Consider the following 71618-nt stretch of genomic DNA (forward strand, 5'->3'; position numbering starts at 1 on the left):
AACATTTAAAACTAACAAAACACATTAAGTTTATTGCGCAAATATACTCAATTAAAACTCAATCCACAGAAACAGCATTCATCAATTAAAAAAACTAAATTTAGGTGTAAAAACGTGAGATATAACTGATAAGGGAGCCGCAACGATTTTGGCTTAAGGAATCTATTTCAGACTATAATATTTAACAAATGCATCCTATTTAGTGACTTTTTAGGATTTAACATAATGCAACTCAATGTTAACTAAGTAAGATTACAGATGATTTGACCAAAATGTCTGTTTAGCAGTTCAAAGACTAATTAAATTTGCTTTGGTTTTTGACTCTTTGTATATCAGTGTACTGTATTATATCTGCAGGATATACAAATGTTTGGTTGCCTGCTGTAAATCTTATTGAAAGCATTGGCCAGAAAATGTTATATCATTATACATTTTTTTAAAATCCAAAACAAAAGTTGCAAAGGACTCTTTTGCCATGTTTTGAATACTATATCATTCATTTAAATATTTAAGGCGAGACTCAGCAGGTGAATAGGGAAACTTTTTAAATTTAGAGATATTAATTTGAAACTTTTGCCGTAGATTACTGTCATAAATATAAAAAACAAAAGTAAGTTTTGAGTCATTTTGTATTTTCATATAAAAATATGCGTAAAAATGCCCATAATTTCCTATAATTTCGGCGACTAAATCTAAGTAATGGATTTATCCAGGTTTAGATATAGGATTATTTTTTGTTGATATATAAATTATAAAGACTTTTTCAAAGGTGATTTCAGATGTATTGTTAAGTTTGAAAATAAGCGGAATAGGTGGAAAAATCTGCCAACTTTTTTTTTCTTTTATTTAAAAACTCCATAAATCCGGTTAGGAATTAGTTAAATAAATAAAAAAACAATAATCTGACAAAAAATCACTGAATCACTGCAATAAATAAATAAACATAAAAAAAATGTTTTTTGCTTTTCTTGCTTCCAGGTGAAAGCTTAAATGTTAAGAGACAAAAAAAGACAAAGTGGCCCAAAACATGGGAAATGAAAAAGTGTGTTTTTTTCCTGCAGCGTCTCCCCTTAAAGCGTCAACAATCATGCAGACTCTTTATTTCCGTAAGTGGATATATTCCGTCCAATCAGATCTCTCGTTTCTGATTACATCTGGTGTTGCCATGTGCTCGGGGGATGACCTCATCTTCATAGTGTTTATGGGTCACTGAGTGCTGGCCTTTCTTCCTCTGATTGAATTATTGCTGATTCATTTGTTTTATTGAAGGAGAGGCTTCTAATCCCATCACAGACCGGGCAGATCCCTTCGTTATAGAGCCGAGAGAAACGGCCAATCAGAGAGACTTTAAAGCCACACTGGACAAAACACGGGCCAGGCAGGTTCTTCTGACCATCAGGCACTGACAATGCGATGTGCGCAGTGTATTATTTAAAAAAAAACATTTGGAAGTGGAGCTTATATAGTTAAATGTTTGGCATGTCTTATGTTTGGCATTGTAAAGCAGAAACTTCTCTGGTGCTCTGGAGCTGGTGACGTTCCACTCCCTGCCAAGTCACAAGTCAGGTCACTAATAAAAACACCAGTAATGAAATGATGTATTGCCTTTTATAATATGTCCCAGTGCAATTATGGCTTTGAGACCGATTTTATGCCCAACATTCCACCTCAAAAACTCACGTTGCTGCTGTGTTTTGTTATATTCATGCACGTTTGTAATCTTGCATATTCAGCCCATATCCAGCTCTAGAGCTCAACACGGTCACACTCCACACCGGCTGATAATACTGAACAGCACCTCTAAATTTACAAAACAAGATCTAAAGGTATTGTTTGCTCTTGGTGATTTTATGCTGCCTTCATGTGCTCAGGTAAAGATGATCCTTTCCTGCATTGTGTCGTACCAAAGTGAAACATTAGACAATTACAAAACAATACACTATAAACAAATAAACGCACATGAGAAAGAAGTGAGAAAAAAAGAAGTGTGCAATTATGAGACCACGTGAGGCAGCATTAAAAGGGAACCGCGATATGACAACACAATCGCAAATCTCCTGATATCTGAACATAACATTCCTCATTGAAAGCTCAGAACCTCCAGAGTTGCTGATGCTGCACTAGTGCTATACAGTGGGGGAAAAAAGTGTTTGGTCAGTTTCACATAGACATTCTATTGGATTTTGGCCAAATTCTTTTTTTCCCCACTGTAATTAGGACTTGATTGGGGACAGTTCTGGGATTGTGGAAGTAGGTGAGAGGCGTTTTAGCCACGGGATCTGGCAACCTTAAGTGTGAAGGTCACTCTGGTTTGGATAATCGTCTTGAGAACCAAAAAAGGGGAATATAGTAAACATACAGCTTTTATGAGGCTGTATTGAAAAGCTGAGGCGCTCTGATTTAAACAGCTTTTAGCTTTTGTCATTGTGACTACATCAACATTAGTTATCAGTAAAACCAATATTTAAACATTTTTCTTCACATCTTACTCATCAAATTGAATTGAATGTGGAACACTCAATTGTTGATCAATTGTGTATAAATTATGCTTTGACTTTGTAATGTCTTTATAATGAGAATGGACCCCAGGAAGAGCAGTCTTGGTAAAGACTAATGGGGAGCCTCAAATAAATAAATAAATCTATAATCTATTTCTCTTTAAAAAAAAAAAAAAAAAAGGAAAAAAAAGATTACTTTGATAAAAATGTATATTTTGACTTATTTTAATAGTAATGTATTTAAAAAAAAAACATCTTTGTATTAACTTTTTAAATTCAGTCTGGCATATATTACAAATGGTCAAAAGCTAAACCCAATGTAATTCATTTCAAAGGAATATTGAAATATTTTAAAACTTTAGAAAATCTCCTCAATAAAAAGCTGAATACATGCTATAATGAATTTAATTGATTTAAATGAATCTTATTTATACTTGTGTTGATATTTACTATTCGGGTTCTTTTATTATTTTACTGTAATTGTTATCTCGCTTATGATCTCTCTTGTGTATATAATTAACTACACGCTGATCAATTTGTATTGTGTTTGCTTGCTTAATAAAAAAACATAATACATTTTTTTACACTGCCAACTTTGATATTTTTGTATTTTGTTCCCATTATAAATTTGTACTTATTTGTTCTTTGATTGGACATTTTCTTACAATCGTACATTCATGTCTGGGCACACATTGGTAATACTTATGAAAGTCCTTTAGCTGTTATCGATTAATCAAATTGGTTGCTGTCGTCCTAATCACACATCGACTGAAGAACCAAAGCCACATGACCTCTCCCCAAACGAACCCTCTTTAATTAAAAACTGCTAATAGTTACTTGATCATTCGAAGAGGTTTTTTTTTTTTTTAAGACTGGACGTCCCGCAGCTCTTCAGCACTGGGTGATCTTTGGCCCCGCCCCTGGGCTCTGAGGGCCACACACCTGTCCATACAACACCGTCAGGATAAACCCAGATTAAGCTAAAGTTACCATCTCTCTCCCCGCGCCGTCACTCAAAACCTACATGTCCACAGCGCGCCTTACGGGACGCCCCGACCGCAGCCATTACCTGTGGGACATCAAACAGGGGGGATTAACGCGGGATTGTCCTCACTGAGCTAAATGCACAGAATAGTTTATTTATGGACTTGGGCGCCGGCAATTTGTTTTTCTTTTAAAGCCATTTAGTTCAGCCCACCTCCTTGTGCAAAGTGAATACAGTAATCCCTCTAAGATGATAACGGGGAAAGAATACAAGGGTTCAGAAATTGTTTGGAAACAGTTTAGACTTGCACACAAAAAAACACTGTTACTAATCCAAATGTCATTTTAGTATCTGTAGCAAATTATAATTTTGTCTAATATGGCGCTTACGCTGAAAGGTAAATTGTCTTAACATTTCAGTGGTAGATCAATGTTTAAATCACAAGAGCGCTGTGAGAAAATGTTGTACTTTGATATTAAATTTTTTAACAAGATCATACTACAAACGTTCAGTAGTTTCAATTGTTTGAAATAAATACTTTTATTTGGGTCACAGCTGGCCATGATGGATTCAAAGTGGGTCAACTTGTTTAGACACTTAAAGGAATAGGCCACTGTTTTTATATACTGGGATATAACTCTTAGCTTAGACGAGTTGATGAGCATCTATCTGGTCTTTGTGCGTGCGCTAAGTCACGCAAATGTTGTTAGCATTTAGCCTCTCCCAGCATTGGTATAGCTCCAAACTGGGGTGAAGTTATAAGCTAGAAGGTAAGCTTAGAAGGTGTTATTACGCCTTACAATATAGTACCCCTTTTTACCTGCTTAGAAAATTGACATGTTTAATTTTGTGTAACTATAACAGCTTGGTCGCTTCTAACTTCACCCCAGTTTGGCACTATACCTTTGCTGGGAGAGGCTTAATACTAACAACATTTGCGTGACTGAGCGTACGCACAAAGACCAGAAAGGTACATATCAACTCGTCTAAGCTCAGGTAAGAACATATCTCAGTAAACGTTGGCCTACTCCTTTAAAGGCCCAATACCTGATCAAACAATGACAGAGGAAGACACAAAATGAAAACGTTAGTTGTGGTCCAAATGCATTCCTAACTTTCCGAAGCATCCCAATTATTCACATGGATGAGTTTATAGGAATGTTCCACAACTTGCAGGGTCACTTTTCACGGTAATTTTCACAAAGATTATGTGAAAACCATCCTGCAAGTTCACAAAATTGATACAAATGTATTAGAATTAGATGCACATTCTTTTTCCCACAATGAGTTTACAGTATAAGGAGCACAGCACACATTTTTTTCCTTCGCTTGAAAAAACAAAACATCAGGTATAGTACCTTTAAAGGGTTGTCATTTTTACACTCGCTACTGCCACCTCAGGTCTGACGCGTAACTGCGGTTTCTATATTAAAGGAATATTTCAGGATTTTGGACATAGGGTCTCATTTCCTAGTTATCCAGAGTGTTGTTGATTTCTGGAGATATATTATTTTTTTTTCATTCATGCAGTCCTTATATTTGAAGAGTTTAGTGGTGCTAGGCTAGTGCTAGGCTAGCGCATGTCTATGGTAGCTAGTAACCTGCATTAAAAACCTTTTCAAAATCATCGGGTAGTCCTCCAATCATTGCCATATCTGATATTATTCCTTTAAGCTCGCACATGACAGCACTTCGGACCCGAATTAAAAACTTTTTGAGTGACAGTGCAGGATTATAGAGGCAGTTGTGAACAGGTCTGAGCTCATTCTACACATTAGGACATTGCTGGAGCAAGTAGGGGGAGGTACGTACATAATTTTAGCATTTTTAAACACTGTCTTGTCCCTTTAAGGCCGCCCTGTCCATTGACCAATGACAGCAGCAGTGTGCGTTGCAGTTGTCGGGATCAAGGTGATCTCTATTGAGCTACTGCTGCTTTAACAAGAGCTGATCCCATTAACTCTGGGCGTATCAGTAAAGACAACAATGACAAAGCTGTAGCTAAAAGGCCCTTTCTCACAAGTACCTCCTTAGCACAACTCTGTGCAATTTACTACTCTCAAGCCTGAACCTAAACCAAGAGAACTCTGCAAGAGAAGACACGTGAAAAATATTGTTTGGAGTACAACTTAACAGAGCGGCAAACATCAGAGGGAAAAGCCCTTCCAGATGGTTGCAAAAGCAGTTGGAGAAATAACTAAAAACAATATAGTTTCCAGTTTTGAAGATTAAAAGTTGTAAAGCCCTGAGTTTCTAAGCACACGCAGAAGTGGAGCAATTGAACAAAAATATCATTTACTTTGTGATATATAGGCACCAAATCTGGCAGAATTGTCCTCTGAGTTTCAGTCAATCAGGCATAAATTACCTGTCTCTTTTTTTCCATGTTGCCAATAAAATGTTTGTCAGAAAAAGTAAAATCAGACCCAATCATGATGAGGATAATATTTAAACATTATCCTCATCATCTCAGTATATTTTGGACCAAATTTCACAATACAGACACACAGTAAGTCTGTGCCACAGTCTTTTGAATGAAGCAGATCCAAAGATTTAGCCTATTAGGTGTTCGACCAAACAGGGCCAAGAACTGATTATGATATGGTAAATGGTCTCAACTTATATAGCGCTTTTCCACCTACATTAGGCACTCAAAGCGCCTTACAGCAAGGATCCACTCACCCATTCATACTCTCATTCATACACCAATGTACGCAGACACTGGGGGCAATGTGGGTGAAGTGTCTTGCCCAAGGACACAACGACAATGTGCACTTTCAGGAGGTGGGATTCGAACCCCCGACCTTCCGATCATGAGACGACCCGCTCTACCATCTGTGCCACTGTCGCCCCAGATATAGTAATAGACAACTAAAGTTAATAATTAAAAAAGCAAAATGATTATTGCGCCCACATTTACAGTTTAACTTCTCAAACCACACCTGAACCGAGCACATTTTCTCCAGTTTGGCGTCTTGAAAAAAAGCGTCAAAAAAGTGACAAAAACGTGTAGAAAAGCAACAATGAAACAATAAAAAAAACCTGACAAAAACGCAACCAAAGAATGATGAAAAAGTGACGTAAACGACAAAAATGCGTCAAAAAAGCAACGAAAACGCTTAAAAAATGTGATTTAAAAAAAAAGCAGCGACAACACGACAAAAAAGATGCGATCTGTTTTGCAGGTCTTAGCTTTCAAATGAGGGGTTACACTGGCCTATATATAGTCTGTAGAGCTCCCGTCGAGAAGCTTTTGGATTTGGGTAAAGCTGAACTGGAGAAAACGCACTCGGTTAAAGCGGGGGGTAAGAGGCTACGTATCACCAGGGCTGTCACGATAATTACTATTGACTTATCGGTAAATTTATTAGCATTTTTTGTCACATTTTTTAAATTTTGTTCTGTATTTCTTACCCTAAGTAGATTCCATTACAGCTATTTGGCTTTTCTGAAACACAAGATCCATGGCAACATACATGAACAGCGATTGCTCAAACCACAGGCTGTTTCTTCACATTTTTCCCACTGACTCATCTGTCCACACACTTCAGCCATAAGGGGCCCCTCCCAAAACGAGCCTTAACAGGGTTCAAAGGTCAAGGCTCTATAATCCCTGAAACATGAGTGAAATAATCCGGGACGCCTCGATGCTCCTCTGTCGCGCTTTTGTTTTTCGGGAAAATGATCTCGAAACGGGACAGGGGGAGCTGAAGGAACTGCACGTCTGCTAATTTGTCCCATCACAAAGGGTTAATGAACGAGGGAAAATGGAGCCGGGGATTAGGATCGGTGACACGTCAAAAACAAGCAGTGATTGGTGGAAAACATGACAGTTAATATTGTATTATAGCCCAAAAGAGTCAGATTATTATCTTACATTATATAAAAAGCACTGTAAAGCCAGTGTCTTTGAGATGTAGAAGTATAATTCATAAAAGCGTCGACTCTCTGAACTAGTGCTTCCGCAACATTACAAAAGGGGTGCAAACCTGTATCGATCAAGAAACGTTGATTGAGCACTTTACAAGACAAAAGACCATAGTGGCCCAACAGAGGCTCGGATGGTTATATAATTAAGACTGAGGGGTCAAATCCTGCTGTCTCAGTTCCAGATTGTCGTCGTGTTTTTTGTAAGAGGCGGCTGGCGCAGACTGTGATGGCAAGCTGCTATTGTTGCTCAAGGGCAGACGAACACAAGGCTGCCAGAGTGTACTGTGGAGGAAAAAGCAACAATCTAAGGAGCTCGTGCTGGGATGAGAATGGCTCGGATGGTATACAGGTTGTTTGGGAAATACTAAAGCAGTGGAAATGTGAATGGAGACACAGGGTCTGGATATCTTAAGTGGAAGAAGTTTATACCTTAATACAGGCCTGGAGACATTTGAACAGTCAATACAGTATTCAGAGGATTGATCATTCAGAGTCTGGTGATACTTCCACATGAAGAGAGAGAAATAGAGAAATAGCCTCGGTTGCACGTAGGCACCACAGTCTACGTAAAGACAATGTGACACGTCATGCAAGGACGGCGCCAAATGTTCCAACTTTGACAGTATGATATGATGAAGGTCAGTAAATATTTGTGAGGCACATGTGAAGGCTGAATTAACTCTCCATCACAGGTAGTTCAGTAATCGAGAGGTCGGTGGTTTGAATCTCGGCTACAGCATGCAGATTATTGTTGTGTCCTTTCAACCCAATCCACTTCATTTGTATGGCATTTTTACCAACACTAAAGGGCCCTGATCTACCACCTGGCACAACAACAGCATTGCTCAAGTGTGTCAGTGCTTTCGCGTGTAGCCTGAGGAAAAAGAGGTTGGCTGAGGCATGCTGTGATACAAGCAATACTGACTACGACAAGCTCTATTAAATTAAAAAGTGAATAGGACAAAACCCAGATGTAGTGTGTGTGACAGCGGTTGGAAATGGCTCACTTCTGTCAGTCCACCCCACGGGCAGCTGTGGCTACAATCGTAACTTACCACCACCGGACATGGAGTGAACGAATGAAATAATGACCAGTGTGAAGCGCTTTGAGAAACTTTTAAAGCGCATTACAAGTGTGAGCCTTTGTGTTTCTTTCTAGAGATGGTCTCTAGTATTTTGCACAACATGCAAATTATATGACCTCATTATCTTAGAAATAGCCATTGTAATATGAGAAAAACATTAAACGGCCTTCCACAAATGCGCTTCTTCTTTGAAAATGTCTTGAAAATGTCTAAATCACGGGCGCTGTAGCAGTATAATAGCGGAGAAGGTGACTGTGACCATCAAACCAGTGGCTGAATTGAGAGCAGAGTTCTGCTCCATTGGACTTGTACAGAGCAGAGAGCGACGCTTTGAACACGAGACAAAACACTCATCAGGAGTGTCCAAGAATGGGGACATTTGTAGAACGCAGTGACTGGAAATGAATTAAATCGAGTGAGATGAGAAAGACTAAAATTACAAAACCAGAGAGAGAAGAGGCTGCAAATTTATTCATGGAAATTTCACAACTGTGACAACCAACTCATTCAGGAAATAGATTTAGGAATCAGTCAGTGAAAATAACTACGCAAGTTAAGTCGGGGGTCAGAAAATCTCCAAAACTACAGGACAAAGATTCTTACCAGGATAAACTGTTCTCACTCTCTTGATGTACTGTATTGGTTTGAAGTTTGACAGACGGTTTCCTGGACGGACAGATGTGACTGAACTGTGAATGAAGCAAAATCACAGGTTTCCACGGCCCTCCCTGTAATAACACAGAGTGAAGAGGCGTTCAGCTCTAATGGAGGTGCTGATGGAGGGGGTAAACTGGGAGGTCCCACAGCCGGAGTGTCCTTCAAATACACTCCACATTCACAGGCAGCAGGGGGCATCGAGTGGAAAAACTATAGACTTGCTCATTATTTATGGAAGATTTATTGGCCCTTTAAATTGCTGATAAAACCAGCTCAGCTAAAGGCATTTGGACAGTGCAGACTTATACGTACTAGAGCTTTGTAAGCACTTTTATTAGCACTCATAATTTAGCACACAAAAAGAAAACAAGTGATGTCTTATCTCTTAGAATAACAAATTTAAAAATAAAAATGGCAACGCAGTAGTGCAGTGGTTGGCGCTTGTGGTTCACAGCAAGAAGGTTGGTGTTTGATTCCCACCAGAGACCCTGTGTGGAGATCGCATGTTCTCCCCGTAGGTTTCCTCCGGGTATTTCGGTTTCCCCTACCACTAAAACCCTTCAGCCTACTTAAATCAACTTATAAAGTGCTTTTCTACGTTCATCAGGCCCAAAGCGCTTTACAGTAAGGAACCTGTCACCCATTCAGACTCTCATTCATACACCAATGTATGCAGACACTGAAGGCAAGTAAGAAGAGTAAAATGCAGAAAACAAATTTCCCAATGGGGATTGATAAAGTATAACTTTAATCAATTACTGCCGCGAAATACTAGTCAGTATTTGGCTGCAACACTGCATTTGTTAAGATTTTTTTTTACTGATTTCTTTTTTTTCTTTATTCAAAGATTGAGTCACAATGAGCAAGTTTTGCCCTTACAGTCCAACAGATTTCAAATTGTTTCTTTCTAGTCCTAGCCCAGGACACCAATTGAACTGGAACTGGAACCTTCTTTCTGAGAGGCACGAGTACAAACCTTCATGGATCAGTAGAGTTTAGTCTAAAATCTATGCATGTTGTTATCTCTGGCATTTCAGATCTTAAAGGTTTTGAAGTGGTGCATTATATCATTATTTTTTTACCATTTGAAAAGACTGATCACATACATTCAACTTTTTTCTGTAAAAAGAGTAAATTAACCTGCATCAGTATCACAAAGAAACAGAACAAAGACATCTTGCTGAATTTTCTCATATTTATTGATCCATTTTATGTAGAATTACCTACAGCCTCCAGCTTAAAACCCCCTGATTTCTCTCAGGCCTTTGGTTCGTGAGACAATATGGCGTTGTAGCGCAGTAGCTGCAGGTCCACCGGGGGGCAGCGTGGAGGCGGGGGCGGTGGCAGGTCAATGTCGTCACGGTGACCAGTGCTGCCAATGTTGTTGTTGTTGTTGTTGGGGTCGGAGGGCGGGACAAAAAGCCCGCGACGATGGCGATGGTAAAACAGGCCAATGAGGACGAGCAGAGACAGGACGAGGGTGCTGAGCAGGAAGAACAGGATGTACACGGCTTTGGCCTCAGACGACAGCGACTCGGAGCAGCCTGGAGGATGAGGAAAGACAAATTTAAGAATCATATTTGAGAGGCTTCTTCAGTAGACTCCTCTTTACTGTCTGCACACATTTTGTCATATTAATAGGGCTCTCTGTACAGTAATGCTCTGGATATTAAAATCCCTCATCAATTTCTATTCACTTTACATGACAAAATAGAAGTCCCTCCCACTTTAGGTCCTTTAGCCCAGTGGTTCTCAACCTTTTGGAGCCGCGACCCCCATTATAACAGGTAAAGGGGTTTGTGACCCCCCGGCCGGGTCACACCGTGAGAAATAGGAACATTAGATTACATAATTCTTAAAAAACAAAGAAAAAACACAAATAGCTGAAATAAAATTCATGAAACTACAAACAAATAATGGCACTCTGGTACAATAGTAAACATATGCTACAATAAAACATTAGATTATTTGCTAATGAAAATATCTATATATTATCTAAATGATCTGGCGACCCCCCAAATTCATCCTGTGACCCCCATGGGGGTCCCGACCCCCAGGTTGAGAACCACTGCTTTAGCCGACAGGGTTTATACACGTAGAAGGAAGTATACTTCTATAAAAAAAAAATGTAATGCCACAAACAAAACAAACTGTGCATATTGTAAACGTTCCATCAAGCAGAGGAAAGAGGGGGAAACAAACTGATACAATGGGAAACTTTTGAGGAAAAAACTATTGTATAATTTCAGCTGAGTATTTTTCACAAAAGTAAGCAGGAAAAAAAGTCAATAAGTTTAGATTGAATGCCAGTTTGAATCTAATTTAATGCTTTAAGGCCTTAATTATGGCACAAATCATCTAATGACTTAGTACTGTCCCGCGGAAACATTGGCAGATGATGGAAGTAAAAACCCCATTAATTTTTTCCATTGACTTTTTTCAAAGAAAACAAAAAAAATCAGCTATGTGAAACTCATAGCAAAAATAAAACACAATCTTATAAAAAAAAGTTACAGTATAATCAAGAATTTCATATTTTCTTTCTTAAAAAAATCCAAACATGTGCCAACTACTCACCATTGCATGGATATTTTATTTATTTTTTTATTTTTTTATTTTTTTATTTCAGTCATTCATGTGAAATGTTTTCACATTTCAACAACTATACATGCTTTTTTTTTTATACATGATTGAAAAGGAGCACGATGAAGACAACGCTTATGCTAAGTGCCCCTTTCTTCAAATACAAAAAGTAGACAAAAAAAAAAAAAAAAAATGGTCTGATTCGCAGGTATTATACAAAAGCTAGAATAAACAACACAGGTACTACTGTTTTTAAAATTAAAATCTAATATTTTACAATATTTTACAAGTCAATGACAAAAAATTAATGGGATGTTTTACTTCCAGCACTAGCCAAAAAAAACAAAAGTGCGGGACAGTTGAGCTCCATTTTCTCTCGTGAAGTAAAATCTGTTTTGCTCCCGTACTGAATGTGTCTGCAAACATTTCTGGAAAAGGCCACATTAGCCTGCATCGCAAAATGAACTATTTTTGGCTATCAGGAATCCAAAAGGTGCAATCCCTAGTCCCCAATTCCCTGAATGTGAAACATTTTCATCAATTCATCCCCTGAAGATTTGGGATGTTAGGAATGTGCTATGAAAGTTAGAGTTTTGACCAAACATTTACACAGTGCCTTTGATGCCAATATAATTCCTAAATAATGTAAGAAAATATGAGATTTACCGATGTTCTTCATGTCCACACAAACCGTCCCAGTTCCGGATCGAGACTGATCCTCGAAATCCGCGCGACACTGACAGGAGTATGAGCCGAAGTGGTTCACACAGTCTGCGTTTGGGTCACACACCACCAGCTGAGAGTCGCACTCATTTACATCTAAGAAAAAAGCATTGTTGACTATACAGGTTAAGATAATTTAACAAGTAGTCCTGCAGTAAAGTTTAAATCATATCTGCTTGTTTGGGTTGTGAGCAATTGGAGAACATTGTGCAACAATTTGAGAGATTTTAATGATTAGAGTGAGGTCATCTATTTGTTTCCTTTCTTATTTCCCTTTATAAAACTTTGCAGCTGCTGTTGCTTATGAAAAGGCGACGTGATGGTGAAAATTACCTGCGGTGGAAAGAGACATTATGACCGAGTCGTCCTGGTTCTGTCTGAACCCGAGTCTGGATCCGATGAGTCTCTGCATGGAGGAGTGGACCACTTCATGAACGTGATGTCCACTCGTCCTCTGTCCCATCTGCAGCCACAGGATGAACAGCACCCCAGTATTCAACCTGCAATAGACAAAACACTCCATTCATAAAACACTCACTTCAGAGGGTTTTGTAAAAGGTGCTGGTTCTTAAAGTTTTAGCTGCTGCGTCAAATACAGTAAATGTGAAATGACAATTGTATGTAGTGTAACTCTATGAAAGAATGTAAATCCTTAGTTCCATTGGTCTTTATTATAGGCTGTAACATCTCTAATGGCCGTCTTCCTAATGTATTTTCAATAACATAAAAAGAAAAAAACACAAAAGCACTAAAACAAAGTAACAATATATTTTAGGGAAAACAACTTTAAAGATGGAGACTGAAGGCCTGATCTTCCGCCTGGCGCAACAACAGCATTAATGCTGGAGAGAGTGATATCTTGCGTGCGTGGCCAGGGCGCGGGGGCGAGGCTTAGAAAGGAGGGGTTGACTGAGGCGTGGTGTCACTGCAATAAGCACTTGTTGCTTTTTTCCCTCATCTTTACATTGACACTGCGCGTAGCCTCAACTACTTCCTACAGGCTGCATCATTTTCAAGCTTTTACAGGACAAACTACAAACTTAATTCCACTGCGAGTTAAACACTGGCCGCATCCCGAGACTGTGCCTCAAATAAATGGATGTTCAGTAAATACAAACCCTTTTTCAGCTTGTCGCCATGTCACACAACTCACATGTCCCATCATCAAGAACATACCAAGTGTGGTGTCCCTTCCAGTCTGATCTCAGTCATTAATAAAATGAATATACTAATCAAATAAATGTCTTTAGATTGTCAAATGATTCTAGAAGTGACCATGAAGAAGCCATTTTTATCAATTATCATGGACTTGTCAATCAGACTCAATTGAAGTTAGCCAGTTGTACAGAAAGGACTGGGCCCATTGGTAACTTTACAAAACAAAATGACAACACTCTTGCAATTATGTAATTAAATAAAATGGTGGATAAGCGAAAGCTGCTCTACCTTTTGATGCGTTTTGAGGAGATGCTCAGAGACACAAGTGCAGGCTTCAGCTGATTTCTGATCTGAACAAAACGACATGAAAACATCAATAAGAGTTAGAACATTAAACATAATTGTTATGAGGAAAAAAGTCTAATTCAGGTTTAACATTTTTAGGAACATCACTTGGTCTCACACAAAACAAAAATCCTCCGAATGCCACATTTGACCCGTGACCATAACTTGGACAGCATTTTACCAGAGTTTTGACAGAGCGGAGCAGAGTCTGGGCCATATCATTAAACGGTTCCGAGTCCCGAGAGATGTTCACCTCCACGGACACTTCGAACAGCAAATCTGAAACAGGACGGACAGATAATGACACAAAGAGAACTTTGCAGCCATAATATGTTGTAAACGTGCTCACCTCCAGGGAGATGTGGACTTTGATTGTGGTACATGGCGTAGGCTACAAGAGGAGAAATGAGAATTCTTTTAAAAAAAAACATTCTATTTGCTACTCAAAAGGCGCTACACCCGATTTCTTTTTTTTTTTCTTCTAGCAATATAACGATTGTAATTGTTTTGTCCTCTTTCAGTATATTGTAAACTCAGACATTTGTCGGAAAAACACAGTGCATTTAGTTATAAAGCATTTGTATCCATTTTGTGAACTTGCAGGCTACTTTTCTAGCATTTCTATGAAAGTGACCCTGAAAAGTGACGCTAAAGTTGTAAAACATGCCTATAAACTCAGATCTGTGAAGAATTCAGATGTAAGTATGTTAGAAAAGCTAAAAATGAACTAACATTTAAATTGAGTGGCTTCCGCTTTCAATGTTTGTTTTTTCTTTCTATGCTCATACACATGAATTGTGAAGTCAGTCTCTATGTATAAGTATGACACTGTTTTATTGCATTTATAAATATCTGTCTTTTCTCTATCATTAACATATTATAGGATGATGTTCACTGGGCATGGGCTGTAACCCCACAAAAAGCAGAAACTTAACAGAATATGATCTAGTTTGTAGCTCAGGGCTCACTTTTATATGCTAATTCTTATTTAAAGTAAAATCTCAAAAAGGTTTGTATATTTTACTAAAGATTTCTAAATCACACAAATGTAGTCAATGAATTGACAACAGCTGAAAACATTTAGATCTTTCATAATTTGTGATGGTTGATTATATGAAACAGTGAAGACGCTCACCTTTCATGTCTGCTCTGTGGTCAAACTGTGGCGCTAATCTTTCTGCACCCTCAGGTAAACGATTACTGTCCGGCTTCAGATTTTGATTTAAATCTCCATCCCTCGCCTCCGTCCGTTTCCCGTCATCCGATTGGCTGCTCCTCTCCACTTCCGACTGACCCGTTGTCCTGACAGTCTCCACGATGGGGACAGTTACAGCTTCTTCCTCTGCGTTTCGGCGAATGGCGTTAACTCTCGAACTGGGTCTCTGCTCCGGCTGTAGGTCGGGTGAATCGGTTTGTTCAGTGGTCGTCTCTGTGGAGAGGACTGGGATTTCGGAGACTGAGAATGGACGCTCATCAGCCTGAAATTCAGACAAACACACACAAAAAAAAAAGTCCATCTTTTCCAAATTTCTTGTCTATAATCAGATTCCAAAACAAATACGGTAAGTCTCTATCTCTTATGGGTACAAAATTAAATCTGCCGGCCGATGTATATTGGTTGAACATCTACTGGTAACACAACCCTCTCACACATGACCTTGGGCAACAGAGTCTTTGTCTCTGCTACCCCGACCGTCTTGAAATCACCCCCACAACCCATTAGAAACTCTAACTCACTATGTAATTCGCAGTTGTCTTTTCTGATTCTGTCCTTATTGACATCACTGCACTCACCTCTTCAGCGATCGTGTTCTGCTCCGACTGCACGCTAGTCTCCTGCGTTTCTTCATCGATGTAATTCATAAACTCATCTGTATTCTGGGACGGTCCATCGGGAGAATAACCCTGGTCCCGTGGGTTGTAGATTTGAGGGGCTCCGAACGACTGGTACTGCCCATGAAAGCCCCTGTAGGCCGGCATGGGAGACCCCTCGATCAGCAGCACCACTTGCACAGTGTTGGAGGTGGAGGTGTAGGTCGCTTCACCCCAACACTTCTCCAGGATGCCGTGCTTTTGACCTAGAGCAACAGAACGATATCAAGTCCAATATTGACTGATGACAATGTGACCAATATGGAAAGATGTGACATAATTCAGTTTTAGTTTTGTTAATTGCAGCTCTTTGAACGCCGATCATCCACCTTTACCCATCGTGATCGCAAAGTGTTTTCGTCAGCCTTACCCTCACTTTCCAGCTCATCGATGTGGATCTGGTCCCGTCTCCAGTGGCAGCCATCATCAGGGGTGAGGTCGCTGAGCTGCAGGTGGATGCGTTTCCCAGGATGCACCTGGATGGTCCAGTTGCACCACAGCGGGGGGTTGGAGCAGAGATAGTCCGGGGAGAAGAACTGGCCACTGTCGCCGCCCAGAACCTGGTGGCAACTCCTCAGAGCGAAGAAGGCCGCGCTGTGGGAGCGATGGTCAGCTACAGAGTAAACAAATCATTCACACTATTAATCTAACATTTTACCCAGTCAACAGGATAAAACACAAGCATTAATTTAATTTCTGGTGGTTTTACTGGTGAACAAGTCCATTAAAACTATGCGTCTTCACTGTGAGCAGATAACCTGTCAACTTTGCTAATAGGAGGGTCATCACCTGCTCATCTGCATTCAAAGAAATACTGCTTTTATTCTTTGCAACCTATAGCTAAGCACAAGTTTTTATTATGTTTTATCATCTTCCAAATGCTCCTCACTCCAAAAAAAGCTTTGTCAGAATCAAACTGATTACACTGGGTTACAAATAATGAGGTGTCTAAAACTAATTAAGAGCATTTTTGCAACGCAGAATCTATAAATGACATACATTTTTTTGTCAAGTCAGGTTTTGCTTTGTGGATCGTTTTTTTCTCTGTATTCCATGACGCACATGATTTCTACTTTCTGTACATTATTAAAACCGAACCACAGTCATATTTTTTGGCATTTCTACGACGTGAACTTACGTATCAAATAATTAAAGTGCTGGTATAGCTTTCATAAATTGTCACCAACACACGCCGCTTCGTGTACAAAAATATATGCACAAATGCAAATTATGTTACAACCAACCCCAGTGTCCCCCTGATTGTAGGACGGACAGGCACCAGGACATTACAGCTGAACGACAACACCAATTCTACAAAATTTGGTCTAGGGGGAAACATTTTTTACCCGATCGAGCAAAAACAATGCGATTTTCAGATTCTGCACATCAAAATTGTCCAATATCATGAGACACCATATGTGTTGTAAACCAGTTTAATGAGGAACATGTTTACCATTGCTGTTGTGACATCACATGGCAACATACTGTAAAACCTGGAATGTTCTACAATGTACCTTTAACAATACAGATATAATGTGGGGCTTTTGTCTCTTTCAGAATACCACATTTTAAACCTCTTACCCCCCACCTTAACCAAGCGCATTTTCTCCAGTTCGGCTCTATGCAAATCTGAAAGCTTCTCAACTCGAGAGCCACAGTGCAACGCCTCATTTGAAAGCTAAGACCTCACATTTCTGACAATTTCACATTTCTGCTCCATCTCTCCATGTCCCCAGCCTCACCATGTACTAAAAGGTAAAATGTGTCTTACCTGATGGACTGGAATCTTCTTCACTGATCATCTGCCACAAACAAACAAAAGTTTTAAAAAATGTGCTGATGCCACAATCTTAGATGGGGGTGAGGAAAAGTACACTTTACAGAAGAAATATCTAAAACATAAACTCAGAAATGGTCAAATCCGTTGTGTTATGGTGACAAAGATTCAGGTTTTTCCAAAATAGATTCAGCAGTTAAGGTCAAGGCACTAATTACAAGAAAAGCTTAGAAAACATCGAGTTCTGGGTCAAAGAAAGGTTTATTACTTCATCAGGAAAGGTGTTGATCCTGTAGTTCATCAAAGGTGAAATAAACCCTCACCTGAGCGTCACTGAACTTTAGCCCAAACATGATCAGAAACACCACAGCCTCAAAGCTCCTCTTCTTTCTCTTCCTGGGAGGCATTTTCACCACGAACATCGGTTTCAAAATGTAATATTGTAATGTAAAATTCTGACTAAACTTATTGGAGCGTCAGTCAAACTTCACTCGGTTGTTTTCCTCCGGTTTCTCAAGCAGCTGGAGGTCATTTCTGCTGATTGACTTCACTTTTAGTCTCACTGCAGCGCCGCGTGTGTCCACCAGAGGGCAGCGTCTCCGAACTGACGAGCGCGTGTTCATTTTAGCGTTGGCCTGATGGAAGAAGTGCAGACTAGAACACTATACAGGCAAGCCAGCATCAATATTAATCGGATACTGGAAAACAATAATGCATTGTACATGTACGGCGCGTGTAATATAATTTGAAATGTCCATCTTAACTTGCTCTAAACCTGACTGGTGTTTTATCCTTTTAATAAAAAAAAAGTCATACTTGCTGTTCATTACATGCCCAGTAGAGGGTACTGTTGACTAGTTCATTTATCGTAGAGCTACTCCAAAATAATTTGTATGGTGTTATTTTACTACCAAAATAAGTTGCTACAGGGACTATACAGGGGATTGTTCTTGGTGTTTTGTTTTGTATGAATGAATGAATGAATGAGATCAGAGTGAAAGTAGTTTGCCAATCAATTGTGTTCCAAAAGTGGATGTTGCAGGATGATTTCAAGATTTATTTTCTTTTTACGTTGATTTTTATGTATTTCTGGTTGAAAACAGTGTACGTTAGTGAAACTAAGCCAAATCAAATATAGTGTCCAAGCTAACATCTAGGTTATATTCCCGATTTTAAAAGTTTGGCACCTACAATTATTTTAATTTCCCAAATAGTTGTTCTGCTGATTTTGTATTTAGAATACGTACTTTAGAAAACTCACTGTGGGAAACTCTGAATTCAGGTACAGTTACTCTTTGATTTGAGGGTATAAATGAGTGGATAAATCAAAGAATAACACTAGTATATTGCAGAGAGAGCCACTCAATTGTTATGACATCACACATAGTCTGGTTCACAATGAAATTTCACTGATTTTTGTGGAGAGTATCAAAGCTATAACAAACACTAACACATTTTTTATTAAATAAGTAATGTTTCCATTTGCTCTGATATGTGAAAAAAATAAAAAGTTTGGCAAAAAATTAAATGAAACTTCGTGGAGTTACTTAGCAATGACCAGAACTCCCTGTTTACTCTAATGGAAAAATTGTATAATTGTACAATTTTACCAAATGACAAGGGCAAATGGAAACATTGTTTTTCTGATTGCTTATACTATAAGGTCGCCCAAAAAAAGGATTTTCATACTCTATACTCTACACAAAAATCCCACAACAGTGGAAATCTAAATATAGTGAACCGGACATATCTATAATATACAAATACTTTCTTAAAATCACATTTCTGGCCCCATTCCCACTTTAAACAGAGGTGACTGCCGTTTTAGCCGCATCCTTGCCCAAAGCACCTGGCTCCAATCTGTATGCAGAAGTCTGGATTTAAATTATATTGACAATTTTAACTTGTTTTGGAATCGTTCCTCCTTCTTTAAGCCGGATGGCCTCCACCCAAATAGTCTGGGTAGTCAGATCTTAGCAAGTAATATGCTGCACACATTTCACCACTTCGAAATACCAGCAAAATGACTATTTACCTCATGTAACCGAAGCACCAACTCTGTAACTGCTTCTCAGCCACAGTGTGTTTCTCACATAACAACTCAGATTACTCAGGTTAGAAAGCATCGTAGACCTAATGGTGGCAATTGTAAAAGGGTAACATGTTTAACTGACATTAGGCCTACTGTTGTGCCTGTAACAAATGGTATACAGTCTAATGTTGATAACTCTATTTTGGATTTTAATATGGCAAGTTTTAAATCACAAAAAGGCCTTGGCGTGATTCACATGAATGTCCGAAGTATTTTATCAAAAATGGACTTTATTCAATTATGGGCCAAACAAGCTACTCCTGATATATTTGTATGCTCAGAAACATGGTTGTCTTGTAAAGTCTTAGATGCTGATATCTCCTTAAGTGGATATAATGTATTTCGCTGTGATAGGCCTTCCAAGGGAGGAGGAATTGCAATTTTTGTGAAAAACTGTTTTTCGGTATCCGTCATTTCAAATGTCTCTAAGTCTAAATGTTTTGAATTCTTAGCTCTTGATGTGAGTCTGGGTTCAAATAATTCAGGAAAAATAACTGTTATAGGTTTTTACCGCACCCCTTCAGCACCTATTAGCGCTCTAGATGATTTTTTCAACCTAGTATCCACTTATAATAACACTGAACTCATTATACTAGGTGACATCAACATTGACTGGTTATCTAAAGCATCTGGCAGCTTAAAAAATTATTGTAGTAACTTAAACCTTACACAGCTTATTACAAATCCCACTCGCCCTGACCCCAAAGATCCACTTAAGGCAACACTTTTGGATATTATTTTAACCAACAAACCTCAGAACTATAAATGCAGTGGTGTTTTCCCCCTCGATTTTAGTGACCACTGCCCGGTTGGGTGTGTTAGGAACACAACGTTACCCAAATCAAAACCAATAATAACACTTAAAAGATCTTTTAAGCATTTTAATGAGCAAGAATTTCTGAATGACTTGTACTATAGTGATATTGGTAGAACTACAGCTTTCCCTGAACCAAATTCAGCTTTGGAATTTTTTATAAAAACATTTAATAATGTCACTGATAAACATGCTCCTTTGAAGAGATTGCGTCTGAAGAATAGGTTTAATGCCTGGTTTACTCCAGAGATTGCTGGTTTACTCCATGATCGTGATGAGGCCTGGGTAAAAGCCAGAACCAACAATTTGCCAGCAGATTGGCAACAGTTTCGCCAAATACGTAATAGGTGCATTTCGGCAATTCGCAAAGCCAAATCCACTTATTATGTTTCTACTGTCACTGATACTAATCGCAATTCTGCACAATTCTGGAGAACGGTAAAGTCACTATCATTGAACACTGCATCTCTTTTACCAAATGAAATTATAAATGACTCTGTTTGCTATATTAGCAAAAAGGACATTTGTGATGTGTTCAATCAGCACTTTGTTTCTTCAAAAAATGTATCTGCTGCCACTTCTGTTGTTAGTTTATTGAATAATGGTCAGTCAGCTGAAACATTTTCCTTGACACCCTTCACTCAACATGATGTTTTACAAATGTTGCTCTCTATTGACCCTAAAAAGTCCACCAGTGCTGATACCCTTGAGCCACGGTTACTGCTGTTAGCTGCACCCTTCATTGTAAACAGTTTGACACATATTTTTAATCTTACAATCCAAACAGAAAGCATCCCTGTGGTGTGGAAAACTGCTTTTTTGCTCCCCCTACATAAAGGAGGACAGATGAATGACCTAAATAATTTTCGTCCCATTTCTAAGCTGTCTTGTCTTGCAAAGATACTGGAAAAACTGATTAGTACTCAAGTTGGCGCTTATCTCACTAAATATTCATTATTAAGTCCCCATCAGTCTGGTTTCAGACCAGGGCATAGCACCATAACAGCAGCAACTAAGGTTATAAATGATATCGCTCTTGCTTTAGATAAGAATGAGGAATGTATTGCTCTTTTTATTGACTTGTCAAAGGCTTTTGATTCTGTAGATCACTGTATTTTGTTATAATGTCTTGATCTCTTTGGCTTTGATTTAAATGCAAGAAATTGGTTTAGAAATTATCTCACAGATCGAACCCAGGCAGTTGTTGCTGAAGGCTACCGGTCTGAATTTTTATGTCTTAAGAAGGGTGTGCCTCAAGGGTCAGTTTTAGGACCACTTTTATTTACAATGTATATTAATTCTATTGGTGATAACCTAAAACAAAGCTCCATTCATTTATATGCAGATGACGCAATTCTGTACTCTATGTCGCCCTCTGCTGCACAAGCAATTCAAAATATACAACATGACTTCAATTTGGTTCAACAAAATTTTACTGACTTGAAAATGTTGATGAATTCCTCGAAAACTAAATGTATGTTGTTCTCTAGAAAACATTCGGTTCTGTCACAGAACGTGTCTTAAAGCAAAGCTGTCTTTTTTCTATAGAAACAAAAACTGTATCCCTCCTAATAAGAGACAACTGTTAATCCAGGCTACGTTACTTTCAATTTTAGATTACGGTGATGTCATATACATGCATTCCACTGCATCTGTGTTGAAGCCTCTGAATGCAGTTTTCCATTCAGCCATTAGATTCATCACTGGAGATGGTTACAGGACTCACCACTGTGATCTTTATGCTAAAGTGGGTTGGCAATCTCTAGAAGCAAGGAGGGAGCAGCACTGTCTGCTGTTCATTTATAAAGCTCTTCTTGGTGTCCTTCCTGATTATTTGTTTAGTCTTATAAATGTCAGGTCAAATGCTTACCAGCTGAGGTCTCAGGACAGTTTGACTCTCGAGTCTCACCGTGTAAAGACAGAATGGGGGAAGAAGGCCTTTTGCTACTTCGCACCAAATGTCTGGAATGAGGCGCAGAAAACCTTTTATGTGGATGATCTCATGACCTTCCATCAGTTTAAATCCCTTGTAAAGGAGTATCCTCCATGTGTCTGCTCTTGTTTTTAAGTTTTACACATTTTCTTAGTATTGTGTTATAGTATAATTGTTCCACTGTTGTCTTATTGTTGACTGTTATTTACCTTGTATGTTTTAACAGGTCTCTCTTGCAAATGAGACATTGAGTCTCAAGAGACCACCTGTATAAATAAAGAATAATAATAATAAAGGAGTCGGTCTACATACTCAATGAATATCAGTTTTATTTTAACAGCCTGGGTAAAGTTTTTCTCAGTCCTTCAGAGCTGTGGGCTTTTGCAAAGTGCTTTTAGTGATAAATAAGTTACAGTCGTGTAGCAAGTGTAGCCTAATCACACGATTTAAAGCATTCTCCCCAACACTCGTCACCGACATAGTGTGACTCGGACATGACACAAAACTCTATAGAGTTTTCATCATAATATTAATTTACTTTATATTATACATAGTAAAAAAAAAAATACAAGCAATATGGCTCCTTAAAAATGTAAACATTCAGAATTGATTCTTATAAATAGACTCTTCATAATAACAACACACAGACCAAAAATGTCAGGGTAAATGGACAGGATTGTGTCAGGAATGGCATTAAAAGAGTTAATTAAATTAAAATCATTGACATTCTAGCTCTGGTTGCACTATCCTCGTCCATATGTGCTTTATCTCCTGCGGCGTCCGACTGTGCACCACCATTAAACTCCGATAAATGCACAGATTGTCTTTGTGTTTAGTGTTTATGTCAAACGTCCTGAATCCCGGGTGCTTTTCCGGCGCAAGACCCAACTTTGTCAAGCACATCCCTGTGTACACGTCATCTATGGGATACACAACCACCTTCTCGGTCGCCTCGTGCAGCTTTAATGCTAGCTGTCCTGAGTAGAGAAACCCCCCTCCTCCTGCGTAAGGGGGGTAGGCGCCCTCAAAGTAGCTTTTGGGGACGAAATACTTGAGTTTTTTGTCCCGATGAGGCCCAGCGTTGGTTATGACATCTCCAGTGAAGAAGTCGGGCACCGCGTGGGGCGCGAGCTGGTCCAAAAAGTTGATGATGCGAGGGGTGTTTACGAAAACGTCGTCGTCTCCTTTGAGGATGAACTGAGCCTCAGGGCAGAATGAACTGAACCAATCCAGAAACAGGACGTCCTTCAGGGTCAGGTTAAAGAAGGTGTCCCTGCAGTGGAATAAAACAAGGGGGTGTTATGCTTATTGCAGGCACTTGGTGATCGAAGAAGAAGAAGAAGAAGAAGAAGGGGAAGAAGAAGAAGAAGAAGAAGAAGAAGAAGAAGAAGAAGAAGAAGAAGAAGAAGAAGAAGAAGAAGAAGAAGAAGAAGAAGAAGAAGAAGAAGAAGAAGAAGAAGAAGAAGAAGAAGAAGAAGAAGAAGAAGAAGAAGAAGAAGAAGAAGAAGAAGAAGAAGAAGAAGAAGAAGAAGAAGAAGAAGGAGATGGAGATGGAGATGGAGGAGGAGGAGGAGGAGGAGGAGGAGAAGGAGAAGGAGAAGAACTTCATTCATATAGTGCCTTACACATAGTCACAAAGCGTTTACAGGAGACAATTATACATTGAATTATACAATTATACATTGACTTCATGGTAATGACCTCAAACACATCTTTATCACTGTCTTAAACTTTGTTGGTTAGAAAATCTAAATATCCAGTGGCTTCACTTACTTTCTCACCGTAAGCCTAATTTTTTTTCTACTACAAATTTGACACTCTGAATTTCAAGTGTTGATTTTTTTGGGTGTATTTATGTATTTTAATATTTTATTACAAATTTTACACTTTGAATTTAGACTGTTGAATTGGATGTGTTGAAAAATAATACAGTGAATATTTAAAAGGTGAATTTTTCATTTTCCATTTAAAACCCTTGAAAAATGAGCAGTGGTGACTGAAAAAACATGTTTTATAACATGTTATTTCAAAAAGATTCGAAGCATTTCACAGACAGTTAAAAATTCACATTTTGATGACACAAAAAATCTTCCATACGACCACCGCAGTGCAAAGAGTAATTGCTGGAGAACATCCAAAGATTACTCAAAGAGATGCAAGTGGCTCGAAACACAGCTCCAGGTCTTAAAAGCTCTAAAAAGTGTATTTTGCACAATACCCCGCCTCCATTTAATGTTGTGCCTGACGAAATATAGCAGGTCGTCAACGTTAGGACCAGGGGCCAAAACCGACGTCTCATCTTAGAACTTCTGGCCCTCAAGATGACGCAATATTATGTCCTATTTATGTTCCTTTAAAACGTCTTAGTCGAACACCCATTTCGGCCATGCATGATACAACACTGGAATTTGTAGAAAGTGATGCTTTACTTCGGAAATAAATAAATGAAATAGTACCTCTATCAGAATCTGAGAACCTCTAAATAAATGCATCTAACACAAAGCTTAGATTCAAGTGTTAATTTCAGTTCAAATCTTTCTTGATACTCCAAAATACCAATACTCCACTCCGATGAGAGGAGTCTGGACTCTACAGCTCAATGGTATGTATTTACTCACCTGTAATCCCACTGGAGTATATCTCTGTGGATGTCTGCCTCATGTCTCAACAGCGCAGTGAGGTTTGGGTGGTTGTCCTCGGCGATAGTGTTCCCCAACAGAAAAACCGTCGCCACCGTCCTGTTGGCTATCTCTCCCACTTGCCCCCACGTTTCTCTTATGGCCTGTCGTCTCTCAAAATGTGGCGTCAGCGTCTTCACGACCAGCAGGAGAAAAGGCTTGTCCTCACAAATTGCCGGCTGGTTTATGAGCATGGGGAAGGATTTGCAGTGAGAGTACAACAAGAAGTCTTGGAACAACTTGGGAAGCAAGTTGTAGTCCGTGATTTGCCGGAGAACCCTCAAATCTGGCGAGCAAGGGACCGACTGTGGCGTGGTGTCGATCAACCAATCAGGCAGCTCCGTCAAAGCAGACATCGCAGAGTTCAAATTCGGATTGTGGATGAAATCGAGACGCTGTTGTTCTCTGTTCCAAAAGGATTCGCTGGCAAGATCTTTACGCCAGAATCTCGCAGTCGGGATATGGATTTTAGGTGTCGGATTTTGCTCAGAAAACAGAGACAGCTTCAGGAAAATGCAGGAGACGATGTTGATGGCCATGATTGCGCAGATCATCCGGAATTTCTTGGAGGAAACCAGCAACTCTGCTTGTCTACTGACCTGCAATTGAAATTGAGAGTCAACAAAAAATGAGAAGAAATCATAGTATAGTTTGGGAAGATCTGAAATCTTACAACAAATCCAGGGTACAGAGCCACATTAGGAAACATTGGAAGATTGTTTGGAGGAAATGTGTTGCCCTCAATGTCAATTTCAGCTTAGATACACTCCTCGGAGGGAATCACATCTTTCCAATTAAAAGTCACATGTTGTGCCGAGGGGTTAAAGACTAGTAGCTATTGTTGGCACAGAAAAGGACCTTGTATAGGAAAACCAGACGCTCAAATGTACATGAAAAAAAGAAAAAGCTGCATGAAACAGTTGGTCCAATATAAATTTGTTGTGGTTTTTATGTGCACGTCTTTCCTGTGTTTCTGTGGGTTCAAATTCAGTATTGCTCTGTAGTATAGCTTTAGCAATTGTGTTTCAGGGTTTGATTCCCTGTTTGTGCTTTAAAGGGACTATACGGTGTTTAAAAATGTTAAAATTATGTATTTCCCTCCCCCCACATGTATCAGCCTTGGCCTAATGTGTAGAAAGAGCCCAGACCTGTTTGCCACAACTGCCTCTAAAATCCTGCACTGTCACTCAAAGGGGCGTTAATTCGGGTCCGAAGTGCCTTCATGCATGAGCTTAATATAGAAGGTGCAGTTACGCATAAGGCCTGAGATGGCAGTAGTGAGCATAAAATTACGAACTTGCATCTAACCCCTTTAACCTCTTCACCCCCACCTGACCTGAGCGCTTTTTTTCCAGTTCAGCCGACTCTACCCAAATCTCAAAGTTTCTTGACTGGAGAGCTATAGGCCAATGTGACGTCTCATTTGAAAACTAAGACCAACAAAACTGATCTAAATGTATCTTCTTCCTTGCTTAAATGTGGAAAAAGAATTGACAATGAAGCCAAATGAGGTGAACAGCTATTTGGGTGATCAATGTTTACCTCTAGTTGTGTAAAAGTACTATAAACTAACAACGCTCTTCCGTGGGTGCATGCTCTGGCTGCTATTCCCCCCTCTGCTAGTTTCGGCCTGGTTGAACTGGGACTTTGACTGCCATTTGTAGGTTAAGTGCAGTCCTGTTAATGGTTTGGTGGATTAAAGCTGATGTAACACTAGATACTTCCCTATTTAAGCAGATTTCGTTGAGACCTGGTTCAGATGGTACAAAATCCACAGTTCAGCAAGTCTTTCCTGAACAGCAACATATCCCCAGCCAACAGCAACACATTCATCTTTTTACAGCGAGTCCTCTGTTTCTTGGCCTATTTCTTTAATCACAAATAATCACTCAAGGATGACAAACAATTGATATAATAACTCATCCATATATATACATATCTTATCAACACATAACAGAATAAAGAGTCTGTTACCGCTCTGGACCAGAGGTTACTGCGCAAACAACACTGATGCTGAATATTATCAGCACAAAATATACTTACTAGCCTCAATAGACTTTCACTGGAGTTTAAAAATGTTAGAATTATGTATTTATTTCTCTCCTACATGTTCCAGCAATGTCCTAAGGTGTAGAATGAGCCCAGACCTGTTCACCACAACTGCCTCTAAAATCCTCATTCAAAAAGGTATTACTTCGGGGCTGATTGCCTTCATGCACGAGCTTATAGGAACAGGCCACCATTTTTACGTACTGAGATATAACTCTTAGCTTAGACGAGTTGATGAGTATCTATCTGGTCTTTGTGCGTGCCCTCAGTCACGCAAAAAGGCAAAAGATGTTGTTAGCATTTGGCATCTCCCAGTATTTTCCTATAGCTCCAAACGGGGGTGAAGTTGGAAACAACCAAGCTCTTCCACGGGCACGCATAAAGACCAGACAGGTACGCATCAACTCGTCTAAGCTCAGGTAAGAACATATCTCAGTGTGTAAAAATGCTGGCCTGTGCTTTTAATATAGAAGGTGCAGTTACGCGTATTACCTGAAGTGGCAGTAGTGAGGATAACATGGGCAACTTGCATCTAGCCCCTTTAAGTTTCAGCACTCATTTAGTTACCTTTTCCTCAAAGACTATTTCTGTACCTTTTAAAGGTTTCATGTTTGCAGATGGATAGTTTAGTACTATTGTATCATATTTTAAGAAGTATTTGTTTTACCTCATTTTAGAGGACGAATTCACATTATTGTAAGTTTTGTTTTTCTGATTATATCAACACTAAAACATTTAGAAAGAAAGATTTATTTATTTATTTTACTCACGCTGCATTCTCGCATTTTACATATCATATTTTGTCGCATAAAACTGTAACAAAGCCATTCAAAGCCCCTTAGAGACTTAGACATAAACTTTTACTCCATAAGTTATTATTTGGGTTATTTCTTATAACTTCTACTTCAGTAAGATTATTTCGAAGTAGCGTCACTCTTACTTGAGTAAATATTTGGGCCTTTCAACCCACTTTTGAATACTACTCATTTATATTTCCTAACCCAAACAAGCAGTGGGCTGTTTGCCATCACTATTACCTGTTGTCAGAACAGCAACAATCACCCTCCAAAGAAAAGATAAGATACTCCCTGGGGCTCTGTGTAATGGACACAGTGCTTCATGAAATGTGATCCGATCTTTCTTTGTCATGTTCACCAACACATTTTGTCCTTCAGCGACTTTTTCCATGTGCTTTATGCTGCTTCCATTGTCCCCCATCCAGTATTCACACATACACACAGTACTACTACTACATCACTACTCAATTAATTAAACACCGAAACAAGTATATCATAGGCAAATACAGTCGCTATGTGGACTATGACCTACAACAGATAAAATGGCTTTATGAGTTCCGACAAGCTGATATCATTCATGTATCACCTGGAATAAAATGACGTATTGCACAATAAAGAAATGTAAAGTTCACTCCAGGTCAAACTGAAGTGCCGGAGTTTCAGGGAAGGTAAAGGCGGGTCCAAACAGGTCTGTGCCAAAACAGGAAACTCACTCAGGAACATATTTACAACATGAAGTGGAAAATGTCACGGGCGTGGTGTAAATCAGTGAAAAATGATATTCTTTGTCTGCGTGCATACACTAAGGGATTTGTAAACTGCTGGCAAAGGCAAGTGAAGGACACTGTAGCAACTAAACAAAGTCTGAACTATGCGAGACAAAGCCAAAATGAACTGAAGGAACCGAGGAAAGGACAAAACGAGGTCCAAATTAAGATAACACAGGGCAATAAAAAACATTCAAATAAAATGAAGGCCTTGAAAGTCATTAAAAGCAGGCAAAACCCACAACAATGACATTGCTCAACTATTTTTTGTCAAAACTCTGGTCTAAAACATAATCAGCTGCAGTTCTGACTGAAATTTTACGCATTTTTTTGCTCAAAAGTGATTTGTTGTGTCCAATTTAGTTTTGAATATCAAAGTTTCCCCTTATTCCCCTGTTTTAATTGATTTTTTCATCTGAGGCATTAATCAGAATCAGAATTGTTGTTATTGCCATTGTTTGAACAGGGTCACAAACTATGAATTATTCTCAGTGCAGACGTGCAACATAAAACATATAACACAGAAATTAGATTAATAAAAATAAGCTATAAAACTTTAAACTATAAAGCGAAAAGGGCATAAAGAATATTAAAAAAATAAGATAAAATCAAAAAGGAAAATATGGTAAGACACAACAATTGACATAGAACACAGCGGGATAATACATTTACAGATGCGTAGGTGTATAACGTCATATAAAGTGATAAAGTGATTTATGTGTGGATACACCACACAGTCCAACAGGGCAGAGTCTGTAACTAAGCTACTGGGTCTTGTTTTTGTTCATGAGACTGATGGCGGAGGGGAAAAAACTGTTCGGGAAGTGGCAGGATTTATGGGTCTGGATAGATAGCCATGAGAAGGATCAGCTGTGATCCGACCCACACCTCCGGATCCTGTACATTACATTTAACTTGCTTCCACCTGTATAAACCCTGTTATAACTGTCAAAAAATGCATAAATCAAGATGGGGTCATTTAACAAGACAGGTGCTGAAAATTAAACTATAAGATAAGATAGCTGCTTGTTTATTGGTTTATTTGACAGGAGAGAGTGCACGAACCAGCCACACTGGATTGTAGCCTTGTAACCTCTCAGTGTACATATTTTTAGTGGGAGGGGAAACTGGAGTGCCCGGAGGAAATCTACGCAGACACGGGGAGAACATGCAAACACCACACAGTAAGGCCCCGTCCAAGAGGGAATCGAACTCGGGACCTCCTAGCTGTAAAGCATGAGCGCTAACCTGCTGTACCACTGTGCCACCAAAACAAATGTAAAGACTATTGGGCATGTTGCACCAAATAGACCATTTGAAATTGTCTGTATTTTAGTTTTAGGGCCCTGATATGTAAATGAGACTCGGCTGCTGATCCACTTTTGCACGTGGTTTTGCACATGAGCAAACCCTAAGCGTGTGAAACATAATCTTGACCAAAAGCAGGAAACGCTATGAAACAGAACTGAAAATTAGCAACATTGCACTGTACAGTTTTATAACTTGCCAGAAAATGCGGTTTGCCAGTGGAGCAGGTGCTTTTTAAAGAGGAACATGTCTGGGACTTTATTGTGGTGTCACAGGTGTGTATAGGCGAACATTGACCTCTTATTAAGAGATAACAACTGAGAGATTGAAGGTTACTTTGTGTTGTAGTTTTGATGGACTTCCTTTAAGATTCAACTCCAGCTGTGATTCAGGGAGATTTCTTCCTCCACAAAGCGTTGGTACGAGATTCAAAACACATCCAGTTAATTTAAAACTCTTCTTGCCTACACTGGAATAGATTAAGGTGTGCTCATTAAGTATAATAAGCATTAGTAATAATTTTAAGGTTAGGGTGAGGATTAAGGTTAGGTCATTGGTTGGCTATGAATATGCGTATTATTAATGACCTGTTAGTAGCCTATGTTAACTGATAAAAGTATAATAAGCAGTGTGTTAAAACTTAACAAGCATATTATTAATACTTATTAATACCTTATTAATACTTAATGAGCACATCTTAATATAAAGCGCTACCCTACCCCCGAATCAAATTTTATGGCTAGATTTTTTTAATTTATTCATTACACAATCTCAAAATTACACATATACATTGCTACCTTGTTTGACCTATCTGTGTGACTCTGTGGTATGGCTGATGTTTCCAATATACAAACACAAAGCAAAAGCATGATTGGACTTACTCTGAAGATACACGCGAACATGGCCTCAGTATTTCATCTTCAGCTGTTCGATAAACCCGAGAAATGGTCCTGATAAACTTAATAAATAGAATCCACAGAGACTTAAATCCATAAATTTGTTGCAAAAGGACAGGTTTGCAAAGTTTCCTTGTGCAACCAATCCCCCGGCCGCAGAGAGATCAATGAAATGAAATGAAATTGAATGAAAACATGTCAGTCCATGGTCAGTCACGCCGTGTGAGCATAGCCACACCCACAATATAAGATTAGATGTGTTTTTTTTATTTTTTTTATTTGACAAAAGTCTTTTTTAGTTTGACAAAAGTCAAGAGTCAGGGAGCAAAGAGTCAGAGCGCAAAGAGTCAGAGAGCAAAGAGTCAGAGCACAGAGAGCACAAAGTCAGGGAGCACAGAGTCAGAGCGCAAAGAGTCAGAGCACAGAGAGCACAAAGTCAGAGAGCACAAAGTCAGGGAGCACAGAGTCAGGGAGCACAGAGTCAGGGAGCACAGAGTCAGGGAGCACAGAGTCAGGGAGCACAGAGTCAGAGAGCAAAGAGTCAGAGCGCAAAGAGTCAGAGAGCACAATGTCAGAGAGCACAAAGTCAGGGAGCACAGAGTCAGAGCGCAAAGAGTCAGAGCACAGAGAGCACAAAGTCAGGGAGCACAGAGTCAGAGCGCAAAGAGTCAGAGCACAAAGAGTCAGAGCACAGAGAGCACAAAGTCAGGGAGCAAAGAGTCAGAGCGCAAAGAGTCAGAGCGCAAAGAGTCAGAGCACAGAGAGCACAAAGTCAGGGAGCGCAGATTCAGAGCGCAAAGAGTCAGAGCGCAAAGAGTCAGAGCACAGAGAGCACAAAGTCAGGGAGCACAGAGTCAGAGCGCAAAGAGTCAGAGCGCAAAGAGTCAGAGCACAGAGAGCACAAAGTCAGGGAGCAAAGAGTCAGAGCGCAAAGAGTCAGAGCGCAAAGAGTCAGAGCACAGAGAGCACAAAGTCAGGGAGCACAGAGTCAGAGCGCAAAGAGTCAGAGCACAGAGAGCACAAAGTCAGAGAGCACAAAGTCAGGGAGCACAGAGTCAGAGCGCAAAGAGTCAGAGCACAGAGAGCACAAAGTCAGGGAGCACAAAGTCAGGGAGCACAGAGTCAGGGAGCACAGAGTCAGAGAGCAAAGAGTCAGAGAGCACAATGTCAGAGAGCACAAAGTCAGAGAGCACAGAGTCAGAGAGCACAGAGTCAGGGAGCACAGAGTCAGAGAGCAAAGAGTCAGAGCGCAAAGAGTCACAGCACAGAGAGCACAATGTCAGGGAGCACAGAGTCAGAGAGCACAAAGTCAGGGAGCACAGAGTCAGAGCGCAAAGATTCAGAGCACAGAGAGCACAAAGTCAGAGATAACAGAGTCAGAGAGCAAAGAGTCAGAGCACAGAGAGCACAATGTCAGAGATAACAGAGTCAGAGAGCAAAGAGTCAGAGCACAGAGAGCACAATGTCAGGGAGCACAAAGTCAGAGAGCACAAAGTCAGAGAGCACAGAGTCAAAGCGCAAAGAGTCACAGCGCAGAGAGCACAAAGTCAAGGAGCACAGAGTCAGAGAGCAAAGAGTCAGAGCACAGAGAGCAAAAAGTCAGAGAGCACAATGTCAGGGAGCACAGAGAGCACAAAGTCAGAGCACAGGGAGCACAAAGTCAGAGAGCACAAAGTCAGGGGGCACAGAGTCAGAGCGCAAAGAGTCAGAGCACAGAGAGCACAAAGTCAGGGAGCACAGAGTCAGAGCGCAAAGAGTCAGAGCGCAAAGAGTCAGAGCACAGAGAGCACAAAGTCAGAGAGCACAAAGTCAGGGAGCACAGAGTCAGAGCGCAAAAAGTCAGAGCACAGAGAGCACAAAGTCAGGGAGCACAAAGTCAGGGAGCACAGAGTCAGAGAGCAAAGAGTCAGAGCGCAAAGAGTCAGAGCGCAAAGAGTCACAGCACAGAGAGCACAAAGTCAGGGAGCACAAAGTCAGGGAGCACAGAGTCAGAGCGCAAAGAGTCAGAGCACAGAGAGCACAAAGTCAGGGAGCACAAAGTCAGAGAGCACAAAGTCAGGGAGCACAGAGTCAGAGCGCAAAGAGTCAGAGCACAGAGAGCACAAAGTCAGAGAGCACAAAGTCAGGGAGCACAGAGTCAGAGCGCAAAGAGTCAGAGCACAGAGAGCACAAAGTCAGGGAGCACAGAGTCAGAGAGCACAAAGTCAGGGAGCACAGAGTCAGAGAGCACAAAGTCAGGGAGCACAGAGAGCACAAAGTCATAGAGCACAATGTCAGGGAGCACAGAGTCACAGCGCAAAGAGTCACAGCGCAGAGAGCACAAAGTCAGAGAGCACAAAGTCAGGGAGCACAGAGTCAGAGAGCAAAGAGTCAGAGCACAGAGAGCACCTGATTTACATGATTTATACAACTGTCCTGTTCTTTATGTCCTGCAACAGGTATGCATCAAGGTCTTTAAACAAAACTGGACCCAAAATCGGACTAAAACAGAAGGGGCAACTAAAGAAAGACTTACACAATTTACAAGGTTACAACAAGGAGTGATCGCTTTCCTCCAAGATGCCCATTTACCATAGTTATGAACCATTCAATTACACTTAATAGTCGTATGTTATTCAGACGGTTCAGATGTAAAGGTAACAGTAGCACTCTTATATGAATGCTGCCTGAAGCAATGCACTTCTGTCTGTCACTCACCGGAAGCGTGGCCTGGCTGAGCTCTCCCTTCATCGTCGATTATTGCTTTCCTTTACCTCTCCTCTCCGGATCTGGTCCAAGCATGGATCTATTGGTCCAAGCTAAAAATGTGACCTGTGCAGCATGAACATGTCGTGGTGAATAGAGTTGAGAGCCGAGGAAAGCATGGCCCCTCCCACTAACCTTCCCCCACACCCACAGTCACTGAAAACAGGTTTACAATCCACTCAGAACATTATGTGGCTGATCATATTTTCTTTTCGCTGTCACAATCACAACATTTAAAAGATTATTCCTCAGCCTAGTTTGCATGTTCTCCTCGTGTCTGGGCAGATCACCTTCCTGTGTCAAATCCCCAAGTTTGCTCATTCTGGCTCAACAGTCTGCAACCTTTTGGATTTAAAGAGCTCTTCTTCACGAAAATACTACATTACAATTTTAATGTTTAGTCCTCGTTTAGTCCTAGGCAGAGTTAATTTTGACAACACATTTTAATGTTGTTTTAGTATTAGTCTTTTGAATAAAATGTAAATTAATTTTAGTCGAGATTTAGTAAAAAAAAATCGTTTCAATTTTGGTAAATTTAGTCGACTTTGCATTGATAATATTCATTATAATCATATTTAATCTTGTTCCTCTGCTTCATGGAGCTGCTCCACATGAACAAAGCTCAGAGCTGCTCCTTTAGCAGTGATTGTAAATGATCTGAGGCTCTTTCAGACTGTCAATAGAAGTTTGGATGATTTTAGTCTCATTCAGTCATTTTTATTTAGTCTTATTTTAGTCGACTAAAATATCTGGACATTTTAGTCATAGTTTTAGTCTCATGAACAACTTTTAATTTAGTTTTAGTCCAACTTTAGTCGTCAAAAATATCACTTTGACTAAAATTAAGACTAAATATTTTAGTCGACGACATTAACACTGCTCCTAGGGGCAAGCGAGGAGATATCCGGGCAAGACTCACAGCTAAGCCTTCTATCCTTATTACGTGCTCTAGAGAATAAGATGGATTATTTGTCTGCTACGCTCTTTCCTGAAGACGGTGAAAGACTGTTGTTTTATATTCACAGTCCTGGCTCAGCTATAAGGCGGAGTTTCACAGGTGACCCTCAGGTGAAGAATGATGTCAGAGCAGGGGGAGAAGGACAAAGATGAAGATGAGAAGGAGCAGAGGGAGTTGCGCAGAAGGAAGAGGAAGGAGGGGCTGACCAGTGCGGAACACCCCGCTCTGAGACAGAGACAAACCCAGGAGGCGGTGCATCATTTCAAAGGAGGACTGAAGGCAGCCAGCCGGGTTTCCTCCGGGTACTCTGATTCCTCCTACCTAAAAAACAAGCTGGTCAGGTTGGTAGGTGAGTAAGTAAGTAACATTTGTCATGACACAGTTGTACAAGGAAATTGTGCAGCTCAGATGTAGGGTTAGGCCTGAGCCGCTGTAACTCTGTGTGTGCCACCACTGTGGGAGAAATAATCCTTTCTGGGACAATACCAACAATACCTACCACCTTTCCTTACTAAACCTTAAATCTAAATAAACCAAGGTATTGAATTCAGGACCATTTCACGTCTTAGCCAAAATCAAGTTTCATACAGTATCTCTAAGGGGATGTTTTGGTTTAGAAAACCATGCATTTGTCCCAATTCTAAGTGAACATAACCAACATAATCACACTGAACTGAAACCAGATTGTTGTGAATATTTGACATTTTGCCCTCACAGGCTCGATCCAATCTCATGGTTTACAAAAAAAATCAAAAATAAATCCCGAAGTAACCAATGCTGTCCGGTCTGCCTGACCTCATGTGGCCAGATTATAGCCGGAGTTTAAGCCCCTTTGGACAAAACAAGCTAAAAGCAAAGAATCATGAGACAGAGAACAACTTCTGCATATCTACAATTGGATGTCAAAATAAAGAGTCATATCAATCTTACAAAGGCTTTAATGGTATCAAAATACAAACTGTGTCCAGTAGCAGTTCAGTAAGACTCAGTGACAACAGTGTTTCTACAGGTGGCAGAAAGTCAAATGTAATGCTTTTTAATGCCAATACGATAGGTATTTGCCACAAACGCAAAAAAAATCGGCATATTTTCTGTCATAAAAAAAATTGTAAACATTCAAACAGGGGAATGAGGGGAAACTTATGATTTAATGCCAGCTTGAATCCAATGTAATGCTTTTTAATTAATTTAATGACTTTCAGTGCTTTTTAATGCTCTGCAGAAATGCTGGATTAGCATTACAGAGTTGGTAAGAATCATGTAGAAAGCAAGGGGTAGGCATCGTCTTGTTACTTACTTGTTTCAGCTGAGTGCTTAAAACAATGTCAATTTTCAAAGCCGAGCCTCTCCAACCCACTCTACCTCTTGTTTGATCACAATTAGGCCATGATGGGTATATTTGGCAAGGAGAAAAAAATGTTTGTCAGAGTTTGTCCGAGTTTTGAGATCGTTCTGGGAGGTGCTTGTTTCCTTGCCTGGTTTAGAGAAAGAAGATGCTATGTTCTCAGTCTGGTCAATCACAGCCACTTCCAATCAGACAATCATATTATTTCATGCAGATATCAGACCGTGCGAGAAAAGGGGAAATACTTAGTATGAAAAACTCTTATTATATTGAACTGACTTACACTGTAGCCATTACAATTTAAAACTAAATATTACACCTTTTGAATGATCAAAAGTTCTACAAATCTAATGTGGAAAAGTCATGAAAAATCTTCATCAAATGCTCATATGACGTTGCAAGTAAGTACTCATGATTGATTATATTAAAAGTTTCAACATTTAAACAATTAACATCGCTGTCCGTTTCAGTCATGGGTTGGGATGAAATAAAGTCCTGGGGGAATGATAAACTAGGCACGTGTGAAAGTCTCTCAGTCCGTTAAGTTTCTCAGGCCTCGTCGGGTTTCTGCGGTGCGGGGACGACGATCCGGTCGATGCTCTGCTGGATGTCGCCCATTTTCTTCAACAAAAGGTTCACTTTGGCCTCATCCATCTCCAAACACACAAACTCTGAACTCTGCCAGGAAACAAAAGAAATTGCACCAGTGAGTGACAACGTTAAAAAAATTTTTTTTTTGGAGTCGGTCAGTGTAATTTATTATTGAATATCCCATGTGATGCCATCATACTGTTTTGCAATGTATTCCACCAAAGATAAGTCAAAAGTAAATATTTCTTTCACTTTTTAGAACAAGAAAAAGTAAAGGTTTTTTGGTAGTTTGGGTCCAAAAACTACTTAAAAAGGGACTTTTGGGAGTTTCAAAATGTTAAAATTATGTATTTTCCTTGTCCTACATGTTCCAGCAGTGTCCTAATGTGTAGAATGAGCCCAGACTTATTCACCACAAATGTCGCTAAAATCCTGCACTGTCACTCAAAAAGTAGTTCATTTGGGTCCGGAGGGCCGTCATGCACGAGCATAATATAGAAACTGGAGTTACGCATAAGACCGGAGGTGGCAGTAATGAGTATTAAAATGACCAACTTGCATCTAGTCCCTTTAAAGATGAATGAATATTATCCCTGAGATCAAAACCTAAAAAAATGGTTTAGCATAAAAGTGTGAGCTTTAAATCATTCATTTAATGTGAACACAAGTGCACACACCATGATCTACAATTAAATATTTAAAGCAGTACTAAGTAACTCTTCCCCCTAGAGGCCATAAGCGCAACTGCAGGTGTAGTAGCAAGTTACGATTTTTAAATTTATTAATTGTCTTGGAGAGTAAATACTACGCTGACAGGAAAGGCGAAGGGAGAGAGGGTTACTGTGCATCCAATTATACAATGGAAATATTTTTTTTCACTCAAACCTGGCTGTAAATACTGTTTAAAGTGATGTTAGCCCGCAGTTAGCTTTGCCCGTTAGCATGTTAGCTTCTTCTTCGCGATTCCATTAGTGTGTATTGCTTTCTCCGCACCGGTGGCAGTCAAGTTGCAAACATGGTGTTAGAGAAATAACAATGGTGTTCGAGAGGATAGATGAATGACAGGCAGCAGTCTGGATGTCTTATGCAGGAGAAGTTTATTTACCATCGGTGCGGGACCCGGAGACATGAACTCGAGACATTGCGCTAGTCCTACCATTCAAGTCTGTCTATGCTTCCACAGAAGAGGGATAAATACCCTCTCAGAGCGTCATACTGATACGCAAGCATTCAGTGGCAGAGAGTGGGCGCCTGAGCACCACAGTCAAGGCTATGACAGAGATAGTACGACTGTACAGCCTGACCCACTATGATAAATAGCGATTTAATGTTATCCTCTAACACTGTCAATTCTGTGTATGCTTCCACTTAGGGCATAGATAAACCATTTGAATTTTGATTTTATTCTAAAATCTTGGTTTTGGATTAAATTGAAACTTAGGTAGTTGATTCAGGTTTATTTTATGCTGGCGTTTAATTTTGATTTTTTTCACTTAGTCAAAACCACTAGAAAACTGTAGTTTTGAAAGGGAGGAGTGTTAGAGGATAACATTAAATCGCTATTTATCATACTGGGTCAGGCTGTACAGTCGTACTATCTCTGTCATAGCCTTGACTGTGGTGCTCAGGCGCCCACTCTCTGCCACTGAATGCTTGCGTATCAGTATGACGCTCTGAGAGGGTATTTACCCCTCTTCTGTGGAAGCATAGACAGACTTGAATGGTAGGACTAGCGCAATGTCTCGAGTTCATGTCTCCGGGTCCCGCACCGATGGTAAATAAACTTCTCCTGCATAAGACATCCAGACTGCTGCCTGTCATTCATCTATCCTCTCGAACACCATTGTTATTTCTCTAACACATGGTTTTCTGGTCTGAGACACCAGGGAGAGATGAAAGACCCTCCAATCATCCCATAAACACTTGTATTACCCCCACAGGGACTACGAAAAGGATTTATTAAGGTAAACACGTTACTTAGTACTGCTTTAAAGAAAAGAAACTGCCCATTCTTAATACCTCTCCCATTCGTCCCAGCTCGAGCTCCACCAGAGCCACTGCTCCACTGTTGGCCGTGTCTCCTTTACTGTCCGCGGCCTGGACGTCCACCCTCCAGCTCATGCCCCTCAGCGCGGGCTCCCAGCGGCTCTGGTTCAGCAGCGCCTCCCGGACCTTGGGACGCTGACTTTTCCAAAAGCGAGTAAGAACCGCAGCCTGCTCCGAGCTCAGACCAGCCCCGCCCTGACGCCTCTTGGTCTGGGCTGTGAGGAAAGCATCCAACTGCCCCTGGTCCATGTCCGCGGAGGCTATGGACTGAAAAACAAAATGCATCTTGGTAAAAAACAGATAAATACTGTTACAATAATTTAATCTTGTAGTGCCGACATTTGTGACAATGATCGGGGGAGTTTTATGATAAAGCGTGAATGCAGAAGTACTTATGAAGGCTAATACTGTAAAGACACTGGGTAAAATGTGCTTAAATTCATCCAAGTGAAGAATCAGGACGTCAGGAATATGTCCAGAAAGGTTAGGGATAACTTTATTTATTTGGGAGGGTTTTGGATACAGGGCCTTGAAGTGTAAAATGTATTGTCATTATCAACGAATAAGTGGGTTTTGAGGTGAGATTTAAAAAGGGGCAGAGAGGTCATTTGATGGAGTTCAGCGAGGAGTGAATTCCAAAGGTTAGGGGTTGAGCGGCGAAAAGCTCGAGCACCCATGTCGGCTAAGTGGGCAGTAGGTACAGAGGAGGACCAACGGGTGCGGGAGGGAGTAGGCACATGAAGGAGCTCAGTAAGATAAGGAGGGGCCAGGTTATTGAGAGCTTTGAAGGTGAGGAGAAGGATCTTGTACTGAGTGCGATGTTTGATGGGGAAGCCAGTGGATCTGCTGAAAAACTGGGGAGATGTGATGAGTGGACGGAGTTCTGGTGATTACTCGGGCGGCGGAGTTTTGGACGGGCTGAAGTCTGTGGAGGGATTTTTGGGGGAGACCGAAGAGGAGTGAGTTACAGTAATCTAACCAAGATGTGACAAGGCCGTGCACCAGAATGGCACTAGGAAAACTAGATTCCCAATGCAATGACCAACACGCTCCAACATCTCGCATCCGAACTCGTAGCAGTCTGGACGTCTTCCGAGTTCACAAGTCGTAAGCACCGTTTTGAGCGGCGTTCCAAGTGGGAGGTGGGAAAATTACCAGTTGCCTAGAATGCACCATAAGCTATGCCACTACAATTAAGATCACTGACTGTCAATGATTCAGATAGGCCATTTTATTCCCTTCTTTTTTACTTTTTAATAGTTGACTTGCCAAAAATGCATGGAGATTTTATTCATAGGTTTAGTCGCATTAACTACTTTTAATATAGTTATAGCTAATTTATGTCAATAGTACTTAGTAGGCTACCACTTTGCTCCTCTTCATGTCTCTTGGTTGAACATGTAGGAAAATGCAGTATTCTGGAGTCTGTGCAGGAAAGCTTATAAATGTCTTATATGACCCAACCCACCCCGTTCTCCCCTGCACAGTCTTATATTGCTACATTATGACAGTAGAACAACAACAGCGAGTAATGAACCACTGAAATACAACAGAAAAGGCCAAGTTAGTGCAGAAGGCCAGCAGTATTTTGAGGAGTCGCATTACCTTGATGAGCCCTTTCATTTTCTCGTGCAAAGCGCTGAACTCGTCCTGAGACATTTCCGGATACAGCTCATTTTTCAGCAGCTCCTCGGTGATTTCTGGGTTGTTGTGATACACTTTCTGGGCGATTCCGTTCAGCAAACCGCTCAGAGATTTGGCAGCATCGGCGTCCGCCATGTTTCGCTTTCAATCAAGTCACGTGAGAGTCATGTGGTGGGAAATGCCTCGACGATGCATTCTGGGAGATGGAGTTCAGGATGAAAATTGGCACAAAATAATGTTAAAAAAAATCAAATAAAAAAGTTCCACGGCCAAAAATGAATACTTGGAATAATACATTTGCAATCCGTTACACTGTACAATCAACCTCTTAACCCCCGCCTTAACTGAGCACATTTTCTCCAGTTTGGCTTTACCCAAATCTAAAAGCTTCTTGAACAAAGCGTCAAAAATAGCAACGAAAATAAGACGTGAAAAAGGGGTGAAAACAAAACAGCAACAAGCGACAAAAAGAAAATGAAAAAGGTGAAAAAAGCGATAACAAAAAAGTGTTAAAAACGTTTAAAAAAAAAAAGAGAGATTAAAAATTGTGACAAAATTGTGACGTCAATAAGAAAAAATCTTAGATGAGTTTTGTAGGTCTTATCTTTCAAATGGGGCGTTACTCTGGCCTAGTCTGGAGGTTTTAGATTTGGGTAAAGCCGAACTGTTGGGTTAAGGTGGGGGCTAAGGGGTTAAAGTGGTTTGTGTTCCGTTGCATAACTTGAAGAACAGAGGCCTATTTTATATAATATAATATAATATAATATAATATAATATAATATAATATAATAGAATAGAATAGAATAGAATAGAATAGAATAGAATAGAATAGAATAGAACAGAATAGAATAGAATAGAATAGAATGCTTTATTTGTCATTAAACACAAGCTTAATGAAACTTGTTTGGCTCTCTTACTTGTTAAACAACTAGCCAACTGTCATTTCCAAGTGAAATCATATAAAGATATACTAAATAAAATGAATATGAACAAGAATATGTCAAGCAAAATGCTCTACTGCAAAGCTTTATTGAAAATGTAAATGAATCAAAAATAAACAGTACAGTGATAGTACAACAATCAACAGTAACATGTTTCTAAATGATTTACTTCAACCTTTCATAATGACAGAAACCATGGCTCCCTCTATAGGGTTTACGGTGACATAACAGCGTTTACAGCTGATTCACAAAAACACAAAGAAATTGGAGAACAGAGCAAGCATGTGGAAAAATGTCTACAACTATTATTTCAATTGCATTATAATAACATCATTTGAATACCAATGGCCGGACCCATGTTGCTAAATCGATAGTCAGTCATGGTTGCTTGATTGTCGTTGTATATTCACTATTTGAGTGGAGCTACTGATTATGATTAATTTTATAATGTCAAGAACCGATTACAATGGTGCAAAGGTGGACGGCTGCATAAATGTGTCAACTAATGGTGGTTCTATAGAGCATGTTCTGGGAAACTATTGAATTTAGATTTCTGCCTATCTGCATTTCCTTTTTTATATCTGCTGGTATGATGATGAAAAAGTCTCCAGATTAGGCTACTTTCCATATGGAGAGGGGCTTCTGCTGCGGGCTGTATTGCTGACACAAGTATCAGCGACCCCAGTTTGTGCGCTGCAGCTGCTGCAACGGGTCGACCTGACCGGGCAGCGGTAGACATTGCCCAATCCGTTTATGGCAGCACCGATGTTAGTGAGTGCGGTGCGGCGATTTGTCTCAAGTTGGGCTGCCATGGTGGTAGACGTACTAACTGGCACAAAGATGTCTGAAAAAACAAGAACATGGTTGGGCCAGGAGTTGATGCTCCTTATGGATGGGACAATGCTCCAGCGATTAGTAAGGCTAGCGCATCTAGAGTCACATGGGGATTTGTACGAGTAAAACACCAGCAGATCATTTCTGTTCAGATGACCAGAGTTTAGTCTATTGATGAAGTGGTTAAAACTCTGCAGCACGCGGTATTCTGCATGATCTACTGCACCGTTTGGCGACTTGGCAAGTTTTTTGCCTATGCTGCTGGTGCACGCCTGATTTAAATCAGCCCACGTCTGAACATTCGGACACAGCTCTCTCACAAAGGTCCAGGTAGCAGGGATGACCGCACTGGGACATTGGTTTCTAACGTCGGGCCATTTGAGAACCATGGCTCCCATCACTCTGTTGCCCTCATAGACCCCGCAGTTGTCCAATGTGGCTTTCACATTTGCGCTGTTGTCTACTGCAGTCACTTGAGTCACATCGTAGCGTCTGGTGCTTGGGTTGAACGGGACACTCACCGCCAGAGTAAACGTGGGAGTATCACTGAAAAAACACACTCAAAATATAAGACACACTCAAAATACAAAGTGCTTGCTTTATTTTAGTGCATTTTTCCAATTAATTCATCAAACAAATTCTTTAAATAAGTACTTTTTTCAATTAACATAAAATAATTAGGTGGAGAAAGATGCCATAATGTATTTAAGTATTTAACATTTCAATGTCTGCCAGATTTTGTAGAAACTATATACATACCCATGGCCAGGCAACGTGTAAGTTGGTCGATATCTGCAGGAAAATTACAATAGTAAGTCAGTTACACATAAAAAGCACTTGATTTAATATTTAAAACAATTCAATATGTTTGTGATTCATTTCTTTCTTTTTTTCTAAATAAAGTAATTTCTTACGCATTGAGGATTTCGGTCACGATTGATGCCAGTTCAGTCTCTTCCACAGCTGCAGAGCTTTGAACCAACAACAGTGCGGGCAGCACAGTCCAGACCAGAGCAGCCATCTGCAGAAAGTCACCAGTGAGCCCACATACTGTGACTAACATGTCATTTACTGTTCTCCTTTTGTAAATAGATGTTTCTAAAGAAGTTTATGAGCCTCATTGCTTTTCCCAAACCTTTCTCACTTTTTCAAAACTTTGATTAATCTCAAGCAATTGATTATTTTATGTGGGATAAGTAAGTCAATGTCAACTTTATTTCTATAGCACATTTAAAATGTGAAAAGCCCAAAGTGCTTTGCAAATTGACAAGAGATAATATGAGATATGTTCATACTCTTGTAAATCTCCTGATGATATTCATCAAAGTTCTCAATCCAAAAAGCGATTTATAAAACTGAATAAACACAAAACAAACAGAAGAGTGGGTGCCTTTCCAATACAGTTATTTGATGCAAATGTTACCGTTCAGACGAGCAGGTTGTTGGTGACCAAGTAGAATGAAGATCTGCTGCAGCAGAAATGAGAGGAGGCTTCTTTAATACAGATTGTGATGCAATACCTTTTTCTCAAAACAGGGAAATGAAAGTTCAAATCCAAGTGTAAGTGTGAGGAAAAAAATAAAGAAGACTATTGCAAAAGTGTTGCAAAATTTGATGAAATATATGTTGTTGTTGTAGAGGTGCATGGACTCATGGTGAAACTTTACTTAAGTCACAAATTTGAGGACTTGTGACGTAAAAGGAAAGTAAAATAAAAATAAAAACAAAACAATCTTGTGACTGAACTTCTTGTGACTTGAGTTTTTAAAGAAACACTTTTCCCAGCAGGACATACCAGAGCCTTCAAATTAATTTGAATAATCCAGCAGGAGGAATAATAATCCAAAGATTTGTTGATTTGCTCTGGATGAAATGATATACTGTACATTATTATGAAAGGACTTGAGTTTCAAAGGGACATGGAACTTGACTCAGACTTGAGACCTAAGCAACTTATTTTACAATTTAGTCAAATAAGGACTTATTCAAACAATTCTTGTCTTGAAGGAGAGGGACACCTTTAACGTCTACAACCTCAAGTCCTGCTTCTTGTTTTTCCTCAATTTCTAAAGTCACACAAAGACAATGCTAAATTATAGGATCAAATACTGCCTACTTATAATTATTTCCATTACATAAATCTTCAAAACGTAAGGATCAATAAAATTCACAAATGTTTTTCCTCTTCAGTATTTGATCGTGATTGGATTCACAAACCTGTGATATTATTTTTATGTCTGTAAGTCCTTTCTATTGGACAACATCACAGTCATGTTTTCCCATATTGTCACCACTTTTTGACGTTTTTCTGAGAAAATAATTGGACATTAGTTGCTATGTTCTGACAGAGGAGATAATGAACTTTGTGACAGTTTTTGTTTCATGTGGATATCTCCAGTAATGACTGAGATATGAGGCAAAAAACAAAGACATAAAAATATGCATTTTGTCAGTTACCACAGTTACCATATAGTTACCGTCAGTTGACCTCCACCTCAATTTTAAACTATAGGCTCTTTAGAATGTTGTGACGTCAAGTGAACGCTACCTATTGGTTGGTAGGTTTTCTCTGCTGATGGAGCTTCTCACCAGAAAACCTAAAAACGCCTGGTCCTGGTGCGTTGTAGAGACCACTGTGATCAAAAGTAAAGGTGCCATGCTTACCATTCATTCAGCTGCTGGCTCACTAGAAGGTCAATTACACAGATATAAACGTGTGTTTTCGCATTAAAAAGTTGCATAATGCAGCTTTTTAAAGTGGAAATGCAATGCACCCTTCACTTGATCTCACACCTCCACCAAAGACTCAGTGATGTCCAAACAAGCATCATGATAAAATAATATTACGGGCAGGAGTTTTTAACTGAACTCTGAACTGAACGTATTTCGACAGACTGGACACACTTCTTCTTTATTACTGTATGTCTGCTGACTGCAGAACTAAATCCTTTCCTTATGCACTTCTCAATCTGGTCCAACCTTTTGATTCAGCAGAAAATGATCGTGCAGCTGGACATCAACATCCTTACTGTCTTTTTTTTTTTTTCTTTTTTTTCAGATTTCCCTTTTGAACTCTCTTGAACCTATGCAAAAACAGCACTTTTTTATCTTACAAAAATGTTGTTTTCAGGCCCCCGTAGCTACCTTGACTGTTCTAATGGCCACTTACCTATAGCTTGCTGTTGAGATTCATTCTGTATGTAGAAAAAGGAAAGGATAATAACTTTGCACATGACATGACACCTTGTTTTTTTTACTTTGGTTGCGGCTCCCACTCGGATGGTGGCAGTAATGAGCATTTTCATCACCAAAACAACAGCCGAGGAAGAAGCGACATCCTCCATGTGAGAAACAGGTGAGCGACACTTCTGCAGTTTCTGCATATTCACCCCATAACAGCCTATTTCCTCAAAGATTTGAAACGCACAGTGTACAAATATATTCATCCTGAAAACTGACCTCTGTAAGAAGTGGTAACTCGCGGCTGTGGCTAAACGTACGAGGCAGAGCTGATCTTGCAGCTTTTTTTCCCCATCTTGCATCTTGCTCTTGTCACACTTGGATGGATGCAACTTTCTATCCGTTTAGAGAAGCTCCGTGTTAAGCAGGATTAAAGGAGTAAAATGTGCCTATCATACGAAATAACTGGGCCAAGAATTTGAATTGTGCATTTTGTCTGTTTCTAGCGAAGAGTGGTCCTTGGCAAAGATGTGACAGGACTGACTAACTTTGTTTTGAAGATTTAATGTACCAGATTTGAATGGAAATTACTGTAGATTAAGTAGTAGTAACACAAATCTCTCTACATTTGACATGAAGCTCTTAACTCTTTGACTCCCCATGTGGGATCTGAATAAAAACATGAGCAAATGCATTTAAATAATCCTAAAATGAGCATTAGTATTTTGCAAAGGTTTTTTTCATACAGTACTTTTTTACTTCTACTTATTAAAATTAAGTATCTGTAGTTTTAAGAGGAACATAATAGCAACTTGTTCTCTGAGTAGTGAGTATCTCTTTAAGTGACAAATCTTCATCATTTTGGTGCATAAAAAATATGTATTTCTTGTTTTGTTTAATTAATTCTTCCTAATGATTTAGTTTTATAGGTTGTATATTCTATATTCTTGGTATTTTCTTTGAAAATATTAAAATTTTCAGTACATTTTTACTCTTACTTGGTAAATATTTGGGCTCTTTTACTTCTTGGGTTGAATTGTTTTAAAGTAACATCACTCTTGAGTGAATATTTTTGCTACTCTTCTCTTCATCTCATCTAATTTTGTTTGAAACTGAGGTAAAGCAAGAAGCTGGACTTGCAGATAGTTCACTGAATATGTCTCTCTTCAAGACAAGGATTGATTGAATGAGGAGAGAATACAGACCGATTATGTTTGAAATTTGGGGGATAAAGTTTCCAGATTGAGATGGTTTGAGTGTGTGCAGAGGAAGGATAGTGAATATAAAGGTTGAGGGATGCTGTGGTTAGAACTGCCAGGAAACAGGAAGCCTAGAAGAATACCGAAGATAATGGATGTAGACATTTATTCCCAAATTATCTAAAAGCTGTAAACTGAAATGCAAGTGAAAACTCATATTGTTGTTCTGTGAATGTTACTGTTGCAGTCATGTTGCCTTTGAAAGACAAAGACAAAGTGCTCGTTCAGAAGCTGCTGACGTCCGGCTGCTGTCCGCGATGTGTGCTGCGATTCTGCTGCATCAATGTCCAGTCTGCCTACAAGAGACCGCCTCAGGTAACGTCCACAGCCGACATGTCCGGCTAAATCAATCCATTTCACCATAGAATTTAAGCAAGAGTGATGTAAGCGTGATAATCAGTGTCACTTAGCTATTGGTCAAAAGTGAGTCAAGACAAAATGGGGAAAATACACATTAGAGTGCACAAAGGAGACCATCCTTACAGCTGTTGAATCTGTAACCAAGCATTGAGGACAGAACCAGGAGTTCAACCGAGTGCAATGAAAATGCTGTAACTTCAGACATGAATAGCAATTATGAAAGTGAAATTGTACAATTTTGACTTTGCATAATGGTTTGTTCGATAGATAGTTCCAGTATGTACAAATGAATGAAGCCTGTAAGATTCAGTCATATACATTTTGTGTTTGATGAGTAGGAGAGGCCCTGAGCTCTGAACCTCACTTTGGAAACCACTGAGACTAAGCTGGAAGCTCACAGTTTTTGGATTTACATGTATTAAAGTAGTTTGTTTTGTTTTGAGTTCAATTGCCCAATAGTGTTGAGTAGTTTTGACTTAATCAATCACTACACATTCTAATAAAACAACATTGTGTACAACAGCTACTGACTTTTTCATTATCTTGTTTTTGAACTACTATTCACTTTTGCCCTCAAAAACTGCGGCTGCATGTTCTTTATTAAAAGCTCTTGATGTAGCACTATAGTATTAGTTAGCAAAGACTATATTAAAACAAACACTGCAAAAAGTAATCTTGAAATAAGTGAAATTTTCTTTGTCCTTGATTTGAGAGTCTAATGTTAAAAAATCTGTCCATTGGGCAGTTTTTTTTAATTCATATTACTTATTTCAGTGCACCTAGATACTAACTTGATGAACAGATGGATTTATTGAGCTGGGGCTGCTTTAAATAGCTAAAACAAAATGACATTGTTTCAGAAATTTAGGTAAATCTTTTAGCTAAAAACAACATAGAAATTATTTACAGTAGAGAAAAGTTGCTGCTGATGATGTAATGGAAGGCAAACTAAGGATTTCACATCAGGTTTTATAGGACGACATAGATCATACTTACATTATTGCTGATTTTGCAAATTGCTAATCGCTCCTTTCACATGATCTTTAAATTAAGCACGCTGTCCCCTAACCCTAACCTGAGATGAAATTGTAATTCTTTATAGGAAATACTGAAGGAGCTCAAAGAGTTCATTGGCGACAACTCAACAGTAGAAATTTCCGAGACTAAAACCCAAACAGACGCCGATGCTGGACAGGACGCTGCAGAAGCCCCGCCCCCAAAACGTTTCAAACCAGACGAGGCTGAACCGACAAGAGAAGAGGAGAGTCCAGTCTGTGTGCTGTGTTTGGGGATTTTACAGGAGCACTGCGACCAAACACTGGTATTGAAGGTACAAAGACGCTCACCATTTTCTCTTTTTCTGATGTTTTGATCTCACGATTTGAATTTATAATGCGCTTCGTCTGCATCAAAGAACCAATCATCTAGAAGTTACATTTGAACTTTTGTTGTTTTGCACTAAAAATTGAAGTTTTGTAATGGGACTTCTGCTCATCTTTGCATTGGGCGTCGTCATTATTGGAAGCTCACTATGTTTTGCCACTAAAAACAGTTTACTATTTGTTTGATTTTCGTAGATGGCAGAAGCAGTGAAGGCGGAAAAGTATGAATTTGACACTTTGGTTTTGTCCGTTTCTCTTCCCGCTCAGCTCTGTGTCCGAGAGGTAAATCTCTTTTTTTTAAACATGACTTATATGAAGCAAAAAATCAAGAAAACAATCCACTTCGTTGCTCTTTGTCTTACAGCATTCGTGTTGGCTTCATGTAAAGACTGAATTAAGGTGAGAGCGACTTTACTTCATTATGAGCGAGAGTTCTGATGAGGTCACAACCGGGTAATTCTGTCACACACTGTCGGAGCGTACTGGATTTTTCTCGTGCTCTCAGACTTGGGGCGACCAGCTCAAAGAGTAGTGGAAGTGGGACAGGTCATGTGATGTGGAGAGACAGACATGAGAAATCCAAATGCACTGAAGTATTTCCTTTGTTATTTTGGCCCAAAATCACACACACACACAGAGATAGAAATAGGTCACTAATAATCTAAGATGAAAAGTTAGGGCACAATATTGTACATGTTACGCAAGATCAAGGGTTTTCTAATGCTGTGATTGCAACAAATCTATGCATTTATAGTTTCAGAAAATGTGGAAACATTAGGTAAAGCATAGTATCATTTGGATATTCGACGTATTGTAAAAGGGACAAAAGACATACTAAACATTTCATCAAAACATGCAGCTGAATGTACTTTGGACCATATAGGAAATGCAGAGTTAATGCCAACTCAAAAAAAACGTATTACTTTTAATGATGACTCTTAAAACGCAGAAACACTGGTGGATCATTTGTCATTCTCTTTGTCAATCTAACTTTATTGAAAAAGGACTAAATGGCTGTCCAAGTGCAACCAAAAGAGGGACAGGTGGTCACCCTTTGTACAATGTAGTAGACTAAAAATAATAAATTTACAATTTCTGAAGCAGTGACGTTTTATGATATTTTTGATAAATATTTGGTGATATAATAAAGCTGGTCATAGAATATACAGTAATTATGGTTGTTTTATTTACCCTCACTGAGCTGGTTTTGTCTCACAAAAAATATAGCACTGTAATCAGACATTTATGTAAAAAAAAAAAAAAAAACTTTTTTTACATTTATAAGATGTTAATAATTCACATTTCCCTCATTGTTTTTATTTTCTACCAGAGAAAAGAGTTTAGTTTTGGGAAAAGACGACGTGATTCAAGTGAAAGAAGCGTTCAAGTGGGTCATGCAGAGTCTGGTGTCCAGGGCACTAGGGGGCGCTGCAGTGGTCGCAAGGGTACGTTCTTTCTGTTTCTGCCATTTTAAAACAGATTAAAGAAAACAGAGTTCTTACAGTTTGATTGGTTTGTTTTCCAGAGTGCGTTTGAGATCGGTGTCGAGTTTGTTCATCCAGAAACGGACAAAGACTGTCATTTCCTGTAAGTAAATGTCAGATGAACGCAAAAAGCTAAAGTGTAGGTGAGGCACTAATTTAGTAGTAATTAGTAGACTTAATAGAAATTTGCTGTACTAATCTCATCACTTCCTGCTCTGCCTACTGTCTATACCCACTATGTCTGAAATTATGTCTTCAAACCTAAATGTTGAGTTAACGTCTTTGTTTTCCCACAGAGCTACAACGTGCTCAGACTGCTTCAAACCAACAAAAAATAAAGAGGTAAAAAAAGTAAATTGCTATAATCTGCTGTAACACTGAATGAACCTCTCGTCTGTTTAGTGAAGTTAGCCGTTTATTTCTTGTCTGTATGAACGTGTGAAAGAGTGATTTGCGGTTACCAGAGCGACTGAAAATGTCAACAATTCTCTGCAGTCTGTTAAGTATTTTCCTTGTGAATTGCTTTGTTTCCAGTCAGTATTCACACGGATGGCTGTTGTCAAAGCCCTGGAGAAGATTTCCGAAGCCAATTTTTTAAAGTAAGGATTTCATTCAATTATAGTCACTGCATTTAAAAACATTAAGTCACTCCAGGATTTTGCGATGTTGATATTAAGGCAAAATCAAGTAGACTCTGTGGCATCAGTGCACCTGAATGATGTAGCCAAAAAGTTAATAACAATTATTTTTTCTCATGTTGATCGACTTCAATTTTCGATTCAATTTTATTTTTTCATGGTGAAATAAATAGATGCAGCTCATTCATGAACACCTTTTTTGCAAACCTCCCATTGTCTCGTCCAAACTCCAAACTCTGACCTGCCCAACAGCATAGCGGACAGGAGAGGTCAATCAAAGTCTGGCCCTCATTAGTATATGAGATTTCTCCAAAAAAAATGTCTTACAAAAACCACCCCAGTTTCTTTAATTGTGCCTAACACAGCGTTAACACAGGAGGAATATCGAGCTGTAGAAAGTTTCGGAAAATTAGAAACCAGGCCTTAAAGTTGTTTTTAACGTGTCTAAAGTGCAATGCTTTCCAATGGGAGACTAGCGGCTATATGGAGGTACTACAGCAATGATGCATTTTTCCATGTGTTTACACTTGACTTTTATGCCAGCATGTACTTTGTATTTCACGTTAATTGCTTTGAAATAGGCGTGTTTTGGTTATTTGTGTTTCAAAAGCTTACATGTAAAAACACCTCAGAGTGTTATTTCAATGTATTCTGTTTATGTTCTAAGGGGAAAAAAAATCATTGTACAATCTCCCGCAGTATTCCGGAGGGATAGATAATAGCACAGAACAACCTTACTAGAGTCCTCTTTATTCTAATTAAGGTTAAATATTCTGTCCCTCAGACACTACCCCTCTCCTCCCGCGCGCCCCTCCTCCAGCTGTGAGTCCCGGGACGTCCAGTGTCTGCACACCTCTGTCTTCATCGCAGGTGACTGGCCTGGTTTAATTTACCTGATTGCTTTATCCTGTTACCAATCCAGTCATGAAGCTGTAAAAGTCAAATGTGTGTTTTCATCTTTCAGGGCGGTACAATAAGTTCTGCCGCAGTTTGCCCCAGACGCCGTGGCTCATCGCGGGAGAGCGGAGGATGGAGTCGTCTGTGGAGGAGCTGATCGCTGGACCCATCCTGGACACGTTCAGAGCCACAGGTGAGGCCACATGGGAGGGTTAGTGTTAGAATTAAAACATCACAAAGACTGCAGTCATTTTGGTGATATAATGTCCTCAGAATCGTGAATCTCCATGTGTATAAAGCTCTGAAATGCAGGAGATTCTGGTATTACTTTAGCAGCAACTCCACATACTCTATCACTGGAGACTTAAAGCTTAAAGGGTTTCCTAGCAACAATAACACAATAAAAAAAAGCTACAAAAACACACCAAAATAGTGACAAAAGAATGACCAAAAAGTGACAAACAAGCCATGAAACAAAAAAGGTTAAAAAAATTGTGATCAGTTCTGTCAGCTCCAGTCGAGAAATTTTCACATTTGGGTAATGTCGAACTGGAGAGAATTTGCTTGGTTAAGCCTCAAGCTCCTGGATGTGTTGTGTGATGTTTTCTTAACTGTTGTTTTTTCCTGGTAGGTTTTAATTTTTCCTCATCTGGAAGAGAAGATGTGGACGTCAGAACGCTCGGAAATGGTGAGAAAATATTTCCTGAGCTGTATGTATGTATGTACCTTCTTGAAAACGAGATAAATAGCAATATACTTTGTCTTTAATTCACACTATTGTTTTTTGTACAAAAAATCATTGACGTGTTTTGCTCTGTTGCAGGACGTCCGTTCGCGATGGAGCTGATCAACCCTCACAAATCCTGGTTTAGTCGGGAACAAATAAAGCAACTTCAACAGGTTTGTGCCAACTGTTTATTTCCATATTCAACTTTTAACTTGATAAAACATGATGATGTGTTAATTTTAATATGTGTGTAATATATTTAGGTAAAGTGAATGACGGAAATGTAACATCTTTGAATTAATTCCATATTGGAATCATCGCTAATTCATCGCTAATGCAAATTTGTCTCTTTTTCGATCTTCAGCCAGACTTTTCAGTACAATATATTCACTTATATAATCCAAGAAGCAGAAAAGCATGATTTCTTTGACCATATACACTGGCAAGCTTGTTTCTTTTAGACTATGGAAGAGAAAACACTTGAGGCCATTTTGAACCAAACCAAAAATTTTCACTCACATGTTAAACTAATTATGTTTTTGTGCAGCGCTATTACCACAGGCAAAAACATATTTCAGGTGCTTGAGGACTATGTTAAGTTTATAATTGACTGTATAAGCCAGAGGAGTCCAAACCTTTTTCATCAAGGGCCACATGTTGAAGTGTATTCAGTCTGGAGGGGTCAGTGCAGTGAAACATTCAACTGGGTGCATTTAAGAGACGTTGAAATCTTTCCCCCACACCTTAGTTTGGCCTTGAACCTTTTGCCCCCTCTGTCTCACAATTTTGTATGTGGAATTATTAAACTTGCAGTAAAAAGTACCATCACTGGCGGAGTGTGGCAATTCTACAAGAAGAAGAACCCATTTTGTAATGTCGCTAATGTCACATTTTAGGTTGTTGTTATATTGTGTGCAGTACACCCTGTGGTTGTATTACTCCCTGTTGCCCTATCTCATCATTGCGAGACGGGGAGTTGATGCCCTTTTTCTTTTTTAAAGTTGGACACTTTTTGCACTAGTGACAAGGTGGCGGTGTGTTTGAATTTGCTTTACAACCATCTGTATTTTCCAATTGCTTTTAGACGATAAACAGCGCTTCAGACAAAATCCGTGTTCGAGATCTACAAATCGTTACCAGGTACGATTGTTTTTTAATGTGATATTGTGCATATTTTGCTGTAGTTTGACTCATTTCCGTGCAGGGATGCTATGGGTCGGATGAAAGAGGGCGAGGAGGAGAAGACCAAGACGTACCGAGCTTTGGTCTGGACTGAGAAACCCATTCAGAAAGAGGACATCTGCTTCCTCAATGATATCAAGGTACAAACAAGCATTAACAATTGGCCTAAAGAAAGTGTTTCCAAAAGTTGTCAGGCCTTTAACTTGAGTGTGAGCATCCCACATTTGTTGTACGAGTTTATGGTGCATTTTGTGATTTGTTTTCCCTTTTAGGAGCTGACCCTGGATCAGAAAACCCCTCTGCGAGTGCTGCATCGTCGCGCGCTGGCCGTGAGACCCAGAATGATCCACAGCATGAGCTCTGAGTACAGGGACTCGCACCACTTCTACCTGGCGCTCAAGACGCAGGCCGGCACGTATCCTGCAGTGTAATCAAGCATAGGGATAATATCACAATGCTACAGTGTCAATCCTCATGAAAAACAAACTCGGAGCGGCATTTTGTTTCTTTTGAGCAGGTCAGCGTTATGAATCTGGTCATTTGTTTTTGTTGGAATAGAAAAGTTCTTCTTTCTTAACATGTGACTAGATACATAAAGGAGTTTGTTCACGGAGATTTTGGTCGAACAAAACCGAACATGGGTGAGTTACTGCAGACAGAGGCGGACATCCTGGAGCTGGACGTGGAGGTGAGGTTCTTATTATATCTATGTCAACGCATTGATTTTCTTGTGTTGATAAGACTATTATTGTAGAGACGCAAGAAGGAAACAATACATCTCGTTCATATTCCTTAAAGAGGGGTTTTATTGGTTTTAATTGACTTCTTTTAGAGCTTTTTACAACGCGGTCTCATCAAAAACGTGTGGTTATGATCCACTCACACATCTTTCAGTAATCTTTGAATCTTCTCCAGAGGCTACTCTCGGCACCGTGTTGACAGTTCCAAAAAGCTGCTCCTGAGGTTCATGCGTATCCAGAAAACGCTTTCCTCACCTCTTGATCTCTTGCTGAGCCTGATCACTGTAGCTTCACTTCAGCCACTCTTAATTATTAATTAATTAATATTAATTTCACAGCAAAGGGGAGCAGGAGGAGGACCACTAGATATTTAGTTTTAACCGTTTTAGATCAGTGCTGTATTTTCAAACTAACAAAGTGTAAGATTGTGATGACGATGTCTTTGAGACGATTACTAGGGCTGAGACAAAATATCGTTTTGCAATACATCGCAGTACGCCTTTGTCGCAATACAAACATCGATACTTTATCAAAATATCAGTACTTTTTAAAGGGACTGTAGAGTTTAAAAATGTCAAAATGATGTATATTCCTCCCCCTACATGTTCTAACAATGTCCTAAGGTGTAGAATGAACCCAGACTTGTTCACCACAACTGCCTCTACAATCCTGCACTGTCACTCAAAAAGGTGTTAATTCGCAGCTGAAGTGCCATCATGCACGAGCTTAATATAGAAGGTGCAGTTACACATATGACCTGAGGTGGCAGTAGTGAGTATAAAATGGCTAACTTGCATCTAGCCCCTTTAAATATATTTCTTCAGGAACAGTTTTATGGCACTTCATGTGAAACCAACAGTACATTTTGCTGTAGGAATTCAGTTAACACTTCAACAAAAGTCTTTTGGGACGCAACATTTTTTATTACATATGGCTCTTGTCTCAAACCGGAAGTTTATGATATGTGACTGGGACTGGGCTTATTTGGCACATCTGAGCCACATTTTTAATTGACTGCCCTGAAGAAGGTCGAACACGACAAATGCTTCGGCATGTCCACTTAAAGGACCTTTACCCAGGTAAAGTGCCTCGGATTGTTCTTTTTTTATCCTGAAGAGCACCTGACCTTCGTCACTAACTATTCCACCCACTGAAGCAATCATTTTTTTAAGAGGAACAAAGTCTTTTGGAATTTGGTTCAGAACTTTGGGGCACATCACTCGGTTTTCTTTTTGAAAGGTTTCATATTTACTCTATCAGCCTGTAGGTATCGTGATAACGTATTGTATTGCAAATTATTACCAAATACTAAATATGCTTTATTGGCTTATTTGTTAAGACTCAATGAAAATTTGTGATTTTCTGCTCTTGTCTATTTCCAGTCAGTGGATGTGGACTGGCCGCCCCCGATTCCAGAGTGAACCCCGAGTTCAGCTACAACAAACCACCAGAGTCATGGAGGAACTCTTCAGAAGAGACTGAATAAGGCCTGTACGAGCCAGAGAACGTCTGTCTGTGGACAACGACGTAGGAGCACTGAGTGTGAACTTAAATTACTTAAATTAAGGTTATTTCGACTTTTCATTTGAAACTTGGCTCTGAAAGAAATTTTGTTTAATCTTTCAAATGTTAATTTAAAATGGTTAAAACTGTACTTTTTGTATGTTATGGCCTGACTGCTATAAAGGCAAATATTAGTTATTCATCTTTCAGTAAATTAAGAGCTTTTTTACCCTTTTGTCTGTTTCTGTCAATTCAACCTGAAGAGACACAAAAAAGCCATTAGAAAAGTTTTGTGATCACCATGAATGAATATTAATTATTTGACGACGATTTAACTGGTAATTGCCTGATGTAGGTGAATCTCTGGAAAATTAGAATATCACTTAAAAGTGCATTCATTTCTGCAATTCAACTTAAACTGTGAAACTAATATATGATAGACTCATTACATGCAAAGTGAGATATGTAGCCTTTATCATTTTGATTATTATGGTTCAGTTTGTAAAAAACTCTCAGAAAATTGGAATTTTTGAAAATGGACTGTAAGCCATAATCATCAAAATCATGTAATGAGTCTATTTCATATTAGTTTCACATTTTAAGTTGAATTACAGAAATAAATGAACGATATTGTAATTTTCTGAGTTTCACCTGTTTAAGTTAACACAAAATAATAGGAACAAAACAATAGCAAATTAAGGGGGTCTGGTTCCTAAACCTTCTATGCATGTTTTTCCAGTTTAATCCTTGTGGAACTTGATGGTGTGTAGCATAGATATATATAAAGGCTAGATGTCTTAAGGCAGAGTCACTTCTGGCATAATGGGCGGCCATCTTGCCACAGGGAAGCTTTCTGGCAAGCTCAAGTAAGTGAGTGATTAGCACGAACACAAATCCTCATATCCTCGCTCAAATCTTCACGGATTTACAAACGGTTTGGTGTCTTAGACGTTATTAACGTGGCTATATTTCAACATGTTGAAATATAGATTTTTTATTCATAAAGTTTATTAACCTCAGAGATGTAGGTATGACATTGCAAACTAAACCGTTTGAAAATCGGTAGAAAATTGAGCAAGTTATGGTTATTTAAAAGTACATGCACCATAAAACACACTGTTATGAGTGAGCGAGCTCCCTGTGGCAAGATGGCCGCTGTGTGCGGCTGTCTCCCTCCATTGGCCAGCAGCGCATATGAGACATCTAGCCTTTATATATATCTATGGTGCGTGGTGTGAAATAACAGTGAAGAGTCAAGACGCAGAAAACCCTGAAATGTATTTCCTTTTAATTTAATTCAAAATAAATACTACCACGGCAATGCAAGTCCACTACTGGGATCTTGCCCTAATGTTTTGGTAAGAAAACAAGCAAACGAACTGACAATCCCAAAAATAAAACAAAAAGAAAAAGACTTTGTTAATGCATCCAACATCATCATCCAGCGACTTTCTCTCAAAGAGGTGCCATTTTAAGACGACGAACAGGAAACACTGTCTAGAAGATGACAACATAATTTAATCTATGGTACAAAACTTGGTGGGATGGGGGGCGACCTGATGGACCAGCACTGCAAAGAAAATGTCCCGTGCGATGCCGTTTTGACTTTTCCCCCGCAAGTTCAAGGTTGAAAAGTCCGTACGGCTTTTCGCGGCATCAGAGGGAGGGTAGGAAGGAGCAACATCGCGATAACAAAGTCCCGCCTTTTCCCCTCCCGAAACGATAACATAAAAAGTGTCCAATATGTAAGAACGTCTCTCTCCTTTTTAAAACTTTTCAGTCACGCACATAAACACGTCGGTCAAAGACGCCACGTAAAAAAAAAAAAAAAAAAAACAGAACCAAAAACAGAACGAAAAAGGCATTGCATATTTACATTGACGAGTAAATGGGGCGTCGACTGGAAATTTCCCACAGTCCTCGGAACACATCGGCTCAGTTTTCTCAAGTCACGAGATCAGCAATTCATTCATGTAATACTGACAGTGGCGCATCCCAGCTGCTTCATGAGAAACAAGAATATTGACAGGAAAAAGTGCACAAGAATGTAACATGTCGACGATGTGTATCTTGGATTTTTAAAATAATTCAACGTAGTAGAGAAACAGTGGACCACGACAGTGTATCGTCAGGTTTAGTTGTTAAAACTGGCTCTTTCTGACATGTATTGCACATGGATCAGGGTTAAAAATGAACTGTGCCCAAAGTGAGGCCTCAAATGTCACTAAGCATTAAATTGGATTAAAACCGGCAATGAATCAGAAATTATTTTGAACAACAACAATGCAACAACAATTTTTTCCGTGAAATACAAAAAATATGGTGTAAATCACATACAGTTTTGGCTGAAAATGTACTTTTTTCACTGAACAGTTGCTGCTTGTATCCAATTTGCTTCTAAATATCAAAATTTCCCTCTCATAAAATGTCAAAAAATGACATAAAAAGTATTACGTTTGGCTTGTTACTACCTAAACCTTATACTAGGGATGGGCGGTTCAATACCACAGAATCGATACCAAACGGCTACTTTTAAAGTATTGATATTGAGCAAAAAGTATTGATACTAATTTGCATATGGAAAAAGTGGTGTGGCAGCTATTTTAAACATAAAAGCCAGTCCTATCACGCTGGTTTAGATTCTGGTTGTTTATGTATTTAATTTATTATATAAAATAATCAGTTTTAGAAATGTATATTGATTGAAATACATTCACCCATATAAAATGACCGGTATCGGTATCGAGAAAAATGACCCCAAAAGTATCGGCATCGTATCGATTCCAAAAAATGTGGTATCGCCCATCCCTACCTTGTACATACTTACGTTTTAAAGCAGAACTAAGTAATATAATATATAATTGTCCGTGAGAGTAAATGCTACGCTGATAAAAAAAAAAGACAAAGGGAGAGAGGGATATTGTACATTGTGCCACAACCCAATGGAGATAATTTTTTTCACTCAAACGTGGCTAAAGTGGCACTAGCCCACAATTAGCTTTGCCCTTTATCCTGTTACCTTCTTTTTCGTGATTTTATTAGTGTGTATTGTGCATCCGGGTCAGAGGAGGAAAAGTTGCATGGGTGTTTTTCTGGCCAGAGACACCAGCGGGACACTTGTATTACCTCCAGAGGGACTACGAAAAGGATTTATTAAGGTAAACTTAGTACTGCTTGAAAATCAATTTACTGTGCACTGTTTCCAACAAGTCTAGGAGCATTCCCATTTGCAAGAAAGAATGAACATGTTTTCTAATGGTCTAAACTACAGGATTGCTATTTTCTACTATTGTGCAGCCCTAGAAGTCATCAATTTTAAAAAATCTGTCAGAAATCACAAAATATTTGACAAAAAAGTTAATTATTGTAGATGTACAAATAGATAGCAACAACGCATTGTGTGTAATTTTGAATAATTTAACTTGGCATTTTGAAAACTCAACACTTTTCTTCCTCATCCACTGTTTCTTTACCGTCTACATTTTTAACACGTTTTGAAAATTGCATTATTCATCATTTTCAGTGCCGGGACGTCCAAAAAAATGGATGTGCTCTGATGACGACAGCATACGGTACAGTTGGCCCCAAGCCCCACGTAACATCAACATTACGGACATACAATACACCATTGATCCCTGTGTGAACGGCTTTCCACTGATTCCAACAGCTAAAAGAGAGGAGGACAGAGATGCTTCTATAGAGGGGATTTATAGGGAAAGTATGTCAAACTCTGCAAATAAATAGATTCTAGTAATAAATAAAACCCTGGAGGTATTGGATAATCATCTAAAATGTTGCATGAAAAGAAGCTGTTCTAAAAAGTAAACACTATATTATGTTATAGCTAGAGATTTGAACATGTATATGACAAGGCATGGGACAATAAGCAGGTTAAATGCATGCGTGTCTTGGACCATTTTCTTTCCTGATTTGGAGACCCCCCCCCCCCCCCCTTTTTAAGGCCCTGCACTTCAAATTATTGTTAAATAAGCATTAGCAAAGCCTGAAGAGCTGACATGACGAAAAACGAGCAGATAAAAGTCATTAAAACCGACTCAGATGGTGTTTTTATACTTTTTCAGAAGATAAATATTGAAAGAAATGGCTCACGACCCATTGAAAACCACTTGGGAACCACTGGACGAGAGCGGTGATTGCTCTGGGTCACGGCACAAATTTTGAGTGGGTTGTGACTCTATTCCTGGGAACTTTAAAATATATATATTTTCTGTCTGAAACTGCGTGGAAACACAACTGGAGTCTGTCAAAATTGGGCTGTTTTGATCATAATCTCAGTCTTAAAAGGCATATCTATTGCTTGTTCAATAAAAGCCTGTGTGGAAAATACAATATTTAATACGATATATATGACTACTTATGTTTTTATTTGGGGTGCAGCTTGTCCTTGGGTCCCAAAGCCACTGGACCGGAGCAGTGGTATTCATTTTATTCATTTAAATTTGTCAAACTGCTTTTTCCCGCATGTAACACATCAGCCTTGAGGATACAATATTCACTTGCTGCCAAATAACCCCCAAACTGTGCCAGTACTGAAATAATGTTTTTTTTTCCATAAAGTTACGGCCTTAAAAGTACACTTCGTCCGCTCAAAGTGAACCCTGGTGCGCTTAGTCTGACCTTGGTTCGACCCAACACTTACAAACTCAATGAGGACTTTGTAAAAATCTATAACACACAAAAAAAATCTAAGTTTGACCATATGCTTCTAATGCTTTATGCCTCGTACACATTTCTTAACAGCTATTCGCTCCTGTTGGTCACTGGTTTGGTTCCTGAAAAGTGCACCAGGGTGAAGACTACGCATCTTAGTGGCTTACTGTCCCATGCCTGGATGACTCTGCTATAGTATATTTTGGTCAGTATAGAGGACTATGAGGAGGTGTCAGGTTGTGAACGAAGCTGAGAAAACCGCGGACATAAGTTTTGTGGAATGAGGTTGTGCTCTGAATCCTGAGTGAACTGTGCAGTCACTGGCAGTTTAGTGTTTTCTGTTGTACACAAACGGACACATGTAACAGACACGTATATGGCGTCGATTCAGCTTTAAAACGGGACTGTATGAAGTCTCTCGCAGCAAGAGGGCCTTAGGTTCGATTCCGTATGATGTGGAGTTTGTATGTTCTGGATGGGTCTAAACCGAGTGCTCAAGTTTTCTCCAACAATTTTAAACAGGTGCACAGGGCTAATTCTAGGCAGTAGGTGCAGTGGTCGTAACAAAGATTCTGGATCAACCCGTGCCTAGGTCTGTCATGATAATCACTATATCGACTTATCGTTCAATAAATGACAGACAAACAAAACATTATTGGGCTCAATATTTATCATCTGTTCATTTATTTAATGTTTTTTGTTTCTTTTTGACCCAAAGTAAGTTGTGTCTCATTATATTTCATGTTCATTGTGGGATATTTTAAGATTATGTAAATTTTTAAGCTGTAGAGTTGGTTGTGTGGCATTAAAAAGTCTTCAAAAATATTGTTTATCGCAATATTCCATATATATCAAACATCAGATTTTGCTATCAGCACAGGCAGAGTATCCAAAGTCCTCTGCAGTGTTTTTATTCATCTGATTTGGATATGGTTTCATTCATGCTTTTGCATCGCGTTTAAGTTTTCAGATATAATTTAGTCCTAAAGTCCTGATTTGATCTAGTCCTGGCAGTATATGGAAGGTCAAACATTTACAAGGTGCTTCTTAGTGTGAAAGGTTTGAGAATCATTGGTTCATTTAATTGTGAACTACATTTTAGTGTATTATAGCAATGAGACATTAACAGGAAGCTGGCATCATCAGTGTTTTTATCAGAAAAATACTGTTAAATCCCCATTATTCCAAGCTGGAATAAAAAGTGCATCAGCTACAAGTTACGAGGACGTGTAATGAGTTTTTTTGTCTGATTTGCTTAACATCCAAAAAGCTTGTTGCTCCTCACTGTCGAAAACACCGTCCCAAAATCAATAGAAACTCCATACAACCCGAAGTAAAGCTGAATCGCGCCATATCAACAAAACTGGGCTAAAAACACAGCACTTCCACAATGAAAGAACTCCATCATTCACTTCTCCATCGACAGCAGACAGTGACCCATGACAAACCATTTTTTTGTCATTTTTTCCCCCAGAAGTTTTCTAGTTTTTCCTTCTTTTTTTTTTCTCTTCTAGTTTTAAATCGAGTGAACCACGAGCCATGCATTTAACCCCCCCCCCCACATCCCCACCCTCCCCCCAAACCCCCCCCCCCCCCCCCCCCCCCCCCCCCCCCGCATTTCGCCCCGAAAAAAGTTAACACCCTGTCTGTATGATACACACGTAAGGCAACAGTTTTGGTCATTTGTTCCCTAGAAACGGCTCTTTCAAACCAAGTGCAAAAAAGTCAAAACATAACGAGAAAAAACAGGGGCAGAAAGATGGAACGACAACTTAATACTGACAAAAATAAATAACGAAAAAAAAAGAAAGAAACATTGCCTTCTGCTGTAAATAGCGCTGAAAGTGTAGGAGACGTATTTTTTAGTGTGGGGCTATCCCACTGTGCAAAAACCTCTTTAAAGTCCCTAAAAAGACTCGTCACCGTCCGCACGGAGACCGGAGGAGAGAAGAGAGCGGACACTGGTATTTTTCTTCCTGGAATGGCTACGTGTTTTCCTCGGGGGCGGCCGCAAGACGTCACTCTCGACCGCTCGCCGAGTACGAAAACTGAGGGAAGTGAGGCCGCCGCTCGTTATCCGCCGCGTCCATACCATCCTCGTCGTCTGTGTGAGAGAGACGGAAAATGCATATTAATGAGGGTACAGTAAAGACTAAAAGTGAAGGTCCAGAGTTCTGCCCGGACAGAAGGAGAGGGCAGCTTACAACCTTTAATGTGCCTCAACTCAAGCACATTTTCTCCAGTTTGGATTTACCCAAGTCTAAAAGCTATAAATAGTGACCAAACAAGGATGAAAATAGAACAAAATAAGCGACGAAAGAGCGACAAAAACACAATAAACAAGCGGAAATAAACATGATCAAAATGTATGAAAAAGCAAAAAAAGAGCCACAAAAATGTGACAAAAACATGACAAAAAAAGCATCAAAAAGCAAGAATAAAAAGCAAAAAAAAAAAAAAAACTACAACGAGATAACACAACAGAAAATGTGACAAAAACGGGACAACAATGCAACAAAAAAGTCACTATCAGTTTGGTCTTAGCTTTCAAATGTGGCGTTACTTCAGTCGAGAAGTTTTTAGATTTGGGTAAAGCTGAGCTCTGTTAAGGTGGGGGGTAAGAGGTTAAAAACTCATGTTTTGACTTCTGCAAATATGATCAGGAATTAGAGATATAGAGATATAGTCTACAGGATGATATCGAAATTGCTGCAAATTTACAATATCGACTTCATTTTATCTCCAATGTCAAGAAATGTGGGGGGGGGAAAATACGGAACAATTAGGGAAAAAATAGAAAAAAATAGGGTGTAATGAAGGAAAAAAAATGATTTTTGAAGCACATTATTGCATTTTTCTGATACTGGTCCCCACAAATATTGAGATATCGCCCAGCCCTATCTGCAATATGCAGGATTCTTGTATTTATAAAATCATGAACATCCCTAGTTTACACAGGTGGCAGTAAGTACAATTTAACGCTTTTTATTTTAATTTGTTGATACTACGTATATTCCAAAATCCAAAAATGCACCTGCTTGTGTGGTTAGTGAATAGCGGTTTACTATGTAACCACACATTTATAATAGCAGCACTAAAATGTTTGATATTGAAGATGTAAACATTTTTAAACATGCAGTGAATATTAAAATCTCTGGCAATGAGGCCAACTCAGCGAAAAGCCTGAGCCGCACATTGGCTTTGTATAAACACAGACAAAGACGAGATTCCTCTCACATTTCTCGGGCGGGGTGATGGTGATGGTTTGTGCTGTGAACTCCTCGTCGAAGTAACGCGTGTCCGTCTCCGAGGAAACCTGCGGCATGAAAGGCGGGACCAGCTGTGGACAGGAAGTGATGTTACAGGACAAAGTCACCAAGTTATAAAAGAACACCATTTTAATTATTATGTTTTTATGTTTCAGGCCATTTAGATGTCGCTAATGAGACTTTACCCATCTACAGTGTTGGGTGAAGTCATTTTTGTCCATTTAAAGCTATATATATATATATATATATAAATAATAAGTTGGTTTTGACATAAAAAGCCTCAATGTTGATTATTCGCAGTGTTTATAATCACAGAATAAAACTGCCAATGCTTTTTAATTTTTCAAAGTGGCTTTATGATAAAATGTGCTCCTGGAAAACAACAAAATTGTATTGTTAATTGTCAAGGTTTTCGCTTTCCACACACAGAGCAAAAACACTCACGAGCAGTTTGAGGCTGTTTGGGCTGTTCCCAGACAACATTATACTTGTACTTTTTTTTGGAAACAAAGCTTTTGAGGATGGATTATGACCAAGATTGGATTACAATCATTTGTTTGCGCCTCTGACAATGTGTGGTGCACTGGATCTATCATTCACCGCAGCCTGGTCATCGGCAGGAGAAACCATTACAAAGACTGATTGGGGTGGGCCATATCGTATCGCGATATATTTTCTCGTTGTACATTTTCATATTGTTGTGGACATGACATATTGGGCGGCACGGTGGTACAGCGGCTAGCGCTCATGCTTCACCGCAATAAGGTCCTGGGTTCGATTCCCACCTGGACGAGGCCTTTCTGTGTGGAGTTTGCATGTTCTCCCCGTGTCTGCATAAGTTTCCTCCGGGTACTCCGGTTTTCCCATACCACTAAAAAGATGTACAATAGGTTCCCCGCTGGGGCCAGGACTCCCCTGAAAAAGAGATTCTTTATCTCAGTGGGACTTTCCTGGTTAAATAAAGGTCAAAATAAAAAATATATATGTAATTTATGTTACGCTCAGCTCCATCAGAGCAACATCATTCTACTGACTGTAGAATGAAGGATGTAAACTGCTTGAGTAGATCATATTTGGGAAAAAAAAGTTTAAAAAAAATCAATAAAATATCAGTAATTTGTCCATTGTCAAATATACTGTGAAATATATTGTTATCGTGATATTTGCTTTTTATATTGTGAAATAGATTTTAGGTCATATCGCCCTGCCCTAACACAGATTTCATCTGTTTTTGTAGGATGTAACTTTGCAGCGTTCAGTCCAGCGGTTAGTGACGATGACGCACACACACCATGGAGCTTATAAATAAAAAAATATAGGCTAAAACTTGCAGCGTTACTTTAGTTCGATGCATCGTCAGATTTTAGCACCACAGCGCATCATGGCACAGTGCATTGTTACACCCCTGCTAATAATAGATTTACACGTTTTTTTAAAGACCTTAAAGCCACACCGCGTAACATTTCACCCAATAAAGAAGATACAAGCCTTTATTTTATTACAGATATTGTTATTGTTGAAAAATACCTAAAAAGAACATGGCAACAAACACGTTTCTTTGCTGCGAGCAGCTCACCTCTCCAACGACCTGACGGTTTACTGGGAGGGGGGACGTCTACAGTTCGTCTCCATGGAGATGTCGACAAAAGGCAGCCAAATATGACATTTAAATATTTGAAGTCCTCATCCAAATGAATTCTTTAATTAACCACTACCTACATTAATCCTTTTCTGTGAATAGCTTGTTATGAGTAGCATGGTTTGTATAATCCAAAATGTTACGCAGTGTGCCTTTAAAGATGCAAATGGTTTCACCTCCAAAGAACCTTGTCCAGATAACAATTCTTTGTGTAACTATATTAGCTAAAAGTGACACAAGTTTCCCAAAAGCACAGGTCCTAAAGTGTTTCAGCTCATTCTTTACACAAACTTCCATTAATAAAAAAATAAAAGCAAACTAGATCCATAAATATCTCAAAAGTACATCATCTGAATACGCAGCTTTGTTTAATATTTCATTGTTTTAACGATGACTTCACCTTTTTGTCATAGACGTCCTGCCAGTCGACTGTGCCAAAGTAACTGTGTCGCATGATCTCCTTGGCGTCGTCCGGGCCGCCGCCGAGTCTGAGGCAAAAACAGAAATCAAACGTGAACCAGAATATCCGCAGCACAGAAATAGACGAGGTGAACGAGTTTAGTTTTATTTTGGTCCGTGACGTAAGAGAGCAGCTCTAGGACGGTGGAATAGTGACTACATGCAAAACTGTTTTTAAATGCCCTTTAACTGGGCATTCACATCAACGCCACAATCATGAGTGATATAAAAATGGTATGAAACTAGTGATATAAAGCAAACCCTGTTAATAATGTATGTACTCTGTTCAAAGGAATAGGTGTAGGAAGTGGGCGATTGCGTGTCTTAAGCGCGTGGTTCACATCTCTGTTACCGTTTGTTGGGGTCTTTGATGAGCAGTCCGGACAGCAGGGACTTGGCGTCTGAGGAGAGGGTGCGCGGGAACTTTATCTCCTCCATCAGAATGAGCTCGAACAGTTTCTCGTGGTCCTGGTTATAAAAGGGCAGCCGTCCACACATCATCTCGTACGTCACCACGCCCAGGCCCCACCAGTCCACCGCCCGGCCGTAGTCGTTGTCCTCCAAAACCTGGACAGACAACAAGCCACAATGTCATTTTAATGCCTAAAAGCCAATAGCACAGATGTATAATTTCTCAAGGTTTGAATCCATTCCAGTAAACAGAGGAATGATGAAAAATAATGGGGTATTCAAAGCAAATTGGACACAATTGGAAACTTTTGAGCAATAAATGTGCAAACCTGACAAACCTGACAGACAAATTTACTGAACTTTTCAGCAAAGCCACATGAATATGTTTTGGACCATATTTTTAGTATTTTTCATAAATTTGTTTAATAAAAAGTTGAGCAATGTCACCATTTCCAAAAAAATCTGCAATGATGCAATGATTTTAATGACATTTAAGGCCTCATTTATCTTTAGTATTACGTTTTTTTATTTATGCCTATTTTAATTGGATTTTAGCTCCTGGTCTTTTATAGAGGCATTTTTATATTTTTACGTCCAGTCTGTCTGGAGTGACGTCTGACTCTGCACAGGCCTGCCCGTGGCATAGGCGATGCAGGCCAGGGCCAGGGCACCATCTGCTGGAGGGGGCACCGAATTACGTTTCAATTTTTGAGCCCCATGAGGTCCATGCTTCCGCTATCTACAACAGTGCCGATTTTTGGACATAACTTTGGATCAGAAAATGAGGGAGACTTCTGGTTTTTTGCATTAGAGATGTTTAGCTTTCAAACAACCCTCCCCTGGTCCTCCTGCACCTCCCAGGAGCCGCGTGACATTGCAGTGAAAAGTTCCACTTCGAGCTCCTTGCACCTTTAATTCAATGGGGTTTTACATTGCAAGAGACTGATCCCGATTATTTTACTGATTTTTTATGCCTCGCAGAAACCCTGAATAGTTATAGCCTGAACAGATCGAAAGGAGAAGTGACCAAGAGTGAAACGTTTTTTTTTTTAAGTACAAAAACTGATTAAAAGCATGCTGCGTTTGCTGACCTCCGGAGCGAGGTATTCGGGCGTCCCACAGAAGGTCTTCATTGTGGCAGTGTCAGTGATGCCTTCTTTACACAAACCGAAATCTGTGATCTTTATGTGCCCGTCTTTGTCCAGCATCAAGTTCTCCAGCTATAAAACATTCACAGGAAAAGTAAATTACAACAGCTTCGCTGATCATTCCAAATACTGCTGGAACTGCTTTGAGAACAAAACAAAGGAACTAAAAGAGGTCCAGAACCTTTTCTCCAGAAGCTTTTATGTAAATCAGGATGTATAATAAAAAATCTGGATAAAGGAGTAAAAATGCACAACTGCTCAGAAATGCAGATGATTTACAATGTGCACTATAGACCTTTTAATTGTTTGTAAACATTAGCTGGAGGCAGGAAGCTAGATTCCTATCTATTTCCACTGCAGCTGTTGTCATAGTAGCGATAAATAACTGTTGTTGGAAATATCAGATAAACCTTATTTTATCGTCTCAAATGTCATTCCTCTTGTGCTTGCACCTTAAGCCACAACAGGCCCACATTTTTTAGTTTTACACTTATAATCACTAGTTTTAGTTTAATCTTATTTCTCCTGATCACCTCCTGCCTCCAGCTGATGATGTGAGCAGTGAAAGGGTCTATAAGAAAAACCTTGATGATGAATTGTTCAGCCCTAAAGTCTACGGCCATTTGTTTGTACGTATCTGTCCGTGCGCAGTACCTTGAGGTCTCGGTAGACAATTTTGGCCGAGTGCAGGTAGTCCAGAGCAGAGACGATCTCGGCTCCATAAAAACGTGTGCGATCCTCCGAGAAAACTCTCTCTCTCGATAAATGGAAAAACAGCTGCAAAGAAACAAAGATAATTTAATATAATGTGCTTCTGAGAAAACAAATCTTTCAACCAGTAACATTTGCCTTGAACTGAAACCTGTCAGAAACAACAATTGATCTAAATAGTGAATATTACAGTTAATAAACATTTACTTTAATCACAAAAAAAAAAGAAACAACATTGACTCCTGACCTCTCCCCCATTGACGTACTCCATGACAAAACAGAGCCGGTCTTTTGTTTGAAACGAATACTTCAACGACTGAAACACAAACAAGAAATTGATGAAAAATAAGTATTAAGCATAAATCTCTACTCATCCGATTTTTATACTTACTGTAAGAAATGGATGCCTAGTGTTTTTTAGTACTCGACTTTCTGTGAGCGTGTGAGCCACTTCATCCTGCCGAGAAAAACAAGCGGTTTACATGTCAGGCCACTTTTCTACGATGACATCTTTTTAAACTGACTTAATGATCTTTACCTTAGCGATGATGACCTCCTTCTTGAGGATCTTCATTGCGTAGTACGTGCCGCTCGCCTTCTCTCTCACCAGAATCACTTTCCCAAACGTGCCCTTCCCCAGCAGCTTCAGATAGTCAAAGTCGTTCATTGTCTGGCAAAAAAACACAAACAAAATATGTTACTAGATGTTGCTAATCTTACTATTTCAGATTTTTTTTACTCTGTATTCGACATACTTAAACACAATAACACTTGTTACAGCTCAGTAATAACGAAGTAATACAGTAATAAGGAATACACGGTACAATGTATTGTGCTACAAAATGTTATAACACTTAAAGGGCCTGATCCATAAGTGCAAGTACAGCTTTGCACCTCGAGGGCGTCGCTACTAAAAAAAAACTGAGGCGTGGTTTATTGCAAGCAGCACTGAGTAATGCGGTCCTTTTGCAGCCTCATATCTGTTCCTCGTTTACATCACACTGTTCTTCCTTTAGCATTATAGGCTTTTATGGTAATGGTAAATGGTCTCAACTTATATAGCGCTTTTCCATCTACATTAGGCACTCAAAGCGCTTTGCAGCAAGGATCCACTCACCCATTCATACTCTCATTCACATTCTCATTTTGACCAGTGTCTGCGTACACTGGTCAAACAAAAATGTTTAGTTATCCCACCATGAGTTAAACACTGTACGCGTCTTGTTTGTTTGTTTGTATGCTTTATTTTCCCCGTAGGGAAAGACAATATACCGCCGGTCGCACTGTGGCGCCGGTCTGCAAACAGCCGAAACGAGATCCAAACAAAAGCACATGTTCACCCACACAACCTCTCTCCCTTGCCCTCGCCGAGGCTGTTCTACACAGCATCACAATAGGCCATAGATGTCTGTCCAGTCCACAAACAGCCCACATAATGCACGAGGTCTGGAGCTGGAAGATTTCACAGTACGGCCCTCGTCAGCGGCAAAGTCTACTCTATAGTCTGCTTTTAGAAACACAAGATCCGGCCTTAAGTGTCTAAGCTGCTACCTAGAGCTTTTGTCCAAAACAGAACTCCGAGCAGTGCTGCCATAATAACCATACAATGCAAAACGCTTTACCTTCCTCTTGTAGTGGCTGATGGTGGTGTCCATCTCCTCCTCGTTGACGTTTTCGATCTGTGACGTTGGACTGCACAGGATTCCCTCTTCCTCCTGCTTCGCCAAAGACTCCGCCACCATCGTGATCGCCTCCGCCCATTCGTCCCTGTGACACAGAAACATACATGAGGATTCATTTAGCGTCTTTAAATTGGGAGAGATGAGAGTTGAAATGGCTCAAGGCTCACTGATATGTATCACACAGTAGTATGTCTATAAACATTATTAATCCCAGTCCAGTCCAGTAGCAACAAGTCCAAATGACGTATTCAATGTGCGCAAATGTAAAAAGACTTTGCATGAGACTTTCAGTTACCCAAAACTTTCTGCAACATTTGTCATGAACAAAATCAACAACCATCTTGCGTTTGGCCACGTGAAACGGAGAAAGGTCATGCAAAAAAAACTAAGTAGATACAATAATATTTTTCATTACCAACATGTCCCCCTCTGTGTAAACTCCAGCTTCTCGGTGCGTTTTCTGCGGATGTTATGAGCGTTTCATGTCAACAGGTAACAATATCCCTCAGACTCAAATGTGTTTGGGAACCCACGCCTCACTTCCTGGCTTTATCCTCCGCTGCGGCTGCTCTGAGGCTGACCCTTCCTATGTGTGTTTTCACCGAGATCCCAATCAGAACGGTTCTCTGCAGATCATGGGCCTATAATTAATGCACTTACTACACCAGGAAGGAAGCTGACTTGTTGATCAAAATATGCAATAGACTCTTAAATGACATGTTCAGCAGTTAATACGGCAGGGCAACTTAACGGTACACAGGACCTCACGTTGAATCAAAGGCAGACAAGAAGAGGTCGCCAAGTCGTAATTCATGGCATCTCAGTTTAAACCAGCTCTATTCTCAAACACACACATGGGCATAGGTTTTCCATATCCCTACCAATATTTCAGGGCTTTCACAAAAAACAAAGACAGATATATTTCCTTAAAGTGCATAAGACACATTAGACACATTTTTGCTAAAACATAGTTAACCTGATTATATTTAAGATTTTGCTACAGATTGTACCCAGCCTTCTTTAGTTTGGCCATTTGTTGTGATGTTTATAGTGTCAGTTCGTTATTGGACGCCACCAGGAAGTGACATAGATGGACAACAATTTTGAACTGTTGCCATGCTGATGTTGAGTCAAACTACTCCGGGACTTTACCTTTATGTATGTCACTTTGTGTCAGTAGCTTAAAAATTCAAATAAAAAAAAGGATCCTTCTAAATAAGTCATATTTTCCAAAGCATGAAAACCTCTCATTCACTTTAAGCCTGGAAAAAAGAAACTAGTGCATCTATTCGTTGGTATAGTGTTCTGTACATACAAGGTAAATTTTATTAATATGATTCGTCTGTGTCTCAGGACAATAATCTAATCAGAACAAGCTCCACTGTATCTTTGTATAATGTGTTCTAATGTTTGACTAGTGTGTTTTAATGTTTGACCACTTTTTCCAGAAATGTAAGACAAATTTACCTATGGGTACAACTAAAGTAACCTAACCTGTTATTGTTGCCAGATCCTATAGTCTAAACCAGTTTGGAGATTAACTTTCACAGCTTCTGTCCCTGATAAAGTCCCAGTCAGTGCCAGTGCAGCCTCCAGTTGTTACAGTGGCTGAACTCTGGAGGTTCTTAGCTTTAAAATGAGCAATTGCCTGTTCAGAGAAACTTGTGCTTGTGTTTATGTGCTGCTTTGAGCAAAACATGTTGGCCAGAGTTTGTCGGCCTCTAGCTTGTGTTTTACTTGACAACAGAGCAAGAAGATGCTTATAAAGATAGAAGCGAAACGTCCTCCACTCAACCAACCCAGTCCAGTTGACGATATGTAAGTAAGTAAGTGCTTTCTCTATATGTCATTGTACAACTGTACAACCCCTCCCGGAATCGCCACCTTAATGTGGTGGAGGCGTTTGAGTGCCCGAATGATGCTGGGAGCCCTGTTGTCGGGGGCTTTGTGCCCCTGGTTAGGTCTCCCTTGGCAAATTGGTCCTAGGTGACAAGTCAGACAAAGAGCGGTTCAAAAGCTCCTGTTGAGAGACCAACAGGCCTGAGAATCGTAAGGCCGTCCTTCTGTGGACCCACCACCTGCAGGAGGAGTCATAGGGGCTGGTGCAATGTGCACGGCAACGGACAATGGATGGATGGATGGACAACTGTACAATGAAATAGTGTTCAGGTGTTAGTCCTGAGCTGCTGCAACTGAGCCACGTCGCCATTGTGGGCCAACCTGAC

The 71618-nt window shown here is 39.6% G+C and overlaps 4 protein-coding genes across 6 annotated transcripts in view; 1 reads left to right on the forward strand and 3 right to left on the reverse strand.

The window, feature by feature from the left end:
* Window positions 1-23138: 23138 nt before the first annotated feature.
* Window positions 23139-25583, reverse strand: b3gnt2a (UDP-GlcNAc:betaGal beta-1,3-N-acetylglucosaminyltransferase 2a). The gene is made up of 2 exons (XM_079554029.1): window positions 25071-25583; window positions 23139-23725 (listed from the first exon to the last, which is right to left on the reverse strand). The coding sequence occupies exons 1-2, from the start codon at window positions 25484-25486 to the stop codon at window positions 23170-23172; spliced, it is 972 nt and encodes a 323-aa protein (XP_079410155.1). The 5' UTR covers window positions 25487-25583; the 3' UTR covers window positions 23139-23169.
* Window positions 25584-36114: 10531 nt separating this feature from the next.
* Window positions 36115-43518, reverse strand: commd1 (copper metabolism (Murr1) domain containing 1). 2 transcript variants are annotated; one of them, XM_079553482.1, is made up of 6 exons: window positions 43475-43518; window positions 42966-43072; window positions 42811-42843; window positions 40238-40472; window positions 38606-38899; window positions 36115-36673 (listed from the first exon to the last, which is right to left on the reverse strand). In XM_079553482.1, the coding sequence occupies exons 4-6, from the start codon at window positions 40409-40411 to the stop codon at window positions 36545-36547; spliced, it is 597 nt and encodes a 198-aa protein (XP_079409608.1). In that variant the 5' UTR covers window positions 40412-40472; window positions 42811-42843; window positions 42966-43072; window positions 43475-43518; the 3' UTR covers window positions 36115-36544. The 2 variants fall into 2 exon arrangements, with proteins under 2 accessions (XP_079409608.1, XP_079409607.1); XM_079553481.1 differs by lacking the exons at window positions 36115-36673; window positions 38606-38899; window positions 40238-40472 and adding an exon at window positions 41556-42597.
* A 1773-nt stretch (window positions 43519-45291) lies between these two features.
* Window positions 45292-55614, forward strand: pus10 (pseudouridine synthase 10). Its single transcript, XM_079553541.1, has 18 exons — window positions 45292-45406; window positions 46678-46805; window positions 47953-48180; window positions 48428-48514; window positions 48597-48631; window positions 49563-49677; window positions 49758-49819; window positions 50013-50058; window positions 50251-50315; window positions 51139-51224; window positions 51319-51444; window positions 51883-51939; window positions 52075-52151; window positions 53063-53118; window positions 53183-53300; window positions 53433-53575; window positions 53749-53848; window positions 55283-55614. The coding sequence occupies exons 2-18, from the start codon at window positions 46680-46682 to the stop codon at window positions 55319-55321; spliced, it is 1566 nt and encodes a 521-aa protein (XP_079409667.1). The 5' UTR covers window positions 45292-45406; window positions 46678-46679; the 3' UTR covers window positions 55322-55614.
* A 6076-nt stretch (window positions 55615-61690) lies between these two features.
* Window positions 61691-71618, reverse strand: part of akt3b (v-akt murine thymoma viral oncogene homolog 3b) — an 18052-nt gene continuing 8124 nt past the window's right edge. For both annotated transcript variants that reach the window (XM_079553436.1, XM_079553437.1), the window contains exons 5-14: window positions 69334-69478; window positions 68250-68381; window positions 68103-68168; window positions 67959-68027; window positions 67655-67777; window positions 66944-67072; window positions 65794-66008; window positions 65383-65470; window positions 63312-63414; window positions 61691-62178 (exon numbers count right to left, since the gene is read on the reverse strand). In XM_079553436.1, the coding sequence (XP_079409562.1) occupies window positions 62093-62178; window positions 63312-63414; window positions 65383-65470; window positions 65794-66008; window positions 66944-67072; window positions 67655-67777; window positions 67959-68027; window positions 68103-68168; window positions 68250-68381; window positions 69334-69478 (1156 nt within the window). In that variant the 3' untranslated portion in view covers window positions 61691-62092. The remainder of the gene's footprint in view (window positions 62179-63311; window positions 63415-65382; window positions 65471-65793; window positions 66009-66943; window positions 67073-67654; window positions 67778-67958; window positions 68028-68102; window positions 68169-68249; window positions 68382-69333; window positions 69479-71618) is intronic.

Source organism: Gobius niger (assembly GCF_951799975.1).
Source record: "Gobius niger genome assembly, chromosome: 3".
NCBI lineage: Eukaryota > Metazoa > Chordata > Actinopteri > Gobiiformes > Gobiidae > Gobius > Gobius niger.

Bases quoted from the DNA above. Each gene is read 5' to 3' on its own strand.
- commd1 (XM_079553481.1), bottom strand. From the start codon at position 43,072: ATGGCTGCTCTGGTCTGGACTGTGCTGCCCGCACTGTTGTTGGTTCAA. The intron at 42,844-42,965 runs GTAAGAAATTAC...ATTTTCCTGCAG, and splicing joins GTGACCGAAATCCTCAATGC to ATATCGACCAACTTACACGT. The intron at 42,598-42,810 runs GTATGTATATAG...GTGTTTTTTCAG, and splicing joins TACACGTTGCCTGGCCATGG to TGATACTCCCACGTTTACTC.
- b3gnt2a (XM_079554029.1), bottom strand. From the start codon at position 25,486: ATGTCTGCTTTGACGGAGCTGCCTGATTGGTTGATCGACACCACGCCA. The intron at 23,726-25,070 runs GTGAGTAAATAC...ATTCCACTGCAG, and splicing joins ATACTCCAGTGGGATTACAG to GGACACCTTCTTTAACCTGA.
- pus10 (XM_079553541.1), top strand. From the start codon at position 46,680: ATGTTGCCTTTGAAAGACAAAGACAAAGTGCTCGTTCAGAAGCTGCTG. The intron at 51,225-51,318 runs GTGACTGGCCTG...TTCATCTTTCAG, and splicing joins CACCTCTGTCTTCATCGCAG to GGCGGTACAATAAGTTCTGC. The intron at 53,301-53,432 runs GTACAAACAAGC...TTTCCCTTTTAG, and splicing joins GCTTCCTCAATGATATCAAG to GAGCTGACCCTGGATCAGAA.